Source organism: Vigna unguiculata, chromosome 11, assembly GCF_004118075.2.
Source record: "Vigna unguiculata cultivar IT97K-499-35 chromosome 11, ASM411807v1, whole genome shotgun sequence".
In the NCBI taxonomy this organism is placed as follows: domain Eukaryota; kingdom Viridiplantae; phylum Streptophyta; class Magnoliopsida; order Fabales; family Fabaceae; genus Vigna; species Vigna unguiculata.
This window is the reverse complement of record NC_040289.1, coordinates 11,230,286-11,302,374: the sequence shown is the minus strand read 5'-3', so window position 1 is coordinate 11,302,374 and position 72,089 is coordinate 11,230,286. Positions and strand designations below refer to the sequence as shown.

General features: G+C 34.7%; 2 protein-coding genes and 1 pseudogene across 2 annotated transcripts; 1 reads left to right on the top strand and 2 right to left on the bottom strand.

Moving 5' to 3' along the window:
* LOC114170174 overlaps positions 1-1,682 on the bottom strand; it is an 8,732-nt pseudogene extending 7,050 nt beyond the window's left edge.
* Positions 1,683-33,931: 32,249 nt separating this feature from the next.
* On the bottom strand, positions 33,932-35,639 carry LOC114170173. Its single transcript, XM_028055656.1, has 5 exons — positions 35,484-35,639; positions 35,145-35,384; positions 34,857-35,062; positions 34,185-34,457; positions 33,932-34,043 (listed from the first exon to the last, which is right to left on the bottom strand). Exons 1-5 carry the CDS (start codon positions 35,637-35,639, stop codon positions 33,932-33,934), a joined length of 987 nt encoding a protein of 328 aa, XP_027911457.1.
* Positions 35,640-39,041: 3,402 nt separating this feature from the next.
* On the top strand, positions 39,042-45,795 carry LOC114168332 (probable beta-1,3-galactosyltransferase 14). The gene is made up of 7 exons (XM_028053107.1): positions 39,042-39,565; positions 41,514-41,666; positions 41,741-41,823; positions 41,938-42,037; positions 43,893-44,006; positions 44,463-44,605; positions 45,339-45,795. Exons 1-7 carry the CDS (start codon positions 39,210-39,212, stop codon positions 45,425-45,427), a joined length of 1,038 nt encoding a protein of 345 aa, XP_027908908.1. The 5' UTR covers positions 39,042-39,209; the 3' UTR covers positions 45,428-45,795.
* The last annotated feature ends 26,294 nt before the right edge of the window (positions 45,796-72,089 follow it).

Genomic DNA, 72,089 nt, shown 5'->3' with positions numbered 1-72,089 from the left:
TCATAACATTAAAACGATGTATATTTTAAAATATCATACAATTAGCATACATAGGACTTGAACCCAAGTCCTCTCACACAACTAAGTACTCTCAACCACTTGAGCTAGTACTTTTCCACATCATAACAATTTGCATTAAATATCATAAAGACTCATACTACCCGCATTTATTAAATAATTATTTATTTAATTATTTAAATTTCTCGGGTCTTACATTCCCTCAACCTTAAAAGATTTTCGTCCACGAAAATTGGACTTACCAGGAAACAAGTGCGGGTAGGATTGCCTCATGCGATCCTCCATCTCCCAAGTCATCTCCTGAGTAGCTTCATCCTAGAGGACTTTCACCGTCCAGATCTCCTTTCGTCGCATCTTCTTCACTTGATAGTCCAATATCCTTACCAGTCTTGTGTTCATGGTCATATCCTCTTTGATCTGAATGTCATCCAACTCTAACACATGTGAGGGATCTGCTACGTATTTCCTCAACTGCAACGGAATTAATTGCAACGAATTTTCAAAAATAGGGACTCAATTGAGTCAAATAAAAATGGGGGGACCTACCTGAGATTTTGTTACAAAAATGGGGACCTCTGGAATGATTTAACCTTTTTTTTAATCCCAAACGTGGGAAAATTTAAAACATTGTTCAACACGCCAACGATTATTTAACAATGGTAATAAGGTTATTACAAATTTCAATATCCAATAAAGATAGTAAAGAAACATAAATAAATTCCTAGCTCAAATCCCAAGCTAGCCCTTCTCTCCATCTCTAAGCGTCAACAACATCACCTGTAGCATCATCTGCTCTCGTATAAAAAATTACACGATCATCGGCAAGCACAAACAGAAAGGGTGAGCTCATAATAAATTGACACATAATTTCATAAAATCATAAAACACCCAACTATTTGATTCTAAATATTTCTTGGCCAAGACCTCAATACCTCAAGGCTTTTCAACCTTCAAATCACACAAATAGTTAGCCTTGGGCTCAGGATTTATGATGCTCACACGAACCTGCCCGCTCGTGGTCCTGCCTCTACGAACCTCCCCGCTCGTAGTCCTGCTTTACGGACCTATCCGCCCGTAGTCCAACACACGTGATCAACAAGCTACGTACCTCCCTGCACGCAGCATCTCTCAAGTTTGAGCACAAAACATACAAACCTACCTCGCTCAAATCCCCACACGAGAGTAATAGGATATGAATCTCCCCGCTCATATCCTCACGTGTTCACCACCATCCATGAACCTACCTGCTCATGGCACAACATCTCCTGATCCAAGTCCGCTTTAACGCGTAAAACAACACACACAAGCCCATACCTGCAACAAATATCGTCTGACGCAGCCTAAGCGTCGCCAGGCAAAAATCCAATGTAGACCACTTGGCAGAACACCTCTACCGCTAGAAGCCACGTCGTTCCAGACCCTCTATTTTGAGGTCTATCGCCTGACGGAGCATACCCTGCCGCCAAGGGCCACATTGTGCAGGAACCTCCCTCTTGCTCCTATCGCCTTGCGGTCTCACCCGTGCCGCCAAGCGCTATACCACTAGCGTACTGGCTACTATTTTAGCACCCAAAGCCAATTATCCTACAATCCTGTAATACCTCCAAAGGCATTATTGTACTCTCATCCATTTGGTTCTGATTCTTAATGCCTTGTCGCTCCATGCATGATTTCATTACCTATAACTTAGAATCCCTATTCCTTTTATTCAAAGACATATAATTCTTCCAATTTTTTTTGCTCTTATTATCCAATGTCTTAATTCAACTTATAAAAGTGACACATAATCTCGCGCTTTAGAGTATGTAGTCTGCTCACATCCCATTGCAACAGTACTACCTCTTCCTCTCACATAACTCTAAACCAATGCTACATAATTTATGATTTATACACCAATCCTCAAAATATGATTTTCCAACATCCCAACCCTTGTTACTCAGTACTATATATCTTTTCTTCTTATTTCCAATGATGAACCACCCAAAACATAATCCATACTCATTACCGAACCATTTCCAACTTAGCACATTACCTTATTTTCCCCAAATTAACTCTATCACAATGAATTCTTATACCCTGATTGTTCCAATTTTATTGACCAACTTCTCCAGTCCAATTTGCTCTAATAACCTTTCTCGCACCTAACCATTTAAGGGCACACATATGCCTCTGAACTAGTTGTCGCCTGGCGGCAAGCAAGGTGCCGCTAGGTGGTGTATTAGTAGCTGGACACCAAACCACTTTTCCACCTTATTTTCCTCTCATTCTCTCTTCTTCACTTCTATTTTAATTACTTTAATTAAAAAAATCGAAAATAATGATGGTGAGGTTTATTAACCATTAATCCTCATTAACTTGATGGTTTTCCAAGCCTTCTGGTTGCCCCCTCTGACGGCTAGGGTTTTCTGACCCTTCCCATCCATGCTAAAAGAAAATTTGGCAAAAATAATGTTTGATTCGTTCTTAGCAAGGTTTGAACCCATAACCACTCAATTATAAAGTTAATGCACAACCAATTCAACCGATACATGTTTCGTGATAATTCCTAAAATTTTAGGATTACATTATTACTACTCCCATTCAATTATAACATTAAAACGAGATATATTTTAAAATATCATACAATTAGCATACATAGGACTTGAACCCAAGTCCTCTCACACAACAAGTACTCTCAACCACTTGAGCTAGTACTTTTCCAGGTCAAAAAAATTTGCATTAAATGTCATAAAGGCTCCTACTACCCGCATTTATTAAATAATTATTTATTTAATTATTTAAATTTCTCGGGTCTTACACTAAACATGTGGGTGCAGACTATTGGGTTGTAATTCGATTAAAACTATAATAGTTAGGGTTGGTTAAGGTTCGCAGGTGTAGGGAGAGGTTCTAGGTTTCTGGAACAGTAGGAACCGCCTGGTGGCACCCAATTTGCTGTTAGGCGCTATACCAAAGCTGCGACCTTCGTGGATTTGGTGTGCAATGGTGGTTGGGAAACTAATCTGGTTCATGTGAAGTATAATTTTGAGGAGCTGGGGATATTATGGAGATTAGCCTAAGTTGAAAACTTAGGGTAAATGTTAGTATGGTTAATTATGATGTAATGGAATTTGGATGACTAAAAGTAATGGAGAATTGTATTTATGGAGGATTAGTTAGGTGATATAGGTAAATCATTGTAATGGACTAGTGGTATGAGAGGTAAGAGTTCATAAATACATATAGAAGAGATTAAAGGGATAAACTTGAACTTGTTAAGTCATGGAATAGGTCAGGGTTTTGAGGTAAATCAGACCATATTATGAATGGAATGGTACCAATAGTGTTCCTAATTAATTATGATGTGGAGTTCTTATCAGTGGTATAAAGCATAGAATTAACTTAAGGCTATGTGTGGCTAAGGATCTTAATGATATGATCTTGATGGAGAAATTCTTGATGTAATAATTATAATGGTATTAGTGTGTTATAGGCACTCATATTGAGCAAAGATATGATAATTGGACTGGTTGAGTGACTATGTGAGTGTCGGTGTAAACAAACTGTACCTGAACCCAAACCAGAGTCAGTACTACGCAAGTACTGGTGTGGCGCCTAGCGATAGTATGGGAACCGCCAGACAATAGCGGCAAGTTTGGAGGACAACAAAAAAAAGTGCCACCTGGCGGTGAAGGTAGTTCCGCTAAGCGATACCTGAAGAGGCAGGGAGTGTAGTGGCACTTGACGCCTAGTGGCACATATCCCCCGCCAAGCGGTCTGGAAGCTTGTTGAGCCTGGCGACTCGTGAGTAGCGCCAGGCGATATTGATGAAGCAAAAGTGCTTTGCTTGTTTTGAGGTGTGTGATATACAAGGCTCTAGTGATACTTCAAAGGTCAGCTTGCTAGTGTTCCTTGAGTTGTGGCTCGAAACGTATCCCTTGAGTTGTGGCTCAGGATGACGAATGAACACGAGGAACTCTTGAGTTGTGTCTCGGGTTAGCGAGTGTTGTCGGTGTGAGTGTGCGCGTTGTGGTATGTACGAATGGGTCCAATTAGATTGCCCTCCTTAGTATTAAGTTGACGAGTTTGGTAGTCTTAGGACATTACGAATGTTATTCGTATTGGGAACTCTACCTGACATTACGCAGTGTGGTCCGTAGCATGGTTTCCCGTACGTGCTCTACCAGTTGTGGCTGGTAGGTGTGGCAGCAAGACATCTTGAGGTACTCATCGGAAGACGTAGAACACGGGTAAGATGGTGGTGGCCATGTGACATGTAATCAAAGGATGAAATTCCTTTGGTGTGTGGATAATGATATATTTGTTCTCTCTCTCTATATATATATATATATGTTTGTATTAATTGTAAGCTCACCCTATCTGCTTGTGTTTGGCGATGATCATGTACGATGGTACATGGGAGCAAATGATGTTGAAGGTGGATCTGGTGAGAGGCATAGAACCAGAGTAGGGCTAGCTTGGGAAAGTTTATCAGAGTTTTTCATGTTTTTGAATCAGTTGTAAACTTTAAAATTATCAGACTTGAATAATGTAATTGAGTTTATAATTTTGGGTTTTTGAAATAAATTCTAAGGTAATAAATGTTTTAATTTCTCACGTTTTTGGGAATGAGGTTTCATTAAATGAAGTTTATTTATGAATTCTTTATTTTATTATTTAAATCCGTAATATCCGGTCGGGATGTTACAGGAATCATTGTATAAACCTTATATGTGGTGTTACTTTAATGAAATGAGGCATTGAAATAAGAATTGGATGGATACTGGGTGATAAGAAGTAAATGTAATGTATGTGGGGAATGAACTTCCAACTGTAAAGGATTTGGTGTTTTCATTAGAAACTGAGTAACATGATGTGGTGTGTCGATAAGTGGGAAAACTAAATTATGGAAGAAAAGAATAGTAAACTCGTTGTACTGGAGTAGCGCCTAGCTATGAGCTATAAACCTCTAGGTGGAAAGCTACATAACAGAGGAGTCATTGGACGCTTGGCGCCTAGTGGTGAGGGTTATCCCGCCAGACGATATCTGCACATAGTGACATTAGAGGCGCTTGGCGCCTGACAGCACGTGTCCCCCGATAGGCGATCTGGAAGTGAGTTTTGCTTGGCGGCTCAAGAGCAATGCTAGGCGATATTGTAGAGGCAGAAACTATGTTTTGATTACTGCGGATGTGCGTGATCTACAAAGCTTTGGTGATACCTCGAAGGTCGGCTTGTTGGCGTTCCTTGAGTTGTGGCTCAAAATGACATCTCTTGAGTTGTGCCTCAGGATGGCAGATGAACATGAGGAACTCTTGAGTTGTGGCTCGGGTTGGCGAGTGTTGCCGGTATGAGTGTGCGAGTTGTGGCTGTACGAATTGGTTCAGATATATTGCCCTCCTTAGTATATGGCTGACGAGTTTGGTAGTCTTGGGACGTTACAAACTATGTTCGTATTGGGAACTCCACCTGGCGTTACAGAGTATGGTCTGTAGTTGGTTTTCCACACGTGTTCTACAAATTGTGGCTTGTAGGTGTGGCGGCAAAACATCTTGAGGTATTCATATAAAGACGTAGATCATGGATGACATGGTGGTGGCCATGTCGTGTGGAATCAAAGGATAGGAGTTCCTTTGATGTGTGTGAATTATTCATGAATTGTATGTATATGTTTTATACTGTTAGCTCACCATGTTTGCTTGTGTTTGACGATGATAGTGTATTGCGTTACACGTGAGCGGATGATGTTACAAGTGGATTTGGTGAGACCCAAAGGCAGAGTGAGGATAGACCGAGAGAAAAGACTTATAAGAGTTTTTATGTTTTATGTGACAGACTTTTATATTTCATTCGAGTTTATCATTATGGATTTTGGAATAATTTATGATGTAATAAATGTTTTAAATTTACAGCATTTTTGGGAAATGAACCTAAATAAATGAGGTATTATTATGTTTTTATTTTATTATTTAAAATCTGAAATATCCGGACGGGATGTTACATGAAAGACATCGACACCGACACCTTTGAAATGTGAACCTCCGCTCTCCGCTGAAAAGGCAAACATCGTGTGCGGTTCATGAACATGAACTCAAATTAAAGAACAAAAACGAAATTTTGACTCTGGTTTGACACCACTTACATGTCAGCTGAAATGATTTTTTTTTAAGTTTTCATTTATTTTTCACACTCTAACGCAGGCATTGAAGGTTGTCGCTGAAGTTGGGAAATTTAAACATGTGTGAGGACATTTGAAAGACAAAAATTAGTTTCTCTTCCCTTCTCGCATGTTCGTTGTTTCTAATTGGATTGCTCGCGAAGCCTTTTTCTCCTTCCTTTGAAAGAACTCATTTGTTTCCTTCTCGCTTTCATCCATGTCATCCAGCCTCATCTCACCGTAGAACTTCACTTTTCTGACTATTCCTCGTCTTCACTTCTCTCACTTTCGCTTCTCTTCCTATAGGATCGAAAGGTAACCTTTTTTTCGTCCCTAACCCCTATTACTATGTTTGGTAGAGATTCATATTACTATTGTGTGTTGTTATATCTTCTTGTCGCCCGTTCATTTTGGAGAAAGTTTTAATTTTTTGAGTTTAGGGTTTCATGCATTTTATATTTGTATTGTTTATTGTGTCTATAAATTGATTTTGATATTTTATGCTATTTTGATTATTGGAGCAAATATAAACGAATTGGAATCTCCCCCAAAAAAATCGGATAAACGAAATGGACCTGTTTTTCCTTTTTTATTTCAGTTTTATTGGTGTGGTTTGGGTTCTGATAATGTTCACTGCCTAAAGAGATAACTGAGCATGCTTTTCGTTATTTATTTTCACTGATTTGGGATGGTAGTTCGAATAGTGGTGTATTATGTTCGTTGAAGGAATTTCGGGTTTTCTGATTTATTTTGTTGGTCAGATGGTGGTTGATGTTACTAGCTTGAAAGAAGAAGTGTTGAAAATAGATTTCTATTTGTTTGAATTTGGTTTAGTAATAGAAGCCTATGGTTGTGTTATTATTTACCCACTCTGGCCAATCCTCTCTTTTAGTTTCAAGATAAATTTCATACCCAAATATATGTATTATATTGGCTTCATTTTATAATAAAAAACATTTCTACATATGCAAACTCTTAAGGAGGCCATGAATCCAATTGAATCTACATTTTTCCTTGAAAGTGGCTTCCAAATTGGAATGCCAAATTGGAATAAGTGTGTATGAATTTGTTAAATGGAGTTGTTATTTTAAGAGTTTTTTTAGCTTGTCAAGTGATTGTACTTGACTTCTATTTGCAAGAAGAAACAAAAATGCATTCTACATATCGAAAGTTCAGAAGTATGAAGTATCCACCACAATTATGATCTACTTCTTACAAGCTACGCATTGTTAGGGAGGTGCACATGTTGCAATAACGGTTTTTTTAGAGCAAGATTTAACTCCTGAAAATATGCAAGATTTAATTGCTTAAATTTATTGTTTGTTTGCATTTAACAATATTTGAATACATTTAACTAAGCATTGTGTTGTAAAGCTGACATGCATTATGCATAACTTCATAGTGTTTAAATGAAGGTTTTTATGGGCATTCTTTTATGGTACCCCTATGTTATTCTTGATTCATAGTTGCAATGCATTCGTATTAATATTGAAATAATTTATGTCAATATTACTGGAATAAGTACCTTATTGAGAAGCCTTCTTTTATGATAATTTTTAGTTTTCTTTTCTTTTCGTTCTTGATCTTTGTTTATACTAATAGTGAAATGGATGTGTGCTCATGGTTGTTCCCATGATCTAGTTGTCTTGATGGTGATTTCTTATTCTATTTAGGTTATAGAGTGCTTCAAATATCATCATGTTGGTGCTATGATGTTGTGAATGTGTGTGTAGGGCTACAAAAATGTTATGGAAAATTGTCGAGGTTTAGAAGAATGCTCCGAAGACAGGGAAATCATTGCGGTTTGGAAGAGGTTTGTGTTGGAGAGGAAAAGTCTCTATGAAAAGATGAATGGTGTTTGTTAGAGTTAGCTAGAGGAGTGTGTTGTGTAACATCGCGGTACGATATTATTTAAAACAATAAATAAAATAACAATTTATATAAATAATACCTCATTTATTATCAATTTATTTTCCAAAAATGCGGGAAATTTTAAAACCTTTAAATTTAATATCTACTATAAATCCACAAAATACTCATAATTCACTTTTACAATTAAGAAAATCCAAAGTAATGAAAATCAGAATTAATTACATGAAAATTAAATAAAAGTCTTTATACATAAATCCCCTGTACTCTACTCCCACTCTCCACAACTAAGCATCTTCTGGTTCACCTGTAACATCATCTGTTCCCGGATAACAAGTTACCCGATCATCGCCACACACAAACAGATAGGGTGAGCTATGCACAAAGATAAAAATAAATATGAAATAATCCCAGCCGACCGTTCATAATTATTCAATCATTTATAATAAAATATCCATTCCCCACTCATAAACATTATGAGTTCATGCATGCACTCTTAATTATTGGGACTTTATGTGCTCCCACAACCTTCATCGCTCGTGGTCCAACGTACAAGCCTATCCCGCTTGTAGTCCTACTTCACGGACTCCCTCGCCAGTCATCCGAACTCCTTGCTCGGACCCGGACCACTTACCCGCCTTTCCTACTATGAACTCTCTTGCTCATAGCATTCTCAAGTTGAGCATGAGATGAACTCCATCGCTCACTCATCCCAACAAGAGTACCTCTGGTGAACTAAATTGTTCAGTTTCGCATGCGGTCCACCCATCACGAACTCCTAGCTCGCGACTCAATCCAGTGCATCCCAGATCCTATGGGCTCAGTCCTTCAAGCCCAAACACCACAACCACATGCATATAATTCCTATATTTAGGAAAAATCAACCAAAGAATCTCAAACAATACATACAAACCTGACTTCTCACCATTCTCGCTTAAGTCAGGGGTCTTCGCCCAAGCGAGTATATCTGTCTCGCTTAAGCTGAACCACCTCGCCTAGGCGAGTGTAAAACAATGACTTCACCACGATCTCTCGCTCAGCGAGTCCTTCTCGCCTGAGCGAGGCTCTCATTCGCTCAACACATAACTCCTCGCCTAGACGAGGATTCGAACGTAACACGTAGCAGGTCTCATCGCGACCTCGCTTGGACGAGCCATTCTCGCCTGAGCGAGAAAGCCTATCGCTCAAGACTGACACTGGTCGCTTGAGCGAACGCGCGAACTAGAACCAGGAACGAGATTCTGTAACTCTCGCTTAGGCGAGAGTAACTCGCTTAGGCGAGAGTAACTCGCTTGGGTGAAATTTGCAGTGGTCCTCCCTTGTTCGCACCAGAAAACAACCACAACCAGGCCATTATACAATTCAACCAGTACCATTCAATCTATATCAACAATCAAACCATATGCACAAGTTTTATATTCATTTAGCTCTCAAACAGTCAAGATTTAATCATTCATAACCATTCAATACCAAAACCCTACCTCCCCAATTCATATAAAGCATACAAGGGCTTTGTAAGCAACAACAAGCAACCAATTCTTACTCTCATCACACCATCACGTAATTCCCCACATGCAGAATCCAAATGTGAATAGCAAAACACAGAATCACATCATAGAATTTATACACATGCAAGGAAAGCTTCCCCTAACCTGGAATTCTTGATTAAAAGTTGAGGAGCAAAATAAGGTTCCCTTGTTCACCAAATGCTTTGCTTCAGCCTTTCTCCCAATTCAGTCCCTCGCACATCCAAAACTCACCTCTCACTCTTTAATTTCGCTCTCCTCTCAAAACTCAATTAGTAGCACTGCCAAAACCCTTCCTTTCCCCTAAAATGGCCTTTTATATGTGTCTTAATTAGGGGCTCAAGTGCTAAAACGAAATTTGACCTTTTATACCTACTTAATGGTCACTTAATTAAGGTTTTATACCATTTTTCAGCCCCCTTGGCTGCTCCTTATTCTAGGTTTACCTTTGCCCTTTCACATTCACTCCAAGCTAAAATTAGCAAAAATGTAGAATACCGTCTGCGCCCATCTGATAGTCCCCCCCCTTATCTGTACCCAACCATCCTACAAACTGTTGTAATTCCATATCCTGTCCTTGAGCCACATGAATTTCATTCAAAAACTCATTGGTGACTTTCAACAAGCTGCACTGTATGAAGTTTTGCCCAAACTGCATCCCCAAATTCATATCGCAGAGTTTTTCAATCAACTCCAACTCCTTTATCATCATGCAGGACATGTGTATCTTTTTTCGACTCAAAGCATCGGCTACAACATTTGCCTTGCCCAGATGATAGAGCAATTCAAAGTCGTAGTCCTTCAGATACTCCATCCACCTACGTTGTCTCATATTCAACTCCTTTTGATCAAACAAGTATTTCAGACTTTTGTGATCACTGAAAACTTGAAATTGAGACCCATACAGGTAGTGCCTCCAGAACTTAAGAGCAAACACCATAACTACTAGCTTCAAGTCGTGAGTCGGATAATTTTTCTAATGCACCTTCAGTTGGCGGGAAGCATATGCTACCGGTCTCCTTTCTTGCATCAATACACACCCCAAACCTTGATATGAGGCGTCACAGTACACTTCAAACTTCTTCTCAATATCAGAAATTACCAACACTAGGGCGGTAGTCAAACACCTCTTCATATCCTCAAAGCACTCTTCACATTCATCAGTCTAGGAGAACGATTGATCTTTCCTTGTGAGCTATGTCAATGGATTCACCTTCTTTGAGAACCCCTTACAAACCTCTAGTAATAACCTACCAAGCCCAAGAAACTCCTCACCTTTGTTACTGTCTTAGGCCTTTCCCACTTAAGTACTATTTCAATCTTAGCCGGGTCCACTGCAATACCCTTGGCTGAGATGACATGTCCAAGAAATTGTACTTGTTCGAGCCAAAACTCGTACTTGGACAACTTGTCGTACAATTGGTGTACTCTGAGTACCTCCAATACCACCCTCAAGTGATCAGCATGTTCTTCCCGAGTCCTCGAGTAGATAAGAATGTCATCAATGAAGATGACAACAAACTTATCCAACCAGGGTCAAAAAGTCCTATTCATGTAATCTATGAATACAGCCGGTGCATTCGTCACTCCAAATGGCATGACCACATATTCATAGTGGCTGTATCTTGACCTGAATGTTGTCTTTTTCACATCCTTTGGCCGCACTAGGATCTGGTGATATCCTAACCTCAAGTCGATTTTGGAGAACACCCCTATGCCCTTCAACTAATCTAGTAAGTCGTCGATCATTGGCAGTGGATACTTGTTCTTAATTGTCAGCGTATTTAGCTATCTGTAATCCACACAAAGTTGCAAACGCCCGTCCTTCTTTTTCACCAATAAGACTGGAGCTCCCCGTGATGATGCGCTTGGTTAGATAAACTGCTTTTCTAATAGCTCCTCAATTTGATTCTTGAGTTCTGCGAGCTCTGTAGGTGCCATTCTGTATGGAGCCATAGACATTGGACCTGCACCAGGAATTAGATCAATGGTGAAGTCGATGTCTCGACTCGATGACAATCCTGACACTTCATCTGGAAAAACATCTGCATATTCGTTGGCCACCAGTATAGATTGGATCATATCTGAAGCATGTCCCTTCTCTAGTTTGGCCACCATCACAAAGTATGTGGCCCCTCCCTGCAGTTCCTTTAATACATCCCGAGCGGAGCTCAACTTTAACCTTGCATGTTTTGGGAATACCAAACTGCGCCGTCCATAGTCGATCATGATGTGGTATTTAGACAGCCAGTCCATCCCCAATATAATGTCGAACCCTTCCAGAGGTAAGCACACCAGGTTCACTTTGAATCTACAACCTGTCACTTCAAGCACACACCCAACACAGACTGCACTAGTAGCCACCTGACCTGAAGATGGAGTTGAAACCAGCAACTCACAGTCCAAGTCACGTCTTTCCAAGCTCAGTTTTGCCACACATGCATTAGAAATAAAAGAATGTGTTACTCTAGAGTCAAATAATACAAGCACATTATGCCCCCCAGTAAACCAGATTGCATGATGAGATTACCTGACTGCGTCGCTTCTGTAGAGGTCATAGCAAAAACCCTTCCAATAGCTCTAGGTCTCTCTGATCCAGGAGGTGATGGTTTCTTCGTCGCACTGGTCTTCTTTTTTGGGCATTGGTTAGCAAAATGCCCAACCTGATCACATATGAAACATCTGCGACTGCTCTCCTATTCGCTAGGTTGACTCTTTAATTGCGAGTAGTTCCTCTTCAAGTGCGCTCCTCCACATTGGAAGCATTTAAAATCTCCTGTGGTAGGAGGACAACTATATGGCTTCTTCTCACACAATCAGGTACTCTCAACCATTTGAGCTAGTACTTTTCTACGTCATAACAATTAACATTTAATGACATCAAAGTTCCCACCACCCGCATTTATTAATTAATTAATTATTTAATTAATTAATTTTCACAGGTCTTACATGTTGGGCCTATATTTTAGGTTTTATTTTCTGCATAAGTTAACTTTTCGGTGATCTATTGGATATATGTAATTTTTTTACTGTAAGAACATGAATGAAAATGCTAGTTAATTAATTTTGTGTGTTCAAGTTTGATAGTTTTTTATTTATTTGAAGTTGTCATTATTAAAAATGGTCCACAATAATTACATTTAAGTGATTATGAAGTGATTATGAACCTGAAACTAATGGATTGACGTCATTATTGTCTCAAAAACTTGTCATTAACTTGTCACTGCACCTATCACACATATGTGGGCTACGCTGTGCAAATAAGTGGGGAACTACAAAGGTCTTTTTGTACAATTTTTTGAAAAGTTGGAAAATTACACAAATCATGTTAGATGTACTTAAAACGGACCATACTAATTACATTGAAGTGATTATGAACCCCAAACTAATGGATCGACTTCATTGTTGTCTCAAAAATCTGCCACAACATCTGTCACACATATGTGGGAAGCCCTGTGCAAATAAGTGGGGAGTTGCAAAGGACATTTTATACAATTTTTCGAAAAGTTGGAAAATTACACAGACCACGTTAGTGGTACCTAAAATTTACCATAATAATTACATTGAAGTGGTTATGATCCCCAAAATAATGTATTGACTTCACTGTTGTCTCAAAAAGTTGTCACGACACTTGTCACACATATATGGGAAGCATAGTGCAAAATAGTGGGGCGCTGTGAAGGATTTTTGTGCAAATTTTTGCAAAGTTGGAAAATTACACAGATCATGTTAGATGTACTTCAAATGAACCATAATAATTACATTGAAGTGACTATGAACCCAAATCTAATGGATTAACTTCACTATAGTCTCAAAAATTTGCCATAACACCTGTCACGAATATATATGAAGCCATCTGCAAATAAGTGGGGAGCTGCAAAGGACATTTTGTACATGTTTTCGAATGTTGGAAAAATTACACACACCATGTAAGACCCGTGAAATTTAATTAATTAAATAAATAAATAGTTAATAAATGCGGGTCGTGGAAGCCTTTATGGCATTTAATAATGGTTGATGTGATATGGAAAAGTACTAGCTAAAATGGTTGAGAGTACTTTGGTTGTGTGAGAGGACTTGAGTTTGAGTCCTATGTATGTCAATTATGTGTTATTTAATTATTATTGTTTTAATAATATGAATGTGTGTGTTAGGTAAGAATATAGTATTTGAGTTATGTTAGTTGGCAAGAAACATGAATCGGCTTAATGGTTTAGCATTGACTTAATATTTGCAAGGTTGGGGGTTCAAACCTTGGTGAGACCTAAAATTAAGTTTTCTTTTTGCTAAACTTGATTTTTGGCAAAGAAGAGAGGAGGTAGAACACCAACCACTTTAAGGCATTCAAAGGGGCTGAAAAACAATCCCATAATGGTCTTGAATGGCACTTATCACAAGCAATTTCGTTTTATGCCATTAAACCATAATTAAGACCCAATTAAAGGCTAATTGTGAGAGAGAGGAGGGTTTTGGAGTCTGCACAATTGGGGTATTGAGGGTTGTACGAATTCAGAGAGAAACAGTGAGTAGAGAGGGGGATTGAAGGGCTGGACAGCGGGAGAGCTTGAGGAGTTGTTGGAATTCAAGGAAAGAACGCAAGCATGTCATTTTAAGCGAAGGAATTTCAAGTTAGGGGAGTTCCTATTAAATGTTTTAATTCTTGCTATCTTGTAATGATGTGTCTTGGATCGTGTTTGGAATACGAAAGCTTTGAATCCTGATTCTAGTTGCGTTTTCTAGAATTTTCCAGAAACCGCCTGGCGGCACATGAACTACCGCCAGGCGGCACATGTGGTTATACTTAATTTATGGGTTCTTGTATGAACCGCCTGGCGGCCAGGAGTGACCCGCCAGGCGCTGCAGTCGCTGTTGTGATTTCTCTCTTTTTTTAATGTGTTTTCAGTGGTGTTGTGGTAGTGGGTGGTATTTTATTGCACATATATATCAATTGCATGATGAATTAGTGTTGTAGTGACTAAATTGATGGAATTCCATGAACTTGAAAATTTCATGAATATTAATTGGTGGGTTGATGAATTGGGGATTTCATAGTCGCACTAGATTAAGTGGTAAGGTCAGTGGAATTTCGTATATGGAGGAGTATTATGAAGGAATAATGAATATAAACATGTGAAGGCAGCCTATTGGATCGTAAATCTAGTGGAATTAGAATTGTAGGGGTTGGAATAAGGTTTGAAGGTGTTGAGGATATTTCTAGGTTCTTGGAACTGCAGGAACCGCCTGGCTGTACCATATTGGCCGCCAGGCGCCACACCAGAAGTGCGTGGTGTGTTGATTCACGAAAAACGCTGTTTTTCTTACTTTTCGCGTAACAGTAACCGCCGGGCGGTATTTTAGTCCCGCCGGGCACCAGTGGTCTAATTCTGGGCGCTAGGCGCCACATATTTTTCTAGTTCGTGAAGTTTTCGTAAAACTGCATTTCCCAGTTTGTTAACCGTCCGATTTAGGTGAAAGTTTGATAGGTGGTCCATAACAGGTTGTTCTTCACTTTGAACGGTGGAGATTGGATTTGGAGGTCAGTAGCTAGAGATATACATTACTTAATATTGCTGATTTTGGAGTTTGTATAATACATGAATAAGCCGGTGATGAGTTCAGGTAACTTCTAATGAAGCATAATTGGGTGCATGTGGTAAGTTAAATTCAGAATGTATGTTAATATGGCAGAGAGAGTGAGATAGATTTATATGAAACAATATGCTAATAAATGAGAAGAATGCCAAGTGCAATGTGTGAGGTGCAATTTAGTTTATTAACATGTAAGGATATATGAAGATTTTGTGGGGAGGGTGGGGTAGTTAATATGCTACATTGTTTATGTTAATTTGGAGAAGTGTGTGTTGTCTTGGTGACTATAATATATGTGATTAAAAAGGTGTATATGAGTGGCTAGTGATAGAACTATGATTGGTGTGTGTCCTAATTATTCTATAGTTTGGTGTGTTGTGTGATTGGGATCCCTTGGGGATCTGTTTAAGTGCCGAGAAACCAGTAACAGTGCGCTACAAGCATGGTGCCTGGCGGCGTGAGCGAGCCTCCAGGCGGACGGAACACAAATCAGTGGCAGTGGCCACTATTGACGCGTGGCGCCTGGCGGTAGGGAGGGTCCCGCCAGGCAGAATGGAACAGCAGAGACTCTGATGGCACAGTGGCGCCTAGCGGCGCGGGGCAGGTGCGCCAGGCGGTGGCGACGAGTGGCGCCTGGCGGCGAAACGGAGTCCGCCAGGCGGTGACAGTGCAGTGATGATTCTGCGGGCACGTGGCGTTTGGCGGCGTGTGATGCCCGCCAGGCGATCTGAACCTAGTGTGTGCCTGGCGACGTGAGATGCACGCCAAGCGGTTTTGATTCAGTGATGGTGCGCGAGGAAAGATTTCTACACGACTTTAAGGGATGTTCATGATGCGATGCTTTGGTTGGGGGCCAAGTTACGAGTGTAATCTTGTATTGGGGTAACACGTGACCACTCAAGGTTGGAGCCTGGTAGTTTAGGAAGTCTAGTGGGGATACGTAGAGACAGAGTGGGGATCACGACGGGATTATTTACTCAGTTTTATTATGATTTTCTTTTGTATTTTTTTATGGTTTGGTTTTGTAATAACTGAATAGTACAATTTTAATTACTACGGAAGCGATGTTGAACTTTTAATTTTCTCGTGTTTTTGGGAAATTGCGAGAATAAATGTGATGTTTTATAAATCTTATTTCTTATTTATTTTTAAATAGTAATTTCCGGCTAGGACGTTACACACCATGTCAGTGGTACTTAAAATGGACCATAGTAACTAAATCAAAGTGGTTATGAACCCCAAACTAATGGATTGTCTTCACTACTATCTCAAAAAAATTGTCATAACACCTATCACACATATGTGGGAAACCTTATGCAAATAAGTGGGGAGTTGCGAAGGACATTTTGTACAAGTTTTCGAAAAGTTGGAAAATTACACAAATCATGATATTTGTACTTAAAATGGACAATAATATTACATTGAAGCGGTTATGAACCCCCAGACTAATGGATTGACTTAACTATTGCATCAAAAAACTACCACAGTACCTGTCATACATATGTGGGAAGCCTTGTGAGAATAAGTGGCGAACTGCTGAAAACGTTTTGTATAAGTTGTCGAAAAGTTAAAAAATTACACACAGCATGTTAGATGTACTTAAAATGGACCAAAATCATTACAATGAAGTGGTTATGAACCTCAAACTAATGGATTGACTTCACTAATGTCTCAAAAATTTGTCATAGCACCTGTCACGCATATGTGGGAAGCCATGTGCAAATAAGTGGGGAACTACAAAGGACATTTTGCACAAGCTTTCGAATGTTGGAAAAATTACACACACACACACACACCATGTTAGTGGTACTTAAAATGGACCATAGTAACTAAATTAAAGTGATTATGAACCTCAAACTAATGGATTGTCTTCATCGTTGTCTCAAAAAATTGTCATAGCACCTATTACACATACATGGGAAACCTTGTGTAAATAAGTGGGGAATTGCAAAGGACTTTTTGTACAAGTTTTCCAAAAGTTGGAAAATTACACAAATCATATTAATGGTACTTAAAATGGACCATAGTAATTATATTAAAGTGGTTATGAACCCCAAACTAATGGATTGACTTCATTATTGCCTAAAAAAACTGCTACAGCACCTCTCATACATATGTGGGAAGCCCTGTGAGAATAAATGGCGAGTTGCTAAAGACTTTTTGTACAAGGTTTTGAAAAGTTGAAAAATTACACAGATGTTAGATATACTTAAAATGGACCATAATAATTACAATGAAGTGATTATGAACCCAAAACTAATGGATTGACTTCACTACTGTCAAAAAATCTACGACAACACTTGTAATGCATATGCGGGAAACCATGTGCACATAAGTGGGGAGTTACGATGAACTTTTTGTACATGTTTTCGAAAAGCTAGAAAATTACACACACATGTTAGATGTACTGAAAATGGATCGTAGTAATTACATTCAAGTGGTTATCAACCCCAAACTAATTGATTAAGTTCAAATAAGTGTGGAACATAGTGTCACACATATGTGAAAAGTCTTGTACAAATAAGTGTGGAGTTGCGAATGACTTTTTGTAAAAATTTTTGATACCTTTTGAAAATTACCTACACCATGTTTGATGTACTTAAAAGGGACCATAGTAATTAAATTCAAGTGGTTATCAACCTCAAACTAATGAGGTGTCTTCATGGTTGTCCCAGATAAATGTCACAGCACGTGCCACAAATATGTGGGAAGCCCTGTGCAAATAAGTAGGGACTTGTGAAGGACTTTTTGTACAAATTTTCAATATTGATAGTTACATTGATTACAAAACATATCCACATTGCATACAAAACTGTATTACTACACATGTCTGAATAAATGGGAAACAAGGAAGCAATTTGTACACATTTTCTATAAAACATATTGTAAAAATATCTAAAATACATCTTCCATTTACAATTCATTTTGTAGCCCAAAATGACGTAAAAAACATGTGTCTAGCCTATATATCTTCCATTTACAATTCATTCCATAAATACAATTCATTAGAACTTCCAATTACATCTTGTAAAGTTTATACATCTTCTACCTTGTACCTCCTACATTAATATGCTCCAAAATATAAAAAATGCACATCAATAACTTCTAACTTCTAAGTAATAAGTCATAGTCTTCAAGAACTCTTTGACTTTGGATGTTGTCTCCATCTAGTACCCATTCACATGTGTATTTTTGTCTAATATGCTGAAGTTGTTTATGCACAATGAAATATTCTTCACTCACAACAAAACAGATTGATGATCGGAATAAAAAAAATCACTAAATAGACAAAATTTAGCAAGACTTCAGTATATGTAACATTGTGCTACTTACATTGGTGTAATCAGACAAGTTATTCCCATTCTCCCTGATACTCTCATTGTATTGCCATTACAAAGGAACTAGCTTCATTCAACTTTCGCCAAACACAAGTGCAAAAGAAGTGGCTCTTTTGTTTCTTCCATTTTAGTTGTGCTAGTGGAAGACAAGCAACTGATAACAATTGCAGAGGCCATGCTTTATCATGTTGTATGCCACTTTAAAACAAACATTGTAAGGAATAGAGTCGAAGTCGTGAAGAGGGCCTTATCTACTATTTGCCAACTTCACTGTATTATTCTTAGTTTCTCACAAGCAAATTAAAGTGATTGATTAAAAACATTTATAAACTATAATAATAACTAGGAAGACACTAATTTCAATTTTAGACTTAATTGTAGCCAAAGCAACAACAGTGATGTGTACACATTTGCTATTTCTACCACTTCAGCTTATAAAAAATAAACAAAGAATTTTGATTGAGAGGTCCTCAGGTTTGTCGCTAAGCTAGAACATGCATTGGCTTTGTTGGAGCCATAGGTATAGGGTTTGTTCGTAGGTTGATAGTCCTTAACAAAGTTGAGTGTGTGGAATCCTCTTTGGATTTCAAGCACCTGAAGAAACCCTTATATCTTAAATCAAAGCTTAACCTACAAAGATAAATAATAATCAAATCAAAGAAACCATCAAAGATAAATAATCAAATAAATAACTAAAGATATCGTAACAATTTTTCCTTGGATATACATGTTGCGTTCAACCAAGAAAACGTAAAAGATCATGTCAACCGCCTTAACTACTTATAATTATGTCATTGATAATGATATGATAAACAATACATGTAATTCAATACTATTGCATGTTAAACTTTTCCTTTAAAACATCACTTTGAAAACTTGTCCACATTCAATAAAAAGTAGACTCCCAAATAAATTATTAATGAGATCTATTGAACGAAACAAAACCGATAATGATATTTAACAAACAAATTAAAAGAATAACTAAAATTAAAGGTAATTATGGAAAATAATTTAATTTAAACCAAATTTAATTGTACTAACTAACTTTTAATTAATAAGTCATGTAGAAGAATATGTAGTAAAATAAATAAAATTCACTAAATTATTGAATCGATTTAACTTGTAACTTAATAAGATGCTACATCATTTTTATCGTACATGGAACCAAATTATGACAGTTCTAACCATTAGTCAAAACAATATAGTTAACATAATAATTATCTATGTTGCATCATCATCATCAAGTAACCTATATAAAGAGACATAAATCCCCTCACACTTCCGAAACAACCTCAATCAACATGACACGCTCCATTCAACAAAGCACTACATTAATGAGAATAGACATTGGATCAATTTATGGGATTGCTAAGGATATATATAATATAATAGAACTAAAGTTAGAACCATATTTGGTCTCATACATTTGAGAAGCCAAGCTTAAACCATTTGCAAACATGGAAAATAAAAGGCAGGAGGGGATTGAAAAAATGAAATTTGAATATTAGGAGTCCAGAAATAAATAATTGGTTATTTGATAAATAACATAACAATGGATCAAGAAAGCGTGCACAATACTTAAAATATGAAGAAAATTATCAACTGCTAATGAGTGGGTTCTAGAACCAAAATCAAAAATTAAGTATACAGCCTTCTTTCTCTCACTTTATTGGATTGATTTAAAGGATTAAAAAAAACCTAAAACTGTTGCTGAGCATGTTGGATTGATTTAAAAAAATAAAAACACTCTGAATTTCTTTATGCCATTTTTTTGGGAGATTCCATTTCATTTATCTATAACCAAAATCGCACAAAATACTGAAATCAATTTATGTACACAACCAAAATTAATACAAATATAAAATGCATGAAACCCTAAACTCAAAAAAATCAAAACTTTCTCCAAACCCGAAGACACAACGAATGGGCGACAAGAAGAAACAACATCACACAATAGTAATGTGAATCACTACCAAACACAAAGCAATAAGGGTTAGGGACGGAAAAAAAAAGTTTATCTTTTGATCCTATAGGAAGAGAAGCGAGAGTGAGGGAAGTGAAGACGAGGGAGAGTGAAAAAAGTGAAGCTCTATAGTGAGAAGGGGCTGGATGAGAGGAACGAAAGCGAGACAAATGAGTTCTTTCGAAGGAAGAAGAAAAAGGCTTCGCGAGCAATTCAATTAGAAACAACAAACATGCGAGAAGGGAAGAGAAATTAGGTTTTGTCTTTCAAATGTTCTCACACGCGCTTCAATTTCCCAACTTCAGCGATAACATTCATTGCCTGCGTTAGAGTGTGAAAAATAAATGAAAACTTAAAAAAAAATCACTTTAGCTGACACGTAAAATAGGGTGTTAAAATATCATTTCTGATTAAAGAAACAATGAGAAGCACAATATTGAAACCTAATTGACAAACATGTGCTAAATGCGAGGAGAGGAGCGCAAGCTGAAGTGAGTGGAGGCGGCACCCCTGAAAAGAGCCATTGCGGTTCGAGTGTGATGAACTGCTTATCTTTTCAAAAAGAGAGAGAGTAGTGAATCTAGGGTTCCGACGAAGACATTAGAGATGTTGAACCACTAGAAATTAGAAGAGAAATGCATAATAAAATAAGAGAAAATTCTTGATTATTAGGATCATATAATCTGTAATAACCGTAGAATTTAATTAATTAAATAAATAATTAATTAATAAATACGGATAAAGGAAGTCTTTATGACATTAAATTTTAATTTGTATAATGTGGGTAAGTACTAGCTCAAATGGTTAAAAGTACTTGATTGTATGGTTTTTTCATTGTGGTCCTACTTTTGATTTTTTTTTTTCAATTTGGTCCTAATATTGGTAAATTTTTTTCAATTTGGTCCTTTTCGCTAACACCGTTAAAATAGTTAACGGATGTAAACAATAACTGCCACGTGTCATTTGTGATTTTTTAGTTTAATTTTTTTTAATTTTTTTAATTTTTTTTAATTTTTTTTATTTTTAAAAAAATGTACACGTGTGAAGCCCATATCATGACACGTGTCATTTTTGTGATTTTTTATTTTTCTTTAAAAATTTTTAATCAAAAAAAAATTCACGTGTCAAGCTAATATCATGCCACGTGTCAGAATCAAATTTTTATATTCAATTTGGTCCTTATTTGTTTTCAATTTGGTCCTAGTTTTTTTAATTTAGTATTTTTGTTCCTCTCCAAATTGAGAGGAAATATAATTTGTATATAAATGTTATATTGATATTCTTATTAAAATACATATTTTTATTAAATATTTTTAATTTAAAATTAGAGTTGGTTTAAAATTAAATATTTTTAACCTCTTCAAATTTTAAATTAATGGTGTTATTGCTTTTTTTCGTTTTAATTTTAAACTAACTCTAATTCTAAATTAAAAATATTTAACAAAAATATGCATTTTAATATATACAAATTAAATTTTGTCTCAATTTGGAGAGAAACAAAAATGTTAAATTTAAAAAAAAAATTAGGACCAAATTGAAAACAAATAACGAATATTGGGACCAAATTGAATATAAAAAACTGACTCTGACACGTGGCATGATTTAGCTTGACAGGTGAATTTTTTTTTTAATTAAAAAAATTAAATTTTAAAAAAAAATTTAAAAATTAAAAAATCAAAAAAATGACGCGTGTCATTATATGGGCTTGACACGTGTACATTTTTTTAAAAATAAAAAAATTTAAAAAATCACAAAATGACACGTGGTGGTTACTGTTCACATCCGTTAACTATTTTAACGGTGTTAGCGAAAAGGACCAAATTGAAAAAAATTTACCAATATTAGGACCAAATTGAAAAAAAAAAGTAAGACCACATTGAAAAAACCGAACGAAAACTAGGACCAAACTACTATTTAAGCCTATTTTTGACGATATGAACATAATTTCCGGCCATATCTAGATCAGTTCGTGGTTGTGTTTATTGACGATATACTGATTTACTCTGAGAGCTGGGAAGAACACGCAGAGCATCTGAGAGTAGTGTTGAGAATTCTCAGAGAGCATCAACTGTACGGGTTGGATGAGGTACAATTCTGGGGCCATGTAATATCAGCCCAAGGGATCGTGGTGGACCCAACAAAGATTGAAACTGTGGTAAAGTGGGAGAGACCGCATACAGTAACAGAGGTGAGAAGTTCTTGGGGCTGGCAGGTTATTATAGGAGGTTTGTGGAGGGTTTCTCCAAGATGGATGTGCTAAAGATATGAATAATTATACTTAGAAGATTGACTACCGCACTAGTTTTGGCTATCCCTAACATGACAAAAATGTTCGAGGTGTACTGCGATGCCTCGTATCAGGGACTGGGTTGTGTGCTGATGCAAGATAAACAACTTGTGACCTATGTGTCGAGACAGTTGAAAGTGCATGAGAAAAATTATCTGACGCACGACTTAGAGGCATTATTTGTATGGAGCACAATTCCAGGTATTCACCGATCACAAAAGTTTAAAATACTTGTTTGATCAGAAGGAGGTGAATATGAGACAGAGGCGTTGGATGGAATACTTGAAGGATTACGACTTTGAGTTATTATACCATCCTGGTAAAGCTAATGTCGTACCAGACACCCTGAGCAGAAAGAGAGTTCATATGTTCGCCTTGATGATGAAGGAACTAGAGATGATAGAGAAGCTGCGGGACATGAATTTGGGACTGGATATGGGGGCAGGTCATATACAATGCAGCATGTTGAGAATCACCAATGAGTTCCTAAATGAGGTGCGGGTGGAATAGGATAATGAGCAGGAACTGCAGCATGTAAGACCAACAAAAATTTAAATAATTAAATAAGAAATTAATTAATAAATGCGGATAGGGGAAGCCTTTATGACATTTAATTATAACTTGTATGATGTGGAAAAATATTAGCTCAAATGGTTGAGAGTATTTGATTGTGTGAAAGGACTTGGGTTCAAGTCCTATGTATGCCAACTATGTGTTAATTGATTTATTATTATTTTTATAATATGCTTGGTCTTGTTGAGTGATAATATAATCATAAAATTATATTAATCATCAAGAAACATGAATTGGCTTGATGGTGGTGCATTGATTTGGCATTGGTAGGGTTATGGGTTCAACTTTGATAGGACCAAAATAAGCTTTCTTTTTGCCAATTTTACGTTTTGTGTGAAGATGTAGGGGCAAAGAAAACCCTAGCCATCAGAAGGCAGCTAGGAGGGCTGCGAATAAGGTCATGAAACAGTTAATGAATGGTAATTAAGCTATGGTTAATGGAAGGCTATTGGTGATCAAGAAGGAACCTCCATCTTTTCAAATTTTAAGCAAGGAATCCAGGTTAGGGGAGTTCCTTTTGATTGTTTTAATTTCAATTGTATGTAATCATGAATTGTCAAGGGTTTGGTGTAACATCACGTCATGATATTGCGAATTTACTTAATAAAATAAGATAATAATATTAAATGCTCATTTATTAAGCTCCATTTTCCAAAACATGGGAAATATAAAACTTTTATTACATTCGAAGTTAACTCAAATCCATAAAATTTAAAACTCAATTATAATGTTTACGGATAGTAATAAGAAATATTACAAATTCTTTAAAAACTCATAAAATATAAAACTCTGAGAAAGTCCTCTCCCAACTAGCCCTGCTCCGGCTCTATGCCTCACCAGATCCACCTACAACATCGACTGCTCCTGTGTACCGCGTACATAATCAACGCCAAACACAAGTAGATAGGGTGAGCTGATGAGTGCATATTTTTGCCCTCATTCAGTGTTTAATTCTGGGTATTTAATTGAATTTATGTGCTTAAAGAGTGATTTAATTGATAATTCTGATAATTAGGATATTTGAACTTGTGCGATAAAAATGTGCTAAAAAGTGATTTTTAGTTGCATAAATTATTTCTTGGATATTTTAACGTTTGTTGATGCAACTGAAGTTAAGATTAAGCTCATTCAAGGTGGGAAAATAGATTGATTGAAGTTACAAACAACCTTTAAAAGGCTGAAATTAGCAAGTTCTGGAAAATTCACTTTTGTACCCCATACATTACTTACACATTCCTCCTACAAGTGGACCACAAAAACTTGTTCTGCACCCCTAATATGTATATTTACACCTCTCCTACCACTTAAACCCAACTCACTCAAATCATGCCAGCAAATGTCGAAGCTGTAGCTGTTCGAACAGCCATGGAAACCACCTTCCTGCACCTGTTCGATCTGCAGCAAACACCATCTTCATTCACGAATGCACCTGCACCACGCCACCGTGAGCTACAATGAGCCTCCCTGCACCTGTTCGATCTGCAGCAACACCCATCTTCAACCTTCATCTCTAGCCATTGACGCTAGAGTCCACCTGGAAGCATGGTTGCCATCATTCATAACCACAAGCATCTGTGAAACCCTAATTTTGAGAGAAGGAGAAGGTTGCCACGTGTCATTCTCCCAATGGACACTGAAATGGTCAAAGTTGGTCAAATATGGTCAAAACGTCAAAGACTGGTCAAAGGAGAGGGGTTTATTTGTAAATATTGATATTTTTGGATGTCTCTGCAAAATTGGACTATAGGATTGAAAATAGGTTATTTAGAAAATTAATACAAATATTATTTGGTGATAATTTATCAGATATCTTTAAATAATTAATTTATTTAATTATATCATAAATTATTAACCAACTATATTTGTCAAATAGTTTATATCTCTCCAAATATCTTTGAATATTTATCTTTATCTTTATTTTAAAAGATATTTGAGAGGTTTTAGCAACTGAAAAGCCCAGCCCAAAGCCTATATAAAGAGACCAAGGGAGAAGTAGAAAGGGACAAGTTCGGGAGTTCGGAGTTTTGGAACCCTTAGGGGGGCCTAATTTCGTTTTCTTTCTCTCTCTTTTCTTCTCTCTATTCTTCTCTCTTTATTTTGCATTCATGGAGTTCTAAACTTCTTGGGTTGATTCCATTGTAATTTCTTAATTGGATTCTGAGTTTAGATCAATTAATTTCTTTGTTCTTTTTATTATTGTTGAGGTTTTCATTCATCTATGTCTTTTATTTTTAAATCACATAAGAAGTAATGATTTTAAATCTATATGCATGTTGGTCATATGAGTCCAAGGGTTTTTAAATTGAATTGAGACTTTACTTTGATTTTATTTAGAAACTTTCATATGATTAAATGAGTTTTTACCAATAATTGAGACTTTACTTTGGTTAAAGGTATTTACTCTAACTACAATTAATTGAGACTTTACTTTGATTAATTAAGCTTTTTATTTGGTGAGAAGATAAAACAATAGACATGATTAGGCATAGTAAAATTTGATTGAGACTGTACTTTAGTTGAATTTACTATGGATAATCTAAAAGTTCTCACTTTTAATTGAGACTGTACTTTGGTTAAAAGTGAGAACACCAACAAATTAATTGAGACTTTACATTGATTAATTTGCAAATCTACAACAATAATTAATTGAGCAATAATCTTTAGATAACTGATGATGAATCTATTTTGAAAAAGCAATGGAATCAATCTATTTTCTTTATTATTGTTTTTATTTCTTTTTATCTTTTAAATTTTATTTCTATCTTTGTTTATCTTAATCCCCTATATTTTTTTATTTTATTTGACTAACTCATTTGTATAGTTTTATAAGAACTAATTTGTTAAAAATTAATTTCATGTTCGTTGGGAGACGACTTAGGCAGTGGCGGAGGATCATTGGGCCAGGGGTGGCCATGGCCCCCCTCCCCTCCCCTCCCCCATAATTTTTAATTTTTTATATTATATATATTAATTTTTTTTAATTTTTTAATTTTTTTATTATATATAACATATAAAAATTGATAAAAATTAAATGAGATATATTTTTATTTATTTTATAAGGCATAATATTTAATGTTAATAAATATTAAAATATAAAATCAAATGTAATAAATAATAAAAATATTTATTAAGATATTTTTTATTTTCTTTCTCATTGTATTTTTTCATTTTTTCACAAGTTATATTGATTTCACATTTTCACATGTTTTCTTTTCGTTTTGAGAAAGAAAAAAAACACTTAAATACAAACTTATTCTTTTTTCTTTCATTTATCATTTGTTCTCTTTCATTTGTGAAGACAAAAGGTAACTCTCTCGCATTACTTGATAGTGAAATATTTGTTTAATAGTTAATATTATTTTTTACCTCATGAGCCTTATATTTATTTTTTATGATTATAGGAAAAAAAATGATTGTGCTATGTGTTTTTTCATAATCAACTTTTAATGGGAATTGATTGTCATTGATTTTTTTCTTTTAGTAACTTAATTTTTATTTTTTTAATTAAATTATGATAAATTATTTTTTAATCTTAAACTTAAAAAGAAATAGGTATATTGATGAAGAATAAAAAAAATAGATTTATTTCTTAAAAGTGATAAAAAGAAAGCTATTGGTGAAGATGAAATCAATACAAATTCAATATCTTAGTTTTATGTATCCTGAATCATGATACAAATAATCATATTATTCTATTAGAGAAACATGTTTTATATTAATATTTTGGAACATGTTTATCTTTACATTGAAAAAGAAATAGTTAAAAATTTTAGTTTTGACTCAATTATGGATGAGTTCAAAAATCTGAAAAACAAAGGACAATTTTTTGTATATGTGTGATTTCTTTTGTAGATACACGATTATACTAAATTATTTATACATTTTTATTGTGTTAATGACAATAATTAAATATATAAATTTTGAATTTTGAGTATATTATTTTGGCTCCCCAAACATTATTAGTCAAGATCCGCCACTAGACTTAGGGTTACTTTACCCTTTCTATTTTCTTGACTACTATCTTAGCAATACTGAAGTTGCTATAGTTTAGTAGTATTAATTTGATCGCGTCAACGACAACGTTATCAAATTTGGCGCCGTTGCCGGGGAACACGGTTAGAATTTTATCTTTTTAGTTCTTATTATTATTTTTATTCTTTTGATTTTATTTTATTTTATTTTTATTTTTATTTTTATTTTTTGTTTATCATTGACATTTTCTTTTCTCAATTTTTTTCCCTAACATTTTTTTTTTCTTTAGTTACTTAATTTTATATTTTTTAGTTATTTATTGTTTTTAAGCATAATTTTTGTTTGAGGAATTTTGTTGGGAAATTTGTGAAACTAGTTCGGAAAACTTTGGCTAAGGAAAGATAAGGTACTTAAGTTGTTCATTGAGACACACCTCTCTTTCCTGGAAGTCTACTCAACAAGCTTTTAACTTATTTCTTTTCAGAAAACCTCTTTCAAAAATGCAAAATAATTTTTCATACGAAAGTAATCAACATTGTAGTTTTCAAATGGATTACAATTGCTATCCACAACAACCACATGATTTTCCGCAACAAATTGTCACACCTACTTCTGCACCTGATATAAGTGGGTTAACTTTACGACAATTTAATGATCTATATCCTAGATCATCTTTTTTGGGATATGAGCAACAACCATATTCCGAGTGTCAACCTCAGCAACCATATGTTCCAAATAGTTTTCAGCAACAATATGTACCACCACAGCAAGTTGAAGCAACCAATGGACCATCCTACATGGAAGTTATGATATTAATGGGTGAAGTTATAGAGAAATTAGAGTCCATGGATGAAAGGTTGCGAGTTGATCAAAGATGCAGAAATATTAAGCAAGAGTGGTACAAAAATAAGCAAATATTGTCTGATATGTTGAGGGATGCAAGTAAGAACAACTTCATAGAATTACTTGTAACTGTTAATACCACCCTTCAACCCCATCAGAGATTTCCTGAAAATCCAGATTTTAACAAACTTCGTCATGAAATCAAAGATGTGCTTCTGAAGTTGGCCATCAGAGCTGAACAAATGTCTGAAGATTTGAGTCAGCTAATGAATGATGCAGTGAGAAAGGTCACTTTGGAAGATATGATGAAAATGATGACTGAAATGATGAAGATGAATCAGACAGATCAGAAAGAGATGATGAATGTCGCCACACAAAGCTTGTAGAGTCAGTCTGAAAAATCAATAGCGGAATCACATCACGTTGATATATCTACTGATAAATATAATGATGCTCATAGTAATATGTCTATTGATGGACATATTAAGGATGTTGCTGAAGTTGATGAAGAAATTGAAGATTCTCACACTAACATATCTACTTATGGATATGTTGATAATGCTTAATGTGAATATAAAGTTTTATTTGTGGATGATATTTTTGAAGAGCAAAGTTGTGAGGATAATACAATGGAGGAACCAAGTGAAGTTGAAGAGCCAACGATATTCGAAGATGCAGCTGAAGCATCTACTATTGCAACTCACTTGGTTAATGATGAAGCAACAGATTTAACTACTTCAAGTGAAGATCTTTGCTCACAAGATGAGATTACAAGGATTACTGATGATCCGATTAACCATCTGAATGCACCTGATGATGTTCAAATTGAGTTGAAGCCACACACTCCACACATTAAGTTTGTTGATGTGAATGATGCAAATAAATTTTCAGTGGTTATCTTTGTTGACATGGCTGCAGAAAAAGAAGAAAGGTTGTTGCAACATGTAAAAAGCTTAAATTTAAATTCTTTTGAAATCATTTTTGATAGAAAAGCTAATTTGCATGCATGTTTATTTTTTGTTTTTGTTTTTAATTTTAAAAATATTAAAAAAATTTCAAAAATGTGTTTTTGTTTTCTTTAATAAAATGGTACAAACTGATTTGTACTTTATAAAATTAAAGAAAATAAATTTTGACATATGGCCAGATTGAGCCAAAAGTCATTAAATTTTTTGTTTCCTCCCCAAAATAAGTCCATCAAGGACATTTTTTTTTAAATAAGTGTGGGGGAGACAAACTGTAGGTAGAATTTTTCGTTTTTTTTTGTTTTTCAATTTTTTTATTTTTGTTTTCATAAAAATTTGTGATTTCTTTTTGAGAAAATTGTGAAAGTATTAACTTTTTACTAAGTGGAACTTTTAAACAATATGTCTCATAAGAAATCCACCAAAAATATTTCCCTTTTTCAATTTGACATTGGATTTTGGGATTTGATTCAATAATTGGGATGATCATAATTCTGGAAAAAATAAAAGCCATGTTGATATGAGTGGATTGTTTCTATGATTTGCTAATTGAGTTGATTTGAGAATTTCTTGATTAAATATTTTGTGAAAGAGTTTAGACCTTGTAAGTCTTGAGCCTTAATGCAAAGGATGGTCTGCCTTGTGCCATTCCTATTTTTTCTTGAGTGACTTGCTCATGTTTGTTTATACTTAAATGTTTAGCTTGACTCTTTATCCAACCATAAGGTAGATCAGTCGCTACCCCTCCGATACGAAAAAAATTATGCATCATTCTCATACCTGTGGCAGCTTCAAATAGATCATATATTAATTCTCTTTCTCTGAAAATATAGAAAAAAGGTGTTTGTGCACCAATATATATCATGACCGATATAGAAATGGATCGGGTAATCCCTTCCTTTATACAAGAAAAAGCATTTCTAGTTTGCATGGTCTAATCATTGATCCTGAAAATTTCTACAATAAGATTAGGTAGGTCACTCGCATAGTATTCAAGAATTTTTTATCTTATTATTAATCAAGAATTTCGTATATATCTAGACCGACCCTCACAAATTGCAAAAACTAATTTGTTAAGAATTAATCGAATTGAGGCTATAGCATCATCATTAGCTAGAATTGAAATTAGCACTCAGCGGTTCGGGAACTCTGCCTATCTCAATCCCGGGATGAGAGAAGTTCAACGGGCAAGGCCAGCTTTGCTTCATATGTAGCGGATCGGTATTCTGCTATTCTCTCTCGCTTGATACCGGACATAGAACCCTATCTCGATCAACCCAATTGTCTAACCTTTTTGCATCTTAGGTGAATATGCATATTTGATATGACTAAGGCATTTCTTGTTTTTAGCTACTTGGCCAAATAAGCCACCTTGATATTAATCCATTGGTAGCCCTTTGAGCTTTTAAACCTCTTTTTCTTGTTTTAAGCCTATTGCATAACCTTGAAAAGAAAAAGACCATATTCTACCTTAGGAATAAAGAAGGAGCTAATGGATTGTGTTTAGGAATGGTTGAGGAATAAAGTGTGTGGGTGAGTACCTCACCCACAAATTAATAAAAATGGCAAAAGGAAAAATTGTTGACGAAAAAGTGTTGAAATAATTGCTTTCTAAAACAAAGTGAGAGCAACAAAGCAATAAACGAAAAAGAGTTGTTTTTGAAATTATGCTCCATTATTCTTTCTATATTTTAATTTCAAAAAAACCCAAAAATCCTAAAATGTTTCCTACCTTTGCCTTCGCCCCATTATAACCTGTGAAAAGTCCTATGATCTTTGAATGCATATTTTTCTCAAAGTTTGTGTATATTAGAGTCTTGTTAAGTATTATGAGAGTTTACTTACATGAGTATTTTGAGTGAAAACACAAGCCAAGACACTTGAGTGAATTTTGGAGAGAACATATACATTTTATCTTAAGTGCTTTCTTTCATAATTGATTGTCTTGTGAATTCAAAAGATTAACTCAAATGTGAAAAATAGAACTTTTCCAATTGTATATGCATGATAACTTGATTTCTAGAGTATTGATTTGTCTCCAGTGATGTTCATTCCTTTGATCCAGTGTTGATGTGAAATAAAATACCTCAGAAGAAGTTTTGAAATTGCTTAATTTTTCCCAGGAGTGCAAAAGGAGCTAACAGAATAAAACATATGCATCAATTTATATAACAAAACACACATTATCCAAGTATCATCATCCTTTCATCTCATATCACACGGCCACCACCATGTAATCCATGTTCTACTTCTTTGGTTGATAATCTCAAGCTATCGTTACTGTCTAACCTATAAGCCACCACTTGTAGAACGCATGCGGGAACACTCGCTATTCCGAGCCACAACTCAAAGAATGCTCGTGTTACCCTCTATCCTAAGCCACAACTCTAGGAATACTCCACCATCTGACCTTTGAGATATCACTCAAAGCCTCATAGACCATGCACATCCAAAGCAAGCAAAACACAACGTCTGCTTCATCAAAAATCGCCTGGCGCTACACACAAGTCGCTAGGCACAAAAGGCTTCCAAACCGCCTAGCGGGGAACACGTGCTGCCAGACGCCAAACGCCTCTAATGTTACTGTTTCCATAAGTATCGCCTAGCGAGATAACCCTTATCACCAGGCACAACATGCTTCAATTCTCTACTGATTTTGTAGCCATCACTTGGCGGTCAAACACCACCGCCAGACACTACACCAGTACTTGTGCAATACTGGTTTTTCAGCACCAAAAACAAGTAAAAACAAACCATTCACATTTCTTATATATATATTCCCCATTTTAAACCATGCTAACATTCAATTCTAACTTATGAATAACGCATGCTCAAACAAATATAAGCAACAACACTCTAACGATTTAAGCACATAATCCTATGCACCAACGTAATTAATATTGACACACATGCCTTCTTCAATAACCAATTCTCCACATGTGACCAACCCAAAGGAACATTCAAATTGATATAGACTTACCTCATAACCCACTCATGCTTCATTATAAGATAATTGGAATTATCAACAACTTATTCATGTATTTTAAAGACTCCAAAATCAGAAATCTTGAGTAACGTATATCTCTAACTCCTAACATCCAAATCGAATCTTCACCGTTCAAAGTGAAGAACCACATGTTGTGGACCACGTGTCAAAATTTCAACTAAATCAGACGGTTAATGAATCAGGAAATACAGTTTTACGAAAACTGCGCAAACTAGAAAAATGGTGGCGCCTAGTTTGCTCCAATTTGGTCCTTCATGTTTGGAAACGATTGGAAATGGTCCTCATTTTTGGACGCCATTAGTTCTGTTTGACACCTGGCAAACAGACTGTCACGTCTGGATCTTGTTTTAAGCTGTGTAAGTTTTATGTTTGTGCACGTGTTAATTAAAGCTGAAGAGTGACTTAAAAGAGGGGGTTGGGTAAAGTTTGAAACCCTAAAATTTAAATTTCAGAATTGGGGCATCATGGTGGTGAGGAAGTGGTGCATAACGTGTTGGTGTAGGCAAAGTTGTGCGTCATCTTTAAAAATGTCATTCAAAGTTTGTGGTTGTGGGGGAAAGATTGTTGCTCCTAAAGGCAACTACTATGAAAAATAAAGGCAGATTATTTTGGAGATGTCAAAATTGGGCTGTAAGTTGAAAATTCCGTGACTTTTACTTGATGTTGCTTTTGTTTGTGTGGTAATGGTTTCATTTTTCTTGCAGACCAATTCACATTACTTTGAATGGGTTGATGACGAGGAATCTGATTTTCAAGGGAAAGAATATGAAATTGAAGTCATAGGTGGAAAAAGAGTTGAAGGTGGGAAAAAGGTGAAAAAGATGAAGTTTGTTTGAAAAGGGAGAAAGTTATACTAGATTTGATCAGGAAAAATGAGAAGTTGAAATGAAATTGCAACAAGAGAAAAAAATGGGACATTCATGCTATTTTTATTTGTTATATCGTGGGCCTCAACAATTATAATGGTGTTTATGTTGTTGTTCAAAGTTAATTGTAATGTTTGAGATTACTTTAGTGGGGAAGTATTTTGTATTTCTGATAATGGTATTAACGAATGGTAATGGAATTTGGAACATTTGGTATTAATGTTTGAGTTAGCTAAGAATTAGCACGAAAGAATTAGCTGAGAGAGAAACATAACAACATTCAGTACACACCCCACACAGAACTTGTCTTCTAGTTTGAAAACATACCCTAACATTGTAACGTGGCCTTGTGCACCATCAGATCAGACCATCTACATTGTCAATTTTGGGAATCCTCCTCTCCAAAACAAATTATTTCCATAACAATTATAAACAGTTGCTGCAACATATCCACTTAACATTTGTTTCTTATTATTTCCCATGAAGCTTAAAATGTGCAAGTTAACATAATGCTAACCATACATACAACTTTAACTTATTTGCTAGTTTTCAGTAAATTAGATTGAGCATGAAGAAACAGTAGTCACGACAATTACCACATATGAAATAACTACAACATAATTTACTAACATAACAAAGTGGTTTGAATTGTTTTCATTCATAAACAATAAAAAGTTATCCAATATCAGTTGTCAACAAAGTGTAGCAGACAAGTGGTCCATAGTTTTCAATACAATAATCCAATTATAGTGCTTCAATAAAAAAAGTGGTCCATAATTTTGAATACAATAATCCAATTCTAGTGCTTCAATCAAAAAAGTGGTCCACTATCACTATGGCCAATATTCTAAAAAAGTGGTCCACCATACAAAAGGCAACAAAAAAATGGTCCTTCAAATTCACGTGGCCTATGCGGAAGACCCTAAGACTTCTGTTGTCATGCTTCTTGTCCTTATGGTTAGTGCTCTTTCTCCTTGGTTCATGTTTGCTGCAACCCGGGGTGTGGATCTAATTCTACTGATGGAGCTTTGGTTTGATGTTCTTGCAGCATTGCTAGCTGCACTACAAGTTGTAGTTCTATGCATCTGTCCCTGCCAATTGGGTATGAATTAAAGATTCAGAAGTCTGTATTTAGGAAGGAAAGAAATTGCAAATATTATAGATGTGTGTTTACCTTTCTATTTCTGATTCCCCTTCTACAGCTTCTTATGTTATGTCCTAATTATTTACACCTGTTACACTTGATGATGGTATTCTTCTTTGAAAGTTTGGAATGATTGACATGTTTATCAGCTTCCCTTCGTCTTAGCTTTTTGAGTCTCCCAGGTGGAGTTTTGTAAATGGGTGGAAGTAGTTCAGGTTGATTAATTTTTGGCCAAAGTTGTTGTCCATTGATTGGGGTAATTTGAGGGCCATAACAAGCCTGATAGGCATCTCTTTTGTAATACGCATGAACATAAGCCTCAGGGTTTTCTACCTTGTAGTTAATGGCTGCCACCACATGCCTACAAGGTATACCTACTAAATCCCAAAAATAACAACTACAACTATGGTTACTTAAATCAACAACAAACTTTTCGATAGTGAACCCTTGCGTCACTTCAAACTTAGAATCCTCTACCCATACAGGAAGTCAATTCCCACATTTTTCTATTTTCCTGTCTAGTCTTTTCTGTGGTTTAGGCATAACAGTGCCTGAATATGCATTCAATTTCTCTCTAAGGGTTGCAAATCTACTCATTATATATGATCTAATCCATTCCATCATACTAATGATAGGTTTATCCCTAGCCAGTAAAATAATACTATTAAATGACTCAGACAGATTATTCATCAAGACATCACATCTTGGATAGATGCTAAATGCATGTTTACATCAAGACTCCCTAGGAATGGAAACTAACCAATTAAAAGCTTCAGGGTTGATGTTTCTCAACTCACCCATCTTTTTTTCCCATCCTGCATAGAAAGTTTCCTTTGCTGCCCCCATCATCAAGTCTCTGATCAGTATACCACCACCAAATTTCTTCTTGAAATTACTATATAAGTGTCGCAAACAGAAACGATGCTCCACTCCATTCAAGATTTCATCAAATACAATCATTAGTCCCTGCAAAAATGTAGTTCTGTATAAGAATTTAATGTCAATTAAATGAAATTTTTTTACATTCCAGTTTATGTATTAAGTTTACCTTTGGTTGATCTGAAATGAAAACCCATCTATGATTTCTAATGTCCCCAATATCTTCTAACAACAATGTCAAAAACCACCTCCAAGTCTCTTTGCATTCGTTTTCTACTACTACAAAAGCCAACGGATAGTATTGGTCATTGGGGTCCCTACCCACTACAACCAACAATTGACCACCATATGTTGTCTTCAAATGGCAACCATCCACACCTATAAAGGGTCTACATCCAGCAAAAAACCCCTACTTACATCCATCTAAACACATGTAAAAACAGCCAAACCTAGGTGGCAGACTTGGTTAGGGTTAATTTATCTTAATCTTAAAAGTTCCAACATTCACTCTCAATAATTCAGCCACATAGTCATATAAATGACCATATTGTTGTTGTCCATCCCCTACCAAATAGTCCATTGCAATATGTTTTGCTTTCCCAGCCCTCCATGGTGTTATGCCTACACTATATGTTTTATTCACTTCGTCAATTATTTGAGCCATTGTCATAATACCAACATTCATAAATCTGTCTGTAAGGACCTGAGCAATCTAGTCCTTATTTACATTTTTGTTTCCAAAAACCCTTCCACATTTATGACGCCCAACAAATGTCTTAACACTAAAGGTTTGCCTCCCTCCAACCCGGCCAACCATGATTAGAAAACCACATTTCTTCTTACAAATTGCCCTCACTCTCTTCTGATCATTTTTAACAAATTTTACTTCTTTTCCATTTAGAACACTATGCTCCATTAAAGCTTGTTTAAAATCCTTCAAAGATCCAAACTCCATTCCCAATTTAAATTTGAATTTCTTATTCATATCTTCAGGTCTGAACTTACAAAATTTGGGACCAACTGTAACATCACCCTCATCACTATCAACATTAGAATATAAGTCATTAGTATTGTAGTCCTCATTAAAATCTAAGTCATCAAAATCTAAGTCATCAATATTGTATCCAAAATAGGGCCAATCTTCCTAACAGGTGGATTAATGTCCATCCCAAATCCATCATCATCATCTGCCACCCTCTCTTCTTCACTGTCATCTAATTTATCTCTTGCTAAGCCTTCTTCATCTTCACAATTAACATCTTCAACCACTACTTCCTCTTTTCCTACCACATTTTGTTCAACCACAACTTCGTCTTCTACAGCCACATTATCTTCAGCCACTTCTTCCTCTTCTACAACCACATTGTCTTCAGCCAATACTTCCTCTTCTCGTACCACACTCTCTTCAGCCAATACTTCCTCTTCTCGTACCACACTCTCTTCAGCCAGTACTTCCTATTGTCGTACAACATTCTCTTCACCCATTACTTCATCTTCTCTTACCAAATTCTCTTCAGCCACTACCTCCTCTGCTCCACCATCACAAATAAAGTGAATGACTTCACGCTGACTAGGTACATGCTGAACATATATATCAACCTCTTCCTTAGTCTCCTCTGTAAAGTTAGCTAATGTCATTGCTTCCTTGTCACCATTCAACATTCGTAGATTGTTTAATAGCTTTTCTTTTGAACCCTTCCACCACAGTTTAACATCACCCCGATATTTAAACTCTTTGACGATGCCCAATGCTTCAAAATAGGACCAAAAATCTAGGTCGATCCCTTTAACTACATGAATCTCACCCCCGACGTATTTAAGTCCCTTATTCCTTTCGAACCTACCCATATGATGAAAAGCAACAACAAACCCCATTTCCAGCCCTACATTTTCAATCAACAGACAAACTAAAGAAATCAAACCACACACGAACCAAAAAAAGCAACCAAACCAAACCAAACAATAAAAAAAACATTAGGAACGAACTAACCTTAGGTCTCGATTGTACTCTTTAATGCTTTGATCCCTTCCGTCAAGCTCCCGATTGTACTCTGTAATGCTTCTATTCAGACAAAATTACTCTCCCACTCACCAAATGACCTTTCCCCTTCTTTTAATTCGAACACCCCCTTCTTTTTAATTCAGATAGAACCCCCATTTTCTTTAATGCTTTTTTTTAATTCGTTCTCTTCAGCTTTAATTAACACATGCACAAAACATAAAACTTACTCAACTTAAAACGGGATCCAAACGTGGCAGTCCGTTTGCCAGGTGTCAAACACAACTAACGACATCCAAAAATGAGGACCATTTCTAATTGTTTCAAAACATGAGGGACCAAATTGGAGTAAACATTAGTTGAGGGGCTAAAAACAAAATCGCACAAAACTTGAGGGACGAAAAACATAATTAACCCAAATTTTTTTTAAGTAATAATTGTTTTCCTATTAATGAATAATATTTGTAGTTTATAATAATTCTTAATAAAAACATTTAAAGTAGAAATAAAGGTTATAATTTTGGTTAATTAAATTGGTTCTACTATTATCAGCCGACGCTAATATTCTGATCTTAGGATATCGTTAGGTGAATCACCATACATCTACCTTGTGTTTGGAAGAAGCATTTCAACAATTATAAGAAATTGAAATATATTGCTTTTGAAATTCTTGCAATTGAATTCCTCTCATTTTCTAAATAAGTTGTTTAGATAGAGTAATTGGAATACCTTACATTTCAATTTCTTGTTTGGATAAAATAATTGAATTTCTCTTATGAAATAAAATTTTATTTTAATATACAATTTTTGAAATTAAATTCAACAAATATAATTGTCAACTTAAAATATTTAAATTCAGTCAAATTTCGGTCCAACTCGTCAAGGTTATTGGCCTGATCCAACTCGTCAAGGTTATTGGCCTGACCCAGCTCGTATAAGTCGTCGGGCCGGTCAAGCCAATTTGGGTTGACATGTGGATCAAGTCCACCGGGCCCGTCAATGTCATCAGTCTTGCTCGACTCATTTGAGTTGTCGAGCCTGTCAATGTCATTAGCTTACCAATATGATATAACATGTAATCATTACATCTAACAAATTAATAACAAATTTAATACAATTGAAACATGATCTTTAAGCGGATCTTCATCAATATTCATCAATCACATGAGACCTTCATGCACTTGACTTTATCAAATCTTTGCTTCAAACTTGCTTGTGCCAACACATAACAGATGCACCCACAACATATTTCTAACCCAACCGACAAAAACAACAAAACATTTCACCCTACAACACACATACCAATAATAAAGAAAGGGAAAACACCCATAATAGACATACCTACACCACATTTCTAACCTAACCCACAACAACAAAACATTCCACCACACAACACACACCAAAATCAACGAAATGGAAAACACCAAATTGTTGCCCATCAATCGAAATATACAGTCAACACGAGAATGCCTTACCAATTTGAGAACAAAGACGAAGACGAAGGACGAGACAAATCACCGATGCTTGCAAGAAGTGAATGAACACCCAAGTTCCTTTCAAAAACACGAACGATGGAATGGAATGCGCTACAACCCACCCAAGAAAAAACGAATCAAAAAGGTGACAATGCCCTACAAAATTTCAAGGAAGTCGAATGACTGAAAACAGAAATGGAAGATGAGTTCTCTATGTTTGTGAAAATGAGTTGTCTCAGCTAAAGATTTAAACTTTGGGTGGTTTTCTCTATTGAAACCTTTTGCCTCTTTTTCCCTTTTTTTTTTCCACACACTTGGTAGTTTCTAATTTTTTTTTTAAATAAAGAAATAAGTGACACGGTTTAAAGTAAGTGAAAAAATTGTGTCTGAAATATATTGTCCTATTTAAATAAACTCAAAGTAATATAAGTTAAAATAATTATAAATTGGATTTGAGAATTAAGATTTTTTTTTTCACTCTTACTATTCTTCTTACGTGTGTGTACACATATTGTAGGATTCTTCCAACTTGCATTTAATATTTTCCATAGGAAAGAAAGTTATTGAAGTATAATAAAAAAAAGAGAGTAAGAAACATAGGCGTTAGGCGTTATGCTCACTCCTTAGTCCTAGTTTCAAACAACTACTCCCTACTACACCCAACCTTCATTCATTTTTGTGTGCCATGAACGTACCTTCTTCAAACTTCATCTTCACCTTCACCTTCACCACACCACTGTGCTACCCCATTCCCTGAGCCATGCCTTCTTCCCCCAAATCCTACGCCCTCCCCTACGGCCGCCACCCTTCGCCCTTCACCGCGCGCAGATCCACCCTCTCCCTCCTCCTCATCTCCCTTCTCCTCATCCTCTTCCTCTTCGCCGTCGTCCCCTACCTAACCCAGATTCGCCACAGCGGCTGCGCCGACGTGCACCCCCGATCGGTGCGCGTCGTCTGGGAACATGCCGGCAACGCCAACGCCGCTGTCGGTGTTGGCGATGGAGAGAGGCACAAGGTGATGGGGTTTGTGGGCGTTCAAACGGGATTTGGATCCGGTGGAAGGAGAGAGGCGTTGAGGAAGACGTGGTTTCCCTCTGATCGCCAAGGCCTTCAACGGTATTCGCTTTATCTCTTCTAACTCCTCCCCAATTCTGTTTTTTATTATTTTTTTGGCTTAAATGCAGTTTTAGTCCTCAAGCTTTGCTTTTTAACTCTGCCAATCAGTATTGTGTCATCCCTTTACTCCACCTCATCTATGAATAATGCATTTATTTGTGTTGTTGTTGTTGCGGTTTTTGTGATCTTTTGTATTTGTCCAAATTTGATTACTATATGTTTAATTGAGCGATTTCAGTGTTGGAATATTTTCATTTGTTAAAATTGGGTACCTCCATTTGTCTCACATCTAAATAGTGTCGAAATTAGCTAACAATAATATCTAGTTCATCTTTGCCAGCATGAGTGTGGTTTCTTTGGTCCATGGATATGATTCACCAGTGTCCTAAGGTTTTGCCTAAGACTAAAATCGACCGAAAGATAAGTAAAATCTGCCAAAGGGTTATTTCTACTGAGATCGAACTTGGGAAGTCTGTAGTTTTAGTCTACAAGAAAAATTCAAATGAACTTGTATTCTTAGTTTTAGTTTTCATTTATTTTATTCTTAATCTGCTCCCAAATGAAGAGAATGTTTTGCTTTTGCAACGAATAAAAGTAATGTATTTATTGAGAAGAGTGACATTAGTATAATGAAATTGATTCAGTAAGTAACATATTCATTGTTGTTATTAAAAATGTATGAAAAGACTATCATTTTGGGATTGAGGGATTGCTATCTCTTTCCTAATTAACTGTTTGATCTGTTAGTAACTAATGATACGCATTTGAGTGATTATGTGAGTTTCTTCACCTCCCTTGTGCACATTGTTTTCATCCATGGTTTGAGTAGTTTTATAGAGAAAAGAAAGATTCTGGACCTGTATCAGTCTGTTAATTAAGTACGGGGTGCTTGATGATAGCAAATCCTGTTACAAAATCAGTCAATCAGAAGAATGGGGACCAAAATTGTCCAAATAAGCATTAGGAGGACCAAAATTGCATGTAAGTCTTTTTATTTTTAGTCATAGGGTTTTGAAAAAAGTGAATGGTTTTGCGTGTGGCTTGTTTTGTTTTTCTTTTGAGTTTTGATGTGAGAACAAAGTGTTCTACGATGATGTTACTAATTCTCTTTAGGGAAATTGTTTAGCGGCCAAGATGTTAGGAATTCAGAAATGTGATATCAAACATTTGTATTTGGACTAGGAGTGGGGTGACATTTTTGCTTTCAAGGACGACCATCAAACAACGCACTGTTTTAAGAACATCAAATAATTACAATTTCTTTTTCTTCTAAAGTGTAGAAGTCTAAAAAGAGAAGTATTTTTTTTTTTCAAAAAAGAGTGATATTCTAAATATGTATTTTTTTCTGCTTTAATTGGTTTAAGATATATATTTTTTTGTTTTAGTTCATCAAATTTTTTTATTTAACACAAATGATGTGGTTTTGGTCCTTCAGCATGGACTAGAGGCATTTGATTTTTGTAAATTTTAGGGATTAAAAAACTAGAACTTTTTTATAGGGATAAACCTTAGAGGTTATATTTTTAGGGATTTTTTAAATATTTTTAAGTCTTGTTTTAAGTATCTGTATACACAGTTTTGGAAATGTACATGAACCATGATCCTTTTTGGATTGAAACTCATCATTTATATTTGGACTTTACAACATTGATATTAAAGATGAGAGGGTGAAAAGGAAAGTGAAAATGGATGGCAGTGATGATTAGCAGTATTTTATTGTGCGAGTATTACTGATTTGCAAAGCTTATTTGTAGATCTGTTTTGAATGTTCCACATCTTTGGCATGAATTGAATGTTTCATTAGTCATCCTAGGTTCTCGTCTGTGTTTGAAGTTACGTAAAGTGGGTGATTGTATTTTGTTGGTGGGTTGGATAGTTTGGGGGAAGCTGGGTTTGAGAATGGAGGAAGTTGGTGCTGTCATTTTTAATTATTGACTGTTGCTTGCAGTTTGGAAGAAGCCACTGGGTTGGCTTTTAGGTTCATCATTGGTAGAACAAGTGACAGAGCAAAGATGTCTGCACTTCATAAGGAAGTAGCAGAATATGATGATTTCATTTTGTTGGATATCCAAGAGGAGTACAGTAAGCTCCCATACAAAACGTGTGTGCTGAGAATGACTACATTTATGTTTTTTATCTGTAGTGTGTTGCTAAATTGAAATTCATTAATCACAGGTTAGCTTTCTTCAAAGCTGCTTATGCTCTTTTTGATGCTGAATTTTATGTCAAAGCTGATGATGACATATATTTAAGGCCAGGTGACTTGATCTTTTAATGCTTATTGTGGTAAATATATTGAAGAACTTCCTTTACGTGATGTCATTTTACAATTCTAAGAAAGATTTATGCACTCATTTTTAATTTATCATTAGATCGGCTATCATTGCTACTGGCCAAAGAACGATCTCATCCTCAGACATACATAGGATGTATGAAAAAAGGACCTGTTTTCACTGATCCAAAACTCAAATGGTTAGTTTTGTTTTAATAAGTTTAGTTTATCTTCAAGATTTTTGTTTGATTCTGTATAGATTAATTTTCCCTATTCCAGACTTTCAGCATGCCACAATTTTACATAGGAGCAAAAAAAAAAAAATTATACCATTAATAAATTACTCCAATGATGAAACAAGAGTAGTATGTAGAACTTGATGTCTTTACTTGATGAGGCTATTTGCCTGAGAAAGAAATATAAATTATTAATACTACTTAGTTGTTAGATGTACAAACGAACAACTACTATCGCAAGAATGTAAGATAAGTTTGTAAGTAGATTTCAGTTTTAATCATACTTGTTATCTTACGGTTAGCTATTTTGTGGTTGGCTAGCTAAACGTATCATGTAATAAATCGCAATGACTTCTTTGACTTGTTTTATACATGTATAAACCAATGCAATTTGGTATGTAGATACAAACCAACCAATTCAGCAATTAGTTATTTTTACTTGTGTTTTCGCTATTTCTGTGAATGAAATTGAAAAAGTGTGAGTGTGTATGTATTTGACAAAAGGAACTGAAGAAGCACTACTGAAGGCACACCCTATTTGATTATTTTGGTGCTCCGTTTTCATTCTTTTTGTTAGAATAAATAGTCTTAAACGAGATTCATTGAATTGTGTGTTGGACCTAGTACCTAGGAGCATGCTTTAGATCTAGTTTCTAGGAGCTTCTTCTAGACTTCTCTTCTTTCCTCTCATCCATTGTATCTCATGTACTATAAATATTGAAACCTAAGAGGAGAGAACACACACACTCAAATTCACTCTAAAATCTTCTTCACTTTAATCTCAAGTCTTTTGAAACAGGGTTTTACATCATTCATTTTATGTACTATATTTGGCTGTTCCATTACTGTTTTTAATGTTTTGAAATAGAAGCTTCAAGCACTAAGATTTGACTTATGATTTTGTTTTGTATGTTTTGTTTTTTCTATTTCTAGCTTAAAATTATCAGGCGGAGTTGTATCCATCATTACTATATGTTTTCAGTTATTTTCCATATTGTCTTTGAATCTTACAAGGTGATATACTCTATGAATTATGATTAGTTTGGACATTCATGATTTTAGTTGTGATTTGATGAACTTGGTTTCCATAATCTGCATCAGTACGAACCTTTTCAAAGGCATTAATTAAACAAGCCCCAATTTTTAACAATTTTGTTTGTAGCTTTTCTATTTTCTCATGCTTTCCTTTTGTTTGGGGGCGGCCGGGGGGAAGGTGAAATGCATATACTTTCATCCAAAACTTGAAAGTAAGGTGGTTCACTGTGGTTGAATCAAAATAAATATATAATTTGTTTAGATCGCGGGATGTTATTAAAATCATTGTGGAATTCAACTACTTTTTGTTTTCATCTTTAATTTTCATTTGATAACAACAGATAGATTTTCTTAAATAGTAATATCCACCAAAAGATAAAAACTATCTTTCTTCAAAGTATATATAATATACTTTGTCTACTCAATTAAAGTAAAATATTTGCTAATCGCTCTTTTATTGTTAATGATAGATACTGTTGGGGAATGACCTTTCTGTACTTAATCCCACCTAATGGGATAAGTCTTGGTTGTTGGATGTAAACTTGACCCCGAATAAATGATCATAAAATTACAAGATTGAAACAATTTCAAACCTTTTAATGTGGCACTTCATTGCAATTTTGTTTTAGACCTCATTATTCGTCACCCTTATATTTTTGGGTTGAAAATGCTAATGTAGTGTGGTATCTAGCCTCAGCACATTGTTACACTTAAGGCCCCAACTTGTAACCAGCATTTTATCTACTTTTTCTTATGGAGTGCTGATTCTGATAAAATCCTGTAGGTATGAGCCTTTGTCTAATTTGCTTGGAAAGGAGTATTTTCTTCATGCCTATGGTCCTATTTATGCTCTTTCTGCTGATGTTGTCTCAAGCTTGGTTGCTCTTAGGAATGACAGGCAAGTATTCTTTCCTCCAGAACTTGCATGGCCACATGACCTTTTAAGTAGACAGTAGAATCACAAATCTCTCTTGTTATTGGGCACTGTAGGAAGAGTAATACTCGATACACTCGTTGATGTTTAGATGTAGAAATGTTTTTGGGCCTATCCATTTGTAAGAAGGTATGCAATGCACAAGGAAAACAGAAATACCAGGAGAGATTTGTGTGCTTGGGTTGGATAATTTCTGTTTCTAATCACAAGAGCTTGTTAGTTTTCTCACTGGTGCAAATGGATTGAGAGCTATACTCTTTGTTATCTAAACAATATCATATTTTGGAGGTTGAGGTCTTAAATTTCCTCTTAATATAAAAGGCTGGCGGTTACAAGTTATAAACATGATGATATGGACCTTGTTCAATACATAACCTCTTTCCCACTTCAATATAATGCTTCTGCTGCATTGTTTCACAGTTTCCGGATGTTCAGCAATGAGGATGTTACTATTGGAGCTTGGATGCTAGCTATGAACGTCAACCATGAGAATAATCACGAACTTTGTGCTACAGACTGCACAGCCACATCTGTTGCTGTGTGGGATATTCCAAAGTGTTCAGGTTGGTGTTTCTCTTTGCACAGTGATGTTATAGCACCAGTATTTGGTGCTTTGTAAGACAGAATTTTCTAGGAGAACCTTAAAAGTCCGAAATTCTTGATACGGGATACCGTGAAATAATTGGTATTATGGGCTACCTCATGGTGCATTGTTTTGAGCTATTCAACGTTGTCTTGTATCTTTCTGTCCAAATATCAATGGTGTTTGGATGGGAAAAGGGAAGGTTACTTTTTAACTTCTAATTTAAGAAGATGTTTATGAAAATAAATTAAGGGATGTTAAAGGATCATCATCATTGGAAGTTTACATCATAATCTGCCATTTTTATTTCCTTCATTTCAATATAATCTCAAATAAGGAATTTTGGTTAAAATGAAAATTTTCCCTTCCTCCCCCTTTCCCTCTAAAGATCATCTCTTCAAAGGACCTTACCCATCAAAATAAAATAATCAAATATGTTTCTAAAAAATATTTAAAAATGACCTTACCCATATTTGATGCATGAATTAATCCTTAAATTGAGAATCTGTTTTGGTGAGGTTATATGATTAAATCGTTTCAGAGGATCTTCTATATTTTGTAGTCTGCATTTAACTTCTTATTATGTTTGTATGTCCCACACACGCACACAATCATATATATATATATATATATATATATATATATATGTATGTATGTATTTATATGCATCCGAAAATATAATATTTGATCCTAATGATCTGCTTCACCTACAGGTCTCTGCAATCCAGAAAAGAAAATGTTGGAACTCCATCAAAAGGAGACATGCTCTAAGACCCCAACTCTGGAATCAGATGATAAATAGAATTTGTGGGTATATAAAAGCAAAGTAAGCTCAGAAAGGTAGTGAAAGAATAGCTATCACTGCCATTCTTATGACCTTTCTCATTCTTCTTTCTTCCATTTATTAGAAGAGAGGTGGTTGTGTTTTATTTCCTCAGTTTTCTTTCCCCTTGTATACTTGGGAGAGGTTAGCATTAGCCGATATGAAGAAGGTTCTTTAGGGAAGGCTTTTATATATATATATATACTACATCAGAGAATAGATAGATTTCACAGATGAGACCAAGAGATAATTTGTTAATTTTATTCTTTCTTGGGGTTATATATAAACTCTGATTCATGTTGTACTTTTACAAAAATGTGAGTTTTGAACGAGTTTTCCCTCTTTCATATGTCATGTACATGTGTTCATCATGTATGTCCATCCTTGCCTTTCACATTGCTTGCAACACCAGCTGAATGAATCTAAAGTATCAGTGTGGATTTAGCTTCCATAGAAAATATTTTCAGCTATGTTTTTTTATTGTTCTCGTGACTCATTTTAATAGGTTGTTTCGTTTTATATTCTTAAAGAAACTCTCCGCCAACATGTCCACGAAAAAAGAGAAGCGTAAAGTAGAAACTATTGGAATCATTCTGTGGAGTTCTTAATGAACTTTTTTGCTGTCAAAAGAAGTATAATGCATGATGTGCAATATCTAAGAACAAAAACAGTGGTGGAGTACATAAAAAACCCTTAAATGTTACGTATCTATTATTGTTACTTTCATTAGATTCGAGTCCATTTTCTCAGTGAAGCAAACAATGCGGTGCAACAAAACATTACATGGATTTTGATGTAATTTTTTTTAAGTGGTTTTAGTATTAATAGTATTAATAATAATTGTGGTGGATTTTAATAGTGTATTCTAAAAATATATTAAACATAATTTATTTTTAAAAATTGGACGTATGTTAATAACTTCAAATTATTAATAATTTACAATGGTTGATACACCCATGTTCACTTTAAAGAAATTTATTTCCAATAGTAATCACATGTCAAATAGTGTTCTCTTCCCTATATTTATTATAAGTAACATTCTTTTACAAGAATCAATCTACATCATGTCTTGTATTAATTTAAAAACAGCCTTAATTTTATATATAATTGGTGAAATAGATTACTTTTAAATTTTTGCAAATGTTTCTTAAGATACATATAATATTATATACATATATCAACTTAAGTATATTTTGTGCTATCAATTAAATTAAGTAACTTCTTTGATGAGGATAACTAGTTCATAGATGAAATTAGTTTTTGGATAAAATTCATCTTCAATAATAACTTTCATAACAACACCTTATCTGTTAACTATTTTACATAAAATCCCTCAACAACCTTGTCCTCAAAATCATTGACAAAAGCTGAAATTTCCCTGCAATCCTCTTGCCTTAATAAATGAATCTGATTTTAGTCATTTTTCCTGTTCAAAAAATAACATCCTAGAAAATATGCTGTGTGTGTCTTTAGCTGGCAAATGCTATATATATATATATATATATATATATATATATATATATATATATATATATATATATATATATATATATATATAAAATAAAATTTTGTAGTGATATTTTTATGAAGCCTTACTTTTCCTAATTGATCAAAGGACTAATTTTTAATCTTTGTATAAGAACAATTTTTGTGAGAAATAAGTACTTCTATCTCTAATAGTTGTAACAATAATTTGGAAAGAAAAATGTGTATTATTTTAACCTTAGAAGATGAGGTGGTAGGAGATAAGTAAGAATCTGTTGATTCATGCAGAGTTTTGATAATGAGTGGCAAAGAAAGAAAACAAAGTTGATAAGAAGACAAACCTGTCACCAAATGAAGCTGTCTTTGCTTCGTTGGTTTGCATGTGTTTTTGAGCCCTCCAAACTTCAATGCAAAAAATTGAAAAACCTATTAATAAGAACAAAACAAAGACAATTATAAAGATGGAGAATTATGGAAAATCATTGAGTTATGCATTTTTTTTTTTGTGTGTGGCTCAAGTCAAGTGACAAGACATTTTTTTTGTAAATAAAATCAAATGAAATAGGTTCTTTTTTTGGTCATTCAGCATCGTGTTCAATAATAAATAATAATATTATATTTAAATACATTTTTAATCAAGTAAAATAAGTTGGTTTCTGCATTCTTTTCTAAATTAAATTCTTTACCTTTTAACCTTATAAAATTAACAATTTTCGATTTTAGTTCTTATAAATCTTTAATTCTTTACTAGTTTGATAACGTTTTTTCTTTTTATTTCTTACTTAATGTGATTTTATTTTTTTAAAAAAATTCAATACGATCTCTAATGGTCATTAACATCGTTTAAAAGATAATGAATAACATTTATTAATATAATTCCCTACTCATTTTACATGTTTAATGTTTAATCTTAAAAACAAAATGAAAAGAATAACATTAACACTAAATAACAAAAATAACCACATTAATTATTATTTTTAAATATAAGAACCACATTAAATTAAAAATAAAAAAATACGTTATTATTATTGACAATAAAATAATATATATATATATATATATATATATATACACTAAAAATATTATGAAGCCTTTTTTATTCCTCTTAAAACTACAAATAAATGTGTGTAACCCATCATCATCATCTAAAAGATAAACAAATTACACATATGTTAACAAATCTTTAAAAAAAGGTAGTAGGGTCAATTGTATCGCAAACACCATAGGAAACACTTGGAATAATTAATTTATTATTGTTATTATTATAATAAAGGTTATGGTTGATGGAATGAAATTGAATGGTGGTAAGTAATTGTAATGGATGTATAATGATGGACCCATTATTGGGTTGTGATAAGTCAACCATGCTGGCCCATTGTCCTATTTGAAGTAGCTTTTTAACGAATCACGCAATAGAGGGGCCCATGTCACGTGACATCAACCCTCTTACAAATTTCATTCAATTTTTACTTCCAAAACTTAGATATAAAACTTTAATAATCAAATCAAATTCACACATAATAACTTTATGATAATGTTGTTAGGATGGTAGTAACAAAGGAATACAAGTGATATTGTTCATGCTTATTAGATGTGTCAAAGAATTTGAATCACTCAATTAATCTCAATGGTATCACTATTACCAAAAATAATTGTTGAGCCATGTGTGCTAAATAGAATGAAGTGTAGTGGATGATGCTCTGTTAGTAAAATATATAAAAATGTATTTTATATATTTTATTACATAAAAAGGAAAATGAATCGGCAAAACCATGTATTATTTTGATACAATGTGTCATTTTTGCAATCCTAAGATTTTGATATTAACAATCGAATAAATTGAAATTGATAAAACTTGAGTATTAATAGTTTTAAAATAATAATTTATGATATGTTTAATAAATACAATAAAAGTTAAAATACACATGAGAAAAAGAGAAAAGTTTACCTTTATAAATGTTAATTTAATATATAAAAGAATGAATTAATACAAACATTGATAAATCTTTGTCTTGTTGGGTTGAATGAATAAGAAAAATAAAATGAGAAAGAATTGTCAGTAATATGTTTAGTGTAAAACCTCTTTCTTTTTTTTTTTTCAACCCTAATTCTCTTTTCTTAAAAGTTTTTTAGATCCTTTTCTCACATTCTTATTTCTTTTAGAGTCTTATTACAAATCGCAATAGCTGAGAGGCTAAGAATTATTTTCAATCGATAAAATTTTCAAACAAACTAAGTTTTTATTTGCTCTTAATATTCTTTATTTTTTTTATTTGAAGTTGTTATCAAGGTAGGGTTAATTGAAAAAATAGATATTATTAATTTGGTTAAATTTATACTGAAATTTTGTTATATCTAGATACTTTGTCCTAGTTTCTAGATTTTAAATAGTCTCTTGAGTTAGAAGTTACTTTGAATAAAAGAATTACAAGGAAAAAAAAATATTTATGTTTTTAGGATATATGATTCGGATGTGAATGTGACTTGATCACAATATTTTTTTGTTTTTATGTAGTAATTGTATTTTGTTTGAAAATTGTTTAAATGTTTTAAATTAAATGTTGTTTGAGTTGTGGTTAATAAATGATTATTTTAAAATGTTTTGAATTGAATACTCTTGTTGAATTTAAATAATAAAATAGAGAAATATGATAAAAAAATAATTTATTATAACTTCATTTTCCAAAAACGCGGGAAAATTTAAATCATTTATTACATAGGAAATTATCTAAAATCCACAATTTATAAAACTTGAATACAAAATCAAAGTCTGATAACATCATTGGTTACAAATTCCTCAAAATCCATAAAGCAGTAAAACTTTATAGAAAAATCCCCTAGATAGCCCACGCTTCGGCTCTATGCCTCACCAGACCCACCTGCAACATCATATGCTCACGTGTAATGAAATACACGATAATCGCCAAATACAAGCAGATATGGTGAGCTAACAGTATAAAAACATATATATAATTCAAATATATAAGCACACTCACATTAAAGGAACTCTATCCTTTGATTCCATACCACATGGTCACCACCATGTTACTCATGTTCTACGTCTTTAGATGAATATCTCAAGATGTCCTTGCTGTCATACCTACAAGCCACAACTTGTAGAACACGTGTGGAAAACCTGCTACGGACCACACTTCGTAACGCCAGGTGGAGTTTCCAATACGAACATAGTTCGTAATGTCCCAAGACTACCAAACTCGTCGGTTAAATATCGATGAGGGCAATCTTTCTGGACCCATCTGTACGAGCCACAACTCACACACTCACACTAGCAACACTCACCAATCCGAGCCACAACTTAAGGATTTCTTGTGTTCATCTGCCATCCCAAGCCACAACTCAAGAGATGTCATTCTGAGCCACAACTCAAGAGATGTCATTCCGAGCCACAACTCAAGGAATGCCATGTGTTTACCCTCTGTCCCGAACCACAATTCAAGGGATGCCGTTCTGAGCCATAACTTAAAGAATAATCCAACAAGTCAACCTTTAAGGTATCACCAAAGCATCGCAGACCACGCATATCCAAAATGCATAAACATCATGTCTCTGTATTATTACCTGCGCTGCTCTAAAGCCGCCAGGCGAAATTCAGTTCCAGACTGCCTGGCGGAAACCTCTTGCCACCAGGCACCAAGCGTCTCAGAACCCATTGTTCATGCAGGTATTGCCTGGCGGGACAACCCTCGTCGCCAGGCGCCACGTGTCCCTATTTCCTTCTAGAATTGCAACTATCATCTAGCGGTTCCAATACTACCGCCAGACGCTACACCAATACTCGCACAATACTGGTTTTTGTTCAGATTCAGGCATAGTTGCACACACACTCAACTCACACAACCACTCATCTAGGGCATCGAAAATCCTATTTACTAGCTATCACACTAATTACAATTATCATAACCCATCTTCCCATACTTCCACTCATTAAATGAGTCACATATGAAATTCCAAGTATTCATATTCATCTTTTCATTCATTACTGATACACAATGCCATCTTCCTTCTAAACATAACTACATCACTATTTTCACCCCACTAAATTCTCTCTTAGTCTCTTGCCACATTGTACCACATTTTGACTACTTGGGTTGAACCATGACTAACTTGACCACCCAAAAGATACCACAACTCCTAAGTCTCGTGCTAGTGCCGGTCCATTTTGTAGTATTGGTTTAGTTAATATTCTTGAATATGGTTAATATCAAAATTTATCCCAATTATGTTGCAATCACAGATTAATTCATAATAGCTTTCATGTATTTTATTCCCCATTCTTCCTCTGCTTCAAATTTCCTATTCCATTGGCATATGTAACGTAGTGCAGAATTCATTACGATGGTGCCTGGTGGCTTAATCAATTCCGCCAAGCGATGCATAGTATTATGGGAAATTCCCAGAATTTGCAACACCTACGAAGACCCCAAAAACCCCAAAGTCCATCTCTCTGAGTATTCCCACGATCCAACCATCAATCAGGTTGCCAATGAGGTCTAATACTAATTTAATTATGTAATTACAATTTCCTTAGGGCAATTCCTTCATCCATTAATCCTAAACGCAACATTCCAATCCTTTCCAAACCCTAAAATATATCCATATCATTATTTACTCAATTACATTAACCCGCTGCAGAATTCAACAACCAAATGCATCTAATATTCAAATTATAGTTAAAGCTACTCTTCCCCTCGATCAGAATCAACCCAGAAGCTTAAAACATCAAAATGAGGCAACTTTGACTCACGTCGCGTGGCGAGTGTTCATCACTGCCAAGCGAATCATACAGAAACCCAGAAAATTGGATAGGATACCATGCGTTACCTGGCGGCTAGTTCATGCGGCCAGGTGGTTCCTCTTTGGGACCAAGAATTACACAAAAACGAGTATGAGTCGCCTGACGGCTTTGAAGGTCCACCATCCAACAATAATAACACAATTAAATTCACGGATTCCAACTCCCCTAACTTGGATTCCTAGCTTAGAATTGATGGTTATTGAGCTTATTCCTTGATCAATAATGGTCTCCTTTGTGCTTCCTCAATTAAGCTATCATTCTCACTCAATTAGCACTTTGATACTCTGTAAAACCTCTCCTCCCAGTTCTCACTAACAACAACCTTCAAACCTCTCTCTCATCCCCTTAATTAGCCAATTAACTAAGCCTTAATGGTGGTTAATGATAAGAAAAAAATCACTTTAATGGTGATTGTAATTGCCATTCAAGGACCATAATGAGTTGGTTTTTCAGCCCTCTTGGTTGCCCTCAGCTAGGGTTTCTGGCCTTTCATATTCACGCCAAAAAGAATTTTGCCAAAAAGAAAGCTTAATTAGTGTCTACCAAGGTTCAAACACTCATCATGATAATTACCAAGCCAATGCATAATCATTCAATTACCAAGCCAATGCATAATCATTCAACTAATTCATGTTTCATGATAATTCCTATAAATCTAAGATTTTATCATCACTCATCATGATAAATTATATTACCAAAATAATGCACAATTAAAATAACACATAACTTTGGCATACATAGGACTCAAACCCGAATCCTCTCAACAAATAAAGTACTTTTCACCATAGCTAGTACTATTCCATATCATACAAGTCAACATTTAATGTCATAAAGGCTCCCACTACCCGCATTTATTAATTAATTATTTATGTAATTAATTAAATTTTCTCGGGTCTTACAGTTAGATTATACATGTTAAGGTATATAATTCTTAAAGTGAGTTTTGGATATGGTTTAGATAAGTAGAGTTAGTTCCAATAACTTTTGACATGTTAGTTTATGCATTTGATGTAAATGTGTGTGAGGAAGAGTTTGAATGACAAATTAAGTGAAGTTTGAGCAAATATGGATTGTATTGATATTTTGAATTGTTTAGCAATTGTATTGTTAAAATGATTTTGAATAAAACCTTTAAAAATAGAATTAGTTTTGCTGGATAAGGATTTTTTTTTTCACTAAATCAAAGGATTTTTTCTTAAGAAAAAATAGAAAAAAAAATCCAAGTCTTGTTCTCGACCCATTTTCGTTCAATCAAAGGTTTTTTCGCTTAAGAAAAAATAGAGCTACAACTCAATCCCTACTCTCATCTAGATTTTTACTAAACATAAAGAAATTGTAGCTCAAACAAGCGAAATTTCACTCAAGCTAATTATTCTTTCTTTTTGATTTCTTTAATGGATTGAATGTGAATGATTTTATAAATTCAAATGAATATTAATTTGTATATTTAATTCATTTGTGGGATTTTTAAATGAGTTATATTGTATCATAATTGTTATTGAGAATGATTCCAATTGTATACTGGAACAGAGATTGAAGCCAAGGAAGAGGGCAAAGCCATTCAATCAAGTGGGTATAGCGCGTAGAAGGCATGCCGCAGGCTCATTTCAAACAAAAAAGAATTAGTTAGTGGGCATAGACCGATCCATCCTATTCTTCATCTACGGGAAAGCATCCCAAGATAGATCAATTGGCTTCGTAGCTTGGTGCCGAGGGAAAGAAAGTAGGACTCCATTCTCATTCTAGTGGTTAGAGCACCTCCCCTCCATTCCATTCTAATGATATTAACATTTGGAGTCATAAATCTCGGATGATATGTGAATCATTGTTTGAGTTATGCATTAAATAAAGACACATATGTTATAACAGAGGTCTCATTGTTTCACTAACAATCTAAGTTACATAAACTAAGATATCAAGTGATAAAAAGTTAAAGGAGTTGTTAAGACTGAAGGATTTAATGAGGCACAATCAACCCATGTTTAATGGAAGAATAAACCTATATAAAGCATATAAGTGGGTGAAAGGTATTTAGAGGATTTTTGAAACCACTCAATGTCCTAAAGAGAGAACGTTATCCTATGCTTATGCTCATTGAAGAATTAGATTTTTGGTGGATAGGTATAAAGTAGATGATAAAGGATAGAGGAGAAAATGCCACTTAAGAAAGCTTCTAGAGGAGTACGTCCTTGATAGTGTCAAATATGCAAAAGAAACTAAGTTCATGTAGCTAAAATAAGGAAATTTCCAATCATTAAGTATGCTACTAGGTTCAAATAATTAGCTAATTTTGTACTCTAGCCATGATTGAGATTAGAGATAAATAAAATTTTAATTTAAGTTGAAAGAAAATCTTAAAGAAGTTGTGATTCCTATGTCCATTATAGAATTTTCTTCTCCAATGGAAAAGGAAATAGTGGTGGAGAGTCTAAAAAATAGTATTTGAGTTGCTAAAACTTAGGTGGAAGAACCTTCTAGAAGCATACATAAGTATGGAGATAAAAAAGAAGTCTTATTCTAAACTTCGATTTTATAATATTAGAGGACCCAATTCTCAATCAAATTCAAGTGTCAAATGCTTTTAGTGTGGGGGGCCACATGTCGTTAGATTTTGTCCTCGGTCATTGCCAAATGTGACATGAGATATCACATATATGGTTATGCATTTCTTGTTCAATTGGTAGCATCAAATTATGGTGGGGGTGCAACAAGAGCAATTGGGACACAATGTTTTCTATTAGTGAAGTTGAGACATAAAAATATGATAGTCTTGTTATAGGTAATTGTCTTATCTATGGAGAACAGTTACATGTATTGTTTGATTTTGGGGCATCCCATTCTTTTGTATCCTTTATTTATGTTAAGAAGCTCAAGTTTCCAATTAGGGAATGATATGTTGAGTTATTAGTATCAATACTAACTCAAGGTGTTGTAGTAACTTTTTTATGAGTGATGAGAGTCTGGTGGTTATAGTTGGGCGAAGATAGAAGATCAATATGACTTGAATGCCACTAAAAAATTCGTAAGGTTATTTTAGGAATATATTGGTTATTTATTAATTACATTTTCATATATTATGGTAAGAAGAATATGATTTTTCCTAAATAAGAGGGAATGAAGTTTATATTAGCCTAACAATTTGAAAGAGATGAACTAGAGGGTAGAAAATGTTTCAATGCTTTGGATTGTGGTGTAGTTGTTAATAAAACACATAAAGATATATCTGTGGTGCAAAGTTTTGTGGATTTTTTAGAGAAATAATTCATTTGACCTACTATCTCTCCATGGGGAGTTCTAGTATTGTTAGTGAAGAAAAATGATGGTTCATCTTGCTTGTGCTTAGATTATATACAACTAAATAAATTAACAATCAAAAAATATGATCAATTGTATGGGGCAATTGTCTTTCTAAGATAATCTATGATTAGGATATCACTAGATTTAGTTAAAGTTGAAGATGTTCAAAAAGATGCTTTTAAATCAACGTATAGTCATTATTAATTCTTGCTCATGCCATTTGATTGCACAAGTAACCTTCATGGACTATATGAATAAAGTCTTCAGGCATTTTCTTGATAAGTTTGTGGTAGTGTGCATAAATGATATCTTGATCTACTTATTATCTAGGAAGAACACATAGATTGTCTTAGATCTATCCGAAATATTTGTATGAAAATTTATCAAAGTTTGACTTGTGGATATCAGAAATACAATTTTTGGGACATGTTACCTTGGCTTAAAGGATATTAGTGGATCCTTTTAAAGTAAAAGTCATTCTTCAATGGGAGCATCTTAAGATTGTTACAAAAATTAGAAGTTTTGTGGGATTGGTAAGATATTACAAAAGGTTTATAGAAAGTTTTTCCAACATAATGGATATTTTGACTCATCTAACTAGAAAAGATTGTTAGAGGAAAAAAATCCAACACCTTGATTTTTTTGATTGAGCGCTTAAATACAACAACACATAGGTCTAAAAAAATATGAAGAGGTTATATTGATAGTCGCTGATCAAATCATGTGCACATATGATTCATGTGACAGGCGATAAAGCATCATAGAAAGTCCCACTTTGCGTTGTAAATAACTGACAAATTACGAACAAAAGAGCACTTCCTGAGACGTGTATATCCACTACTCTTAAGGACTTATCCGCGGTGTGTTGTGTAAGCCTCCCAGGATACAACATGAACTTCTTGGATTGTCTGAAGATCTTAGAAACTAGCAAGAAAATACTCTTTAAAGAGTTAGATTATAACCTAGACTAACACAGGAAGAATGAGAAATAGAAGAGAGAAGGGAGCAAGAGAGCAAGAGAATTGAGGAGTGGTGTGTATTATGAGAGCAAAAGACAACCTATTTATAGGTGTGAATGAGGGATGATGATAGGCTAAAATCCCATAAACCACGTAACGCTTACCAATGTTTAAAAATAATTTTGCAACTTGTAGACATGAAACAAAAGTATTGTCTTTAAAATGAAATCCAAACGGAAGCAAAACATTATACCAAAACCCGAAACTAATTCATGTTAGTAATTTTGGGTCATGCATATATATGACACATAATTAAATGTGTTAGGGCCATTATTTATAAAGCCAAATAATAAAGTGATCTGACTAAATTAAAGATTTGGCTAAAGGCATATGTCATGAAAATAAATATTGTGTAGAGACCAGTTAGTAATTTCTAATTTGATGAGGGGCCAAATTAGAAATACTAAAACTTAAGTAATTCAGATTATAAATGGTCGTGGTCCCCTTCTGAGAGCACACACAGAGTCATAACGTACTCTTCCTGTTCTTTTCTCCCTATCCCCATCAAGAGAGAAAACCAAAGGAAAATAAAGGTGCTCTACAGGAGGAAGATCACTATATCATTAGTGCTCTCTAATATTATGGTTATGGCTAATTCAGGTACGCTTCCGTTTACTATTTACAACATGATTATCAGTATGGGTATGAGATATTGTTTATGATTGATTATTAGAATCAATATTATGATTTATATTATGTTTATGTACATGAATGTGCGTTTATGTGCGTAAAAGTGTGATTATGTGCATGAAGATGTCAGAATTAATAATAGGATCATATTCTGCGTTTATGCTTACATGTGATATCAGAGCCACCCATACTTGATTCATGTTTGTATTTGGTTAATTTAATTAATTTCTATTCAGAACCCTAAATCCCTAATTCTGAAACCCTTAATCCCAATTTTGTTTTTTGGGAGAAAAAAACCCAAATTGATAATCCTAGGGTTTCTTAAAACCCTAATTGAAGTAAATTATTTTAATTAATTTTGAATTTTGGGTTCAAGGCATTTGAACATAAGGATTTATATTTTAGAATATAAATAATTTTATTTATTTTATATATTTTTTGGTTGTTTAATATATAAAATAAATACATTTGGTTTTGGAATAAATATATAATCAAATTTTGGTTTTGTTTAATATTTTAAATGAATTAATTGAATCAAGAAACTGACCTCTCTTGAGTAGATAGTTCGTGAAAAAATGTTAAATGTTGGTGTTTATGTACGTTCATACGAGTATTGATCGGCCCAATGGAAGATTAATATTTGGCCGGATTGCATACACACTTGTGATGATAAACATGTGATAATTATAAGGATTTACTTTGTCGATGATAAATTAATCCAAAGATTAGTTTGTTGTTGGACGTGCTTTATTATCAATGTTTGATCATTACAACCAGATACCTCTAGCAGTTGATATTACTGTTCAAAGACTTGATATTAATGGTGCATTGGGTGTTTTGGGATGGGTTAAACCATTATTTGAATATTTTTATAATGATTTATTTTATTATGTGAGCATAATAAGTTATTCCTCTTGTTTTTTTTTAAATATATATATATATATATATATATATATATATATATATATATATAGCTTCAGTTGCTTCTGTATCTGCCAATGTGAATTCTGTTCCGATCCTCAATGGAACAAATTTTAAGGACTGGAAGGAGAATATTGAAATTATTCTTGGCTGCATGGATCTGGATCTTGCGTTAAGGACTGAGGAACCCCCTACTCCTACGGCGGAGAGTACTCCTGAAGAGAGGAGGAATCATGAGAAGTGGGATCACTCAAACCGCATGAGCATAATGATCATTAGGCGCGACATCCCAGAGGTGTTTAGGGGCTTTGCCAAAGAATTCCTTGCTGAGATTGAGAAGCGCTTTGCAAAAGGCGATAAGGCGGAGGCAAGTACTCTTCTTCAGAACTTGATCTCCATGAAATATCAAGGCAAAGGAAATATCATAGAATATATTATGAGCATGTTTAATATTGTCTTCAAACTCAAGGCACTAAAGCTTGAAATCTCAGAAGATTTGCTCATTCATTTGGTGTTGATTTTTCTTCCTACATAGTTTAATCAATTTAAAGTATCTTATAACTGTCAAAAGGATAAATGGTCTCTTAATGAGCTCATTTCATATTATGTGCAAGAAGAGGAAAGACAAAAGCAAGACAAGACAGAAAGTGCTCATTTTGCAAGTACCTCAAAGACTAAGGGCAAAAGAAAGAGATCGGAGGATCCCAAGAAGGAAGCTGCTAAGGGTCCAGAACAAAAGAAACAATCTCAGGAAAGCAAATGTTTCTTTTGCAATAAGACTGGACACGTAAAGAAGAAATGTGACAAATATCATGCTTGGCGTGCAAAGAAAGGTATGTTTCTTACTTTGGTCTGTTCTGAGGTCAATTTAGTGTCAGTACCTAGTAACACTTGGTGGTTAGACTCAGGTGCAACTACTAACATCAGTGTTTCTATGAAGGGTTGCCTAAACTACCAGAAGCCAATTGATTATGAAAGATGGATATATGTTGGAGATGGCAAATCGGTGGAGGTGGAGGCTATTGGGAATTTTAGATTATTATTATGTACTGGTTTTTATTTGGATTTTAAAGACACTTTTGTTGTACCATCATTTAGACGGAATTTAATTTCAGTTTCTTATTTGGACAAATCCGGTTATTCTTGTTCATTTGGAAACAATGAATTTAGTTTGTCTTTTAATTCAAATATTGTTGGAACTGGTTCACTTTTGGCTTATGATAATCTATATTTGCTTGATACTGTGACCACCTATAATGAAACCCTCAATATGGAATCTCATGGTACTAAACGTAAAATTGACAATACTCAATCAGGAGCATTATGGCACAAGCGCTTAGGTCACATCTCTAAAAATAGAGTTGAATGACTTGTGTCAAATGGAATCTTAGAGTCCATTGACTTCACAAACTTTGATGTTTGTGTTGAATGCATTAAGGGTAAACAAACCAAAGCGAAGATATTAGGTGCATATAGAGCTTCAGACGTCTTAGAGTTGATTCATACGGATATTTGTGGGTCATTCCCTACACCTTTTTGGAATGGTCAACAATACTTTATATCATTCATAGACGATTATTCAAAATATGCATACTTATTTCTTATACATGAAAAGTCACGGTCTTTGGATGTGTTTAAATCTTTTAAAGTTGAAGTTGAAAATCAACTCAACAAAAGAATTAAGTCTGTTGGATCTGATCGCGGTGGTGAGTACTATGGCAGATATGATGGATCAGGTGAACAGCGTCCAGGACCTTTTGTCAGGTACCTAGAGGAGTGTGGAATTGTCCCACAATACACCATGTTGGGATCACCCAGTATGAATGGTATAGCTGAGAGACGAAACCGGACTTTTAAGGATATGGTAAGGAGTATGATTTGTCATTCCACCTTACCAGAGTCACTCTAGGGAGAGGCACTAAAGACGACAGCTTATATTCTGAACAGAGTACCAACTAAAGCAACTACCAAAACACCTTATGAGCTTTGGATTGGGCGAAAGCCTAGTCTAAAGCATTTCCATGTGTGGGGTTGTCCAGCTGAGGCAAGGCCTTATAAGCCAAATGAACAGAAATTGGACTCCCGAACAGTAAGTAGTTACTTTATTGGTTATTTTGAGAGATCCAGGGGATATAAATTTTATGATCCCATATTAAAGATAATTTTTGAGACATGGACTGCTACATTCTTTGAGGATATTGAGTTTGGGGGGAAGAATCAGATTAGGAAATTTGTTTTGGAGGAAGAATCGGTAATAATTTCAGAACCGATTCAAACAATTACTTTTGATGAAGTAAGTTCAGAACCTCCACAAAACATTGTTGATGAACCCCATACTCAAGATGATTTGTTTGTTCGTGAAGAACAAACTCAAGATCCTCAACAACCTATGCTTCATGAGCCAGCACCTTTGCGGAGATCCGTGAGAGAAAGGAGAAGTGCCATTTCAGATGATTATAAATCCATGCAAGACAATAAGGTTTGGGAACTTGTCCCATTACTAGAAGGTGTGAAACCCATTGGTTGTAAATGGTTATTTAGGACCAAACGAGATTCTAACGGTAATGTGAAGAGGTATAAGGCTCGTCTTGTAGCTAAGGGATTTACTCAAAAAGAAAGGATTGACTTTAAATAGAATTTTTCTCCAGTTTCATCAAAAGACTCTTTTAAGAAAATTATGGCTCTTGTTGCACATTATGATTTGGAGCTTCATCAAATGGATGTCAAAACGACGTTTCTCAATGGTGACATTGATGAGACGATCTATATGGTGCAACCAGAAAATTTTGTGTCGGGAGACCCAAAGAATATGGTTTGCAAATTGACTAAATCCATTTATGGACTAAAACAAGCATCTCGTCAATGGTACCATAAATTTCATCAAGTAATTCTCTCATTTAGCTTCGAGATGAATCTTGTTGATGATTGTGTGTATCACAAGTTTAAGGGGAGCAAGTTTATTTTCCTGATCTTGTATGTTGATGACATTCTGCTTGCCACTAATGATTTAGGCATATTGCACGAAACTAAGAAATTTCTGTCCAAGAATTTTGAAATGAAAGATCTTGGTGACGCCTCCTTTGTATTAGGAATTCAGATACACCGAGATCGATCTCGGGGTATTCTAGGATTATCACAAAGGAGCTATATCGATAAAGTTCTTAAAAGGTTTAGCATGCATGAATGTAAATCCGGAGATACTCCAGTTGCTAAGGGAGACAAGTTCAGTCTCAATCAGTGCCCAAAGGGAAATTTGGAAATTGAGGAAATGAAGAAGATTCCTTATCCGTCAGCTGTAGGGAGTTTGATGTATGCCCAAATATGTACACGTCCAAACATAGCATACATAGTTGGGGTTCTAGGCAGATACTTAAGCAATCCAGGAATGGATCATTGGAAAGCAGCAAAGAGGGTCATGAGATATTTAAAGAGAACAAGAGGTTATATGCTCACATATAGGAGGTTAGACCAGTTGGAGATCACTGGGTTTTCTGACTCAGATTTTTTAGGATGTCAAGATAGCTTAAAATCTACTTCAGGTTACATTTTTATGTTGGCAGGTGGTGCGGTTTCTTGGCACAGTGTCAAGCAAACCCTTACAGCTTCATCCACCATGGCAGTAGAATTTGTAGCATGCTATGAGGCATCTAATCACGGGATATGGCTGAGAAATTTTGTCACAGGGCTGAAAATTGTGAAAAGCATTGAAAGACCACTTAAGTTATATTGTGACAATAAATCAACTGTATTGTATTCCAACAACAATAGGAGCTCTACCAAGTCGAAGCACATCGACATTAAGTTCCTAGTTGTTAAAGAAAGAGTACAAAGTGGACAGATTTCCATAGAACATTTAGGGACAAACTCCATGATTGCAGATCCTCTAACTAAAGGACTTCCACCCAAGGTCTTTCATGAGCATGTTGCTCACATGGGTGTTTTACAGTTTGAGGAATCTGAGGTTTAGTGGGAGATAGTCATTTTTATATGTTTTATGTTCTATGTTTAATTTCTTGTATGCATACATTAAACTGTAAGACCCGGGAAAATTAATTAATTAAATAATTAATTAATTAATAAATGCGGGTAGAAGGCGCTTTTATGGCATTAATTGTTGTTTATTGTGATGTGGAAAAGTACTAGCTCATGTGGTTGAGAGTACTTTGATTGTGTGAGAGGACTTGGGTTTGAGTCCTAAGTATGCCAATTATGTATGATTGTTTTCTTATTGATTTTTAAGAATATGTATGAGTAGGTGATTGTATTGTAAACTTATGTTGATTGTGCATATCATCAAATGTGATTTGGCATAGTGGTTGTGCTTTGGCCTTATGAGGGGAAGGTCACGAGTTCAAACCTTGGCAGACAGAACTTAACCTTTATTTTTATTAAACTTGGTTTGGAGTGAATGTGGAAAGGTAGAGAACCTAGCAGGGCAGCCAGGGGGTTGGAAAAAACTATCAAATAATTAACATTAAGAGGAATTAAAACCCACCCTAACCCCAAATTCGTTTTATTTTTAAAACCTATCTTAAAGGCACCTATAAAAGCCAAAAGTTAGGTAAAGGGAAGGGTTTTGGCAGTGTGTTGAATTGGTGTAGAGAGGAGCACGGGTTTGAGAGGGTGAATTGAGTTTGGGTGGGCAAGAGTTGAAGCAAGCGGAGATTTTTGAATCAAGGGATCCTATCTGCACAATTTTGATCACACATTCCAGGTTAGGGGAGCTAAACCCAAAATTTGTGTTGTTGTGCGTATTGTATGTTTTTGATGAACTTATGCGCTGAAATTCGTGATGCTTATGATGGAAATTGGGGGAGGGTTATGAATTGGTACTGCTATAATTGGATTTTAGACTAAATACATGAAAGAAAAGGGGTTTATGCATAGTATGTGCGGGAATTGGGTAGGACTTGGAATTTGGGAACTTTATGAGTCTATACTATGCCAATGTGATGTTGCAACTTGTGTAAAGTGTTTTGGTATGCTCGAATTCTGTTTGGTATGATTTGTGGTGCGAATTGGATAAGGTTGGAGTGAGTCAAGTGCGTGATCAGTGAGGGAATCTGCATTTCTCGCTCAGGCGAGCCTATTGCCATTTTGAGCGTCTCGCTCAGGCGAAGTGGATGGGTTTTGAGCGATATAGGCTCTTGCTCAGGCGAGTGAGGTCCGCCTAAGCGAGATAGCGAGGGAGTTGCGCATGTTGAGCGCGACTTCTCGTTCAGACGAGGGTTTTGTGGGTTTGAGCGAACCAGGGTCTCGCCTAGGCGAGATGGCCTCGCTTGAGCGAGATGTCTTGGTCATGTTTTGGTGCTTGGTTGTAGTTTAGCTCAGGCGAGTCCAAAATTGGTGTTTGAGCGAGAGATGGTCTCGCCTAGGCGAGGGGATTTTGCCTAAGCGAGATGACGTGATTTTGTGGCTGTTTTAAAGCTCGTCCAAGCGAGGTAAACTAGCCTAAGCGAAACAGATGGCTTAGCTTGGGCGAGAGGCTCTGGCTTGAGCGAGTCTTTGTGGATTTCTCATGTTTGAATGATTTTGTGTGTGAGGAATGACTACTTTTCTTAAGTATATGAAGTATATGCATGTGTTGTGGTGTGTGGGCTTGAAGGACTAAGTCCGTTAGGGGTCTGGGATGTGCTCGGTGGTTGACACATGATGGACATGGAACTGGTTGAGTTCCCGTCGACTACTAATGGGCGAGGAGTCCTTAGTATGGTGATTGCATGTGTCGGGCGCACGATGGGCAAGGAACTGTGATGTTCCCGTCGACTACTATTGGGCGAGGAGTCCATAGTATGGTGATTGCGTGCGTGTCAGGGTCCAAGTGTGAGACTTGAATGTTTATACTACAGGCGAGGAGTCTGTAGGGCAGGACTATGAGCGGGATAGGCTCATAGGGTTGGACCACGAATGAGTTAGTTTCGTGGGAGCACAGGGAAGTCCCAAGACCTAGTTCATGCATATGACTCATGAAGGACTATGAGGTCATGGTGGGGTGATTTGGAAATTATGAACTTAATTATGTTATTTTGGGATGGGAAGCATGTTTATTTCACATACATCTGTTTATGTTTTATTGTGCATAACTCACCCTATCTGTGTGTGTGTGTGGCGATGATCGGATATCTTGTTATCCGGGAGCAGATGATGTGACAGGTGGGCCAGGAGATGCATAGACTCGGAGCGAGGGCTAGCAGGGGATATTTTGTATATTCATATAATATGTTTATTATTTTATCTTTGAGAATATTATGTAAACCTGGCAGGATGTTACAGCAACATTCGAATCTTTTGAAATAATACCGCTTATTTTGTAACACTTTGTCTAATAAGAAAATGAAGATCAATCAAATGACAAGTACAAACCAAGAATTTAAGATGACATTGCATGGAGCACATTCAGTATTTCTCGACAAAACTAGAAAAATAATAGTAAAAAGGAGAAGACATTCAAGTGAGTTCAAAGTTTCTCACTTGTGTCCAGTAGACAAAGAATGCTAAACTAGATACTTGAGTTTGAGTTTGTGGGATGAAATGTGCATCAAACAAAACTTGCACAACATGCATGTATTAAACTAAACTAGACACTTTTTTTTAATAATTTTTTATATTTATAAATTATATTTTATACTTAGTTGTTTACTTACCAAATCAAAATTGTAGAAATAATTTGACGAACTTTAGTCTTACATTTAGTAATGACAAAAAGTTTGTGTGGATAATTTGATTTCTTATTCATTTAGGAGCATAATTTATTTGAAAAGAAGGCAACATGGTGGTCCTCTTGGGACTTAAGAACACTAATACCAATCCTTGAAGCATTCATTTCAATAATAAACGATTTGCTATCTTCAAAGAAGATTAATTATAGGTGTCCAAAACAATCCGTCCTTTTTAGAACAAATTCATAAAAGTGTAATTACTAATAAAATAACCGATGTGACAAAAACACACACAACTAAATATGAAAAATTAAATTAAAATAAAAATATTTTTTAAATTAAATAATCGGTCCATTTAGTTCACTAATCCATAATAAATCAACTTAGATTCTTAAATTTATTTATAAATATTCCAATGAAATTGATTAATCAAATAGCTAACTTGTATAATAGGTCGAGTGAAAAAACCCATTTTAACAATCTCCTAAATAAGTTATTTTTCCATATGAAGATTTATTTACACATGTTAGTCTTGGGTCCATCTGCTCATAACTGATCATAACATATTATTATTAGTTTAAAATATTCATTAATCGATAATTAGTTTTAAAGAAGAATTCCATCAACCCCAAATTAAATCAAATATGTTTTTTTTTATACAAATGTTGAAATTCGATGTAAGTGTTCCATTCAGTGAGTCATTATACTATGACGTGTGATTGTAGTGATAAATGTAATCATAACAAAATGAGATTTGAAGTAGTGATTTACTTCACATCGAAACAATCACATGGTTTATTTGAAAAAAATGAGGATTGAATGAATAAATGAATAATAATAATAAATTAATAATAATAATAATAATAATAATTATTATTATTATTATTATTATGTTGCTTATTTTCATTATACAGGTTGTCCTTACAGAAAGAACAGAGCCACTCAGTTTGAACTTGATCGATTGGTGTCAGAGGAGACAGAGCGTGCTTTCAGAGTCTATTTTTCAAAAGTTTATATTATTTTATTTAGGTCCAATAATATTTTCTTTTTCATTTCTATTTGATGCTTAAAGTTATAAAATGAAAAACAACGAATTCCATATATTTAAAATCATATTTCCATTTCATATTCTTGTTCTCTTTATTTGTTTAACGTTTCATAATTTTTTTTTTCATTTTCTGCTATTAAAAAATTTTAAAACAACTTACTAAATAGAAATTGTTATAAAATAAAGGTAATAAGAGAGACAAAGGAGAGGAAGAATAGAGAATGAGAGAGTAGGGAGCAACTTCTGTTTTTATGTGTGTCTCATTACTGATAGGACGAGTCCTATTTATAGGTACAATATGGTAACCCAGAAAGGATATAAAATCAAATAGTAAATACAAAATATTACATCATAAAGAGTAATGAATAATATGATTATCAATCATATGAGTAATTGTATAAATCAATGGACGACCATTAATTCATAACACTCCCCCTTGGGTGTCCATTGATAAAAGAATGTGCCTCGTTAAAACCTTACTAGGAAAAACCCTTTGGGATAAAAACCTAGTGAAGGAAAAAGAGTACATCATTCTATATAATATTGTTCTTTGCATCTTCTAATTTCTCCCCCTCATGTAAACTTACATCATTAAGATGGCGGAGTCCAATCCTATGAACCAATTGCTCAAAAGTTCTCCTTGGCAAAGACTTTGTAAATAAATCTGCTAGATTTTCACATGAGCGAATCTTTTGGATCTCTACATCACCATTTCTTTGAAGATCATGAGTGAAAAAGAATTTTGGAAGAATATGTTTTGTTCTGTCTCCTTTAATATATCCTTCTTTCAATTGAGCAATGCATGCACTATTGTCTTCATATATCGTTGTTGGTTTCATTTTTCCCAAGGATAAACCACAAGTTTGTCGCACATGTTGAATTATAGACCTTAACCAAACACATTCACGACTTGCCTCATGTAATGCTAAAATTTCTGCATGATTTGACGATGTTGCTGTTATTGTTTGTTTCACAGATCGCCATGAAATCGCTGTGCCACCACATGTGAACAAATATCCTGTTTGTGATCGACCATTATGAGGATCTGATAAATAACCTGCATCTGCATAACCCATTAGATCTAATTTTGAATCATTTGGGTAAAACAAGCCCATATTCATAGTGCCTTTAAGGTAACGGAGTATTTGTTTTACTCCATTCCAATGTCTTCTTGTAGGTGAAGAACTATATCTTGCTAACAAATTTACAGCAAATGCTATATCGGGTCGAGTATAATTAGCAAGATACATTAGTGCTCCTATAGCACTAAGATATGGTACTTCAGGACCAAGTAGTTCTTCATCTTTTTCTTGAGGTCTAAAAGGGTCTTTATCAACATCTAATGACCTCACCACCATTGGAGTGCATAGTGAATGTGATTTGTCCATATAGAACTTTTTAAGCACTTTCGTTATATAAGCTTCTTGATGTACAAGAACACCTTTGTTTAAATACTCAATTTGTAATCCCAAACAAAACTTTGTCCTTCCAAGATCCTTCATCTCAAATTCTTTCTTTAAACAATCAATTGCCTTTGTGAGCTCATTAGGAGTTCCAACTATGTTTATGTCATCTACATAAACAGCAATTATGGCAAATTCATTCTCGGATCTTTTCATATAAATACAAGGACAAATAGGGTCATTTTTATACCCTTCCTTTAATAAGTACTCACTTAGACGGTTATACCACATACGTCCTGATTGTTTCAATCCATAAAGGGACTTATTCAATTTTATTGAATAATCCTTTTTAGAATTTGCTTTGTTGGGCACATTAAATCCTTCAGGGAGTTTCATATAAATATCATTTTCCAAAGAGCCATACAAATAGGCTGTAACAACATCCATGAGGTGCAAATTCAAACCTTCTTGTGCAACAAGGCTAATTAAATATCTAAATGTTGTTGCATCCAATACTGGAGAATATGTCTCCTCAAAATCAATACCAGGTCTTTGTGAAAAACCTTGAGCAACTAACCGTGCTTTGTATCTAACAATTTCACCATTCTCATTTCGTTTTTGTACAAAAACCCATCTGTACCCAATAGGTTTTACACCCTCAGGTGTGCGAACTACAGGTCCAAAAACCTTTCGTTTAGCAAGCGAATCTAATTCTGCTTGGATTGCATCTTTCCATTTTGGCCAATCATTTCTTTGCCGACAATCTTCAATTGTCATTGGTTCTTGATCATCATTGTCACTTATGACATCCTTTGCTACATTATATGCAAAAACCTCGTCAATATTGACTTTATTTCGATTCCATATTTTATGATTCATGACATAATTTATTGAGATCTCATCATTTTCAACAATTTCAGGTACCTGAGGTTCTTCTGGAACCGAATCATTGATTATGTCAAAAGAATCTTTTGGGACTTTTACCCCCTCGATTAGGCCATCTTGCCTTTTTTCCCTTTTTCTCACACGAGGATTTTTATCTTTGGAACCCAAAGGCCTACCACGCTTTAGGCGTGTTTGAGATTCATTTGCTATATTAGATTGTCCAACAGGAATATCAATTCTGATTGGAGTATTAGCAGCGGGTATATGCGACTTAGTTACCCTTTTTGTGTCAGTAAAAGCATCTGGTAATTGGTTGGCCAATTTTTGTAAATGAATTATCCGTTGAACTTCTAGTTCACACTCTTTTGTACGAGGATCAAGATGAGATAATGATAATTCATTCCAACCAATATCTTTTTCCAGTTTCTTTCTTTCTCCCCCTAACGTTGGAAAAATTGATTCATCAAAATGACTATCAGCAAATCGAGCTGTAAATAAGTCACCTGTTGATGGTTCAAGATATTTTATTATCGATGGAGAATCATATCCAACATATATTCCCAAACGTCTTTGAGGACCCATCATAGTCCTTTTTGGTGGGGAAATTGGGACATATACAGCACACCCAAAAATTCTTAAATGAGAAATATTTGGTTGTTGACCAAAAACCAACTGTAAAGGAGAGTATTTGTGATAACTTGTTGGTCTGATGCGAATCAATACTGCAGGATGCAGAATTGCATATCCCCAAGTAGTCATTGGAAGATTAGCTTTCATAAGTAAAGGTCGTGCAATCAATTTTAGACGTTTTATCAATGATTCTGCAAGTCCATTTTGAGTATGAACATGTGCTACTGGATGTTCAACTTCAATTCCAATTGACATACAATACTCATTAAAAGCATGAGATGTAAATTCACCAGCATTATCAAGACGAATTTTCTTAATTGGATAATCTGGGAAGTGGGATCTTAACTTGATCAATTGTGCTAATAACTTAGCAAATGCTTGATTTCGAGTTGATAGTAAACAAATATGTGACCATCTAGTGGACGCATCAATTAATACCATGAAATATCTAAATGATCCACATGGTGGGTGTATTGGACCACAAATATCACCTTGTATTCGTTCTAAAAATGAGATTGACTCATTTCTAATTTTTTTCTGGTGATGGTCTTATTATCAATTTTCCCTGCGAACATGCAGTACATGAGAAATCATTGGACTGAAGAAGCTTTTGACTTTTAAGTGGATGTCCACATGAGTTTTCAGCTATTTTTCGCATCATGATATATCCAGGATGACCCAACCGATCATGCCAAACAAGAAATTCATTCTTATTTGTAAGCTTCTGGCTTACAATAACATGCGTCTCAATCACATTAATATATGTGTAGTACAAGCCATAAGAGAAGGCTGATAATTTCTCCAATACACATTTTTTATTTGACTCAATTTGAGTGATATAAAGATATTCAACATCTCCTTCATTATTTGTCTCAATATGATATCCATTTAGACGAATATCCTTGAAACTTAATAAGTTTCTATTGGACTTAGGAGAATAAAATGCATTTTTAATATGCAATCTTGTACCTCTTGGCAGAAGTACTGTAGCTCTTCCAGAGCCTTCAATTATATTTGTAGTACCAGAAATAGTACTAACATTGACTTCTCGCATTACCAAAGTAGAGAAAAATTTATTACTCTTGAGAATTGTATGAGTTGTTGCACTATCAGCAAGGCACAGATCCTCATCATTGGTGTTAATGCCAATATTCATTCTTCATATAAACATAAATATCAATATTAGAGATTACTTTGTAAGAGGAGAGAAAGAAAAAAAAAATAAAATAGAGGATTTTATTCATAAAAACATAAAAACTTGTACATATAAAAGCAACATGAATTAAATATAAAACATTGTCTTAAAAATTAATCATAAAATAAAACTATTTTCTAACACTCCCATCACCAATAAGGTGATCAATGCTTCCATCGGGTTTAGAAAAGAAATCACCAATATCAAGATGAGTAGTATCCATATGACCATAATCAGAATCACCATCTTCATAAGCAAAGTGTGTTTCTACATTCTTCTTTTTAAGTGATTCTTGGTAGAGTTCAACAAGATGCTTTGGTGTATAACAGGCACGGGTCCAATGACCTTTACTACCACAACGGTAACATATATTTTCAGCCTTTTTGCCATTATTTTCACCCCTTTCTTTTTCCTTTTTCGCATTCTTGTTCCACTTCTGTTGATGAAGTTTCTCTTTGAAAATTTCCTTTATAACCATGTCCACGACCATGATTAATAGCACGACCACGACCACGACCATGGCTACGACCACGGCCAAAATTACGACCACGATTATTATTATGGTCTTGACCTCGTCCATGATTATATGGATCAGATGTTGCTGCATTCACTTCTGGGAATGGAGCAGAACCAGTTGGTCGGGCCTCATGATTTTTCATCAAGAGCTCATTATTTTGTTCAGCCACAAGAAGGCATGAAATCAATTCATAATATTGATTGCTCCATTCACTTCTGGGAATGGAGCAGATTAGGCGGATCTCATGATTTTTCATCAAAAGCTTTATTGCTTTGTCCAGCCAGCCATGCATAGGCATGAAATAAATTCACAATATTTGTGAAGTCTCTTTTCACAATATTTTTGTTATGAGCAAATTAGTTGCTTTATTTCTTTATTTAATGGTATCCCAATATCCATTGCATCTAAATATATTTCAACATTTAAAATCCAATATAAGGAATTCTTCCTTACAATATCAAGGGTCACAAATCCAAATTTTGCAACGTTTCGCGTGTTTAAAACTAACACATAAAATAATAATATTAATAATAATCATCATCATCAAAATAATAATATTAATAATAATCATCGTCATAATAAAAATATTATGACAGAGAATTTTGCAACGTTTCGCGTGTTTAAAACTAGCACATAAAATATTAATATAATCAAATTTCATGTATGAAATTATTAAAATCAAATAATAATAATAATAATAATATGACAGAGAAAAATAAATCAAACAATTATCATTACACAAAAAAAAGAAAATGAGATAAAGTTTGTGAATGAGAAAAAGATTAGAAAGAACCTCGGTTAAGGAATATAGAGTGTTGTTCTTAGGGAGAAAAAAAAAATATGCCTTCACGCTCAGTTGGATAACCCTCGTGCTGATAACGTGTTATAAAATAAAGGTAATAAGAGAGACAAAGGAGAGGAAGAATAGAGAATGAGAGAGTAGGGAGCAACTTCTGTTTTTATGTGTGTCTCATTACTGATAGGACGAGTCCTATTTATAGGTACAATATGGTAACCCAGAAAGGATATAAAATCAAATAGTAAATACAAAATATTACATCATAAAGAGTAATGAATAATATGATTATCAATCATATGAGTAATTGTATAAATCAATGGACGACCATTAATTCATAACAGAAATAATAGTCTCTTTAAAGTGATATAAGTACTACTTAATTTTATGTTTTCAATTTTAATAACGTTATATAATAAGCATTAACTATACGTTGGTAGGGATATCAACGGGGCGGGTAGGGTACGGGTAGTAGCTCCCCCGTACCCTATCCGCTGGATAAATATTCGCCCCGTACTCGTACCCATATCCGTCGGGTATCCGTTATGCGGGTACCCGTCTATTTTTTTTCATATTCGCGGGTATCCACGGGTACCCGCGGGTATTTACAAAAATATTTTAAAAAATAAATATTTAACCATAATTAGTGCTTGGATCAACAAGTTCCCTTTCTCCGATTGATTATTGAAAAACAAACAAATAAAAAATCACTACCAATTTATATTATAGTTTATTTTTGAATAAAATATTAAAGAAATTACTAACTTCGTCAATGTCCACCTCTTGCAACATTGTATAAAGTTTCATGTTAGAGACACATCAATGTCTCCACAGTATATGGAAGTAATTTACTCATTTGTGGGGTAAGAATCTGACCACCATTATTGAATGAAGACTCATAATGTTTTTTACTAATATATATAAATAAATATATATATATATATATATATATATATATATATATATATATATATGTGGGTATTTTTCTGAATTAAAGTTTAGCGGGTACGGGTATCCACGGGTACGGATACTATGATACCCGTACTCGCCCCGTTAACATGCGGGTATCAAAAATACCCATACCCACGGGTAGTGGGTATCCATTTTTAATATCCATTTCCTACCCGTTGCGGGTTTTATCCGCGGATATCCGCGGGTACGGATTTTTTTGACATCCCTATACGTTGGTGATATGGTATAGTTAAATTGGAGGATAAAATAAGTTTTTTTTGGTGCTCTCTGAAATTGGTTTATATTGAAATTGTTATCTTTTATAAAAAAAAAATATTTTAACATTTAATAAATATGTGATTTTGTTTTAATATATAATATTTTAACAC

Coding starts and splice junctions, on each gene's coding strand:
- LOC114170173 (XM_028055656.1), bottom strand. CDS start 35,639: ATGGCTCAAATAATTGACGAAGTGAATAAAACATATAGTGTAGGCATA. Junction 35,385..35,483: donor ATGTGGCTGAATTATTGAGA/GTGAATGTTGGA, acceptor GGATGTAAGTAG/GGGTTTTTTGCTGGATGTAG. Junction 34,044..34,184: donor ACCATCATCAAGTGTAACAG/GTGTAAATAATT, acceptor CCCAATTGGCAG/GGACAGATGCATAGAACTAC.
- LOC114168332 (XM_028053107.1), top strand. CDS start 39,210: ATGCCTTCTTCCCCCAAATCCTACGCCCTCCCCTACGGCCGCCACCCT. Junction 41,667..41,740: donor AGTAAGCTCCCATACAAAAC/GTGTGTGCTGAG, acceptor CATTAATCACAG/GTTAGCTTTCTTCAAAGCTG. Junction 41,824..41,937: donor TGACATATATTTAAGGCCAG/GTGACTTGATCT, acceptor ATTTATCATTAG/ATCGGCTATCATTGCTACTG.